This window comes from Triplophysa rosa, linkage group LG11 (genome assembly GCF_024868665.1).
Source record: "Triplophysa rosa linkage group LG11, Trosa_1v2, whole genome shotgun sequence".
Lineage (NCBI taxonomy): Eukaryota > Metazoa > Chordata > Actinopteri > Cypriniformes > Nemacheilidae > Triplophysa > Triplophysa rosa.
The window spans coordinates 21,247,672-21,319,760 of NC_079900.1; the positions used below are offsets into that span (position 1 = coordinate 21,247,672).

The following is a 72,089-nucleotide window of genomic DNA, read 5'->3' on the forward strand; positions in this document are numbered from 1 at the left end:
TGTAACCTTACGAATGTAGGAAACACTGTGTCAAGCCAACATTCAGCAGTTGTGTTGATTTACTTGTCTAGTTATATTTGTACTGCGATTAATAATGGAAAAGGTCAGTATACTGTAGGTTTTTAGTTGTCTTTAATAATGTACTGGAAGGTTGTGTATGTCTGCGTAACATAAAACAGACTCATCTCTACTGGAGCTATATGTCTATTAATAGTGAAAGATAAACTACACACTTTACAATTTATTTAGTCACCATTTTTGGTATCATAATTAATCAAAAAAACACAAACGCATGTTTTAAGTCTACAGGCCTTCAGTTTGTCAGGCTGGCCATCACCTCGCCTACTCAGCAAACTTGTTACACAACGCATTGCAGAAAAACTAGAAAGCACCCATTGTGATGAACAAAGCTGTCAACACCATGAGCGCATTGCGTACAGTGCAGTGTCATCGGTTATAACAGGAGCCCCCCATCACTCGCTTGCGATGACAATGAGGTGTATGCTGAAACACAGACACTGTCATAAATTTAGAAAAAAATAGGGAATACTCTACATATACACAATACATTTAGCCATAGAGGATCTCTTGTGATGTGATGTAATAACACATAGAAACCTGCATGCAGTTTTTTTTTAACAAATTAAATATAAATGTGTCTTTTATTAAGACATGTGACATTATGTTTACAAGTGATTAAACCAAATTGCCTGTTCGTGACATTTGAATGTCATTTCTTACCTTAAAACCGAAACTAAACGGCGTTTCCTCGCGGAAGGTCTGCATTCAGTAAAAACGAGCTAATAAAATATTTCAAATTCACATTTCATGTCCAGTTTTTTTCTCATGTGGCAAGTAGCCGTGTAATAAGTGGGATAATGTACAAAAAGCTGGCTGTTATCGCGAAATAACCCCCTTCAATACAAGACACGCCGCTTCACGTCAGGTCCTGATCACATTGTCAGGGCTTATTTCTGAGATAACAACCGGCTGCCTGTACATTATCCCTTACATAACGAACCTGCAAATGTCGTGACTGGCCAATCAGAATCAAGCATTCCAACGAGCCGTGTAATAACATACTTTATTGTATCAATATACTTTTATGGCATTGCTATTCTTTTTTATTGTTCACACCAGTACAATAGTCCATTGTTTGATTATCATTGGTCATGGGTTCGATCCCAGGGATTGCACATAGTCAGAAACAAATGTATAGTACAATGCAATGTAAGTCGCTTTGGATAAAAGCGTCTGCCAAATGCATAAAAAAGCACTTTAAGATGCAGCATAATATGAGCTGTAGAAGTATTGTACTTGTTAATTGATGTTAAACATATTATTAGATTCTTTTAAATAATTGTAGTTAACTAATATTACCAAGTAACTTATAATATAAAGTGTTACAAAACACATTTGCCTGCGGTCGCAAAACTCTGGTCTGTTAATAGTTCCCAGAATATCAAAATCTTCTAAATCCTTTTCATACTTGGCTCCTAAACTTTGGAATAACCTCCCCAGCCACGTTCAGGATTCAGACACTCGATCAGTTTAAAACTAGACTAAAAATGAATCTCTTTAATATAGCTTTCACCTACTCACTGATAACACTGTTAACTCACCGTAAGCAGTATGCTGCAATATAGTTAGCCTGTCAGAACCAAACACACACACACATCGATCATAATGTTTCACTATCTTACACTGTCTGTGAGCGGCCTCTGCGCTAATATCAGTTTTTGCTTTTCATGTCCCGTCCTCGGGTTCCCGAGGACATCAGAGGTCGTCAGTCCAAGCTCCGGTTCTGGTCTGATGCTCTTCCCAAACCAGCCAGACGCTCGTGATGATGGGCAATTCACCTGATGACAACTACAGCCACAACCATACAGTCATCCAGAACCAGAATAATATTGGACAGACCTAAATATATATTTTTTCTATCCTCACTAGTGAAGTTTTGGTTCCTTGCCACCGATGCCACTGGCTTACTCACTGGGAGACTGCTGATTTAGTTTAATCCATAAATATATACAACTTGCGTTTAACAACACACATGCACGTTAACATATTTTAACAAATATATTCTTTCCACACGTTTTGGTATTATTGCAAATTGTTCTGTTATATTGTAATTTTATCAGTCCTGATAACAATGTTTATAATAATATACTTCGACTGAATAATTTACAGTTTCTGACAATCCACTGACGTCAGTGTATAGCATAGATAAAAACTTGCAATAATACCATGTATCTTAATACTGTATATTCTCTTTCATTTTTTCCCCTAGTATTATTTTTATTTAAAAAAATATTATGATGTATGTAATATTGCTTCGCAACAATGAAAATTGTGAATAGCGCTATTGTCATGTAACGCTTGTTGCCAAGTATGCACCAGAGAACAAGGAGTAGTCAAGAGAGTCTTTTAATAATCCAACAAACAAAGACTCACAAACAGAACAGGCTATGAATTCTGTGGAGGTGATGAAGTGATGGCTGGCAGGTGTGTTTATTACAGATCTGGTGCAGGTGATGAGCAGTGGGGAATTCTGGGAGATGTAGTGCACTGGAGATGACTCATGACAGGGGAACCATGACAGTTCTCCTCCCTCCTGACAAGGCGCGTCCTCGCGCCGTTGATGGGGGACAGAGACAGACGAGAAAGAGCAGAAGAAATAGGCGGAGGTTCCAGAGGCGGTCGGTTGGCCGGTTGGAGGGAGAACTGAGAAGTTGACAACCCAGGCCACAGCAAAGACTGCGCTCCATGGCGGCAGCGCTATAGGGAGGAGCCAGGGCGAGATGGGATGGGCCACCACCATGGGGATGACCAAAGACGGCGACGATGGAGTTGGAACCCACTGCGCAGCCGAAGAGCCGAGGGGGTGAAGAGATGCCGAGGAACCTGGCGGCCGTGACGTAGCCACAGTGATGATCGCCCGAGATGACAGTGGGGATCCAAAGGGCAGAGGATGAGCTGGAGCCACCAAGGGAGGAGGCGGAGCCTGAGGGAGGGCCGAGCATGCTGTAGGCGAAGGGGTGGAGGGCTGGAGAGCAGCAGATGGCCAGCAAGTCCACAGCGGAGGTGTGACGAGGACTGACCCAGGTGTAGCCGACTGACCGAGGGAACCTGGTGACGCCGAATGGCCGAATGTCCATGCTGGAGTCGAGGGTCTGAGGAGTGTAGGCGCAGGAGTCAGGACGACGGGACGAGGTGGAAAGGAGCCATCCGAGGCTAGAGGTGGAGCCACTGGTTCCTGACATCCAGGAGGCGGCGGCTCCCGGCAGGCCCGATGTGGAGCCCCACCACTGAGAGAGGGAGACATGGAGGGACTGAAGGGAGACGATGATGACTGGACAGTGAGAATGGATGAGGACTGGGTAAAACAGAGGGCATAAACAAAACGTCTTTTCGAGAGGTGGAGGGAGAGGGAGGCTGGGCGGGACCAGCGGTTCATGCAGGGGCAGACAATACAGATCTGGTGCAGGTGATGAGCAGTGGGGAATTCTGGGAGATGTAGTGCACTGGAGATGACTGATGACAGGGGAACCATGACAGCTATATAAATAAAATTGATTTGAATTAATAATTTGAATACCTATCCTTATGTTGTTCTAAAGCCATTTTATTTCATTTCATTCATGAAACAACAAAAAAAAAGGTAGGCAGAATGTCCCAGCTGCTGTTTTTTCCTACAATGAAAGTGGATGGTGATTTATACTGCATAAAATTACCATAAGAATAATAAAAGTCAGAAGAAATGAGTGCATATAGCTTGTGTGCTATAAGATTTGAAAAATTATGAAATATTTTTCATAATTGGACCGTTTACGGAAGTTGTGCCACTCGGCGGCCATGTTTGCAACCCCCCTGGGCAGCTATTTACGTATATATCAATAACTAAACATGACATGAACCATATCATAACTTTGGTTTGCAAAGTTTAAATTGCGCTAAAAATCACCCTTTTCAAGGTCGCCTCATCTACTGCGCCTGCGCACAGGCTGGCAAGCGCCTCTCGAGAGCCCCGCCCCAGAGAATCGTCGGTCTTTACTGATTGACGATTGGCTCATTTTACTGGAAGGCGGGACTTCCTACGCTACAGCGGCCATATTGAGTGATGCATTCCTCACCATTCATTGTAACGGCAGTGGCGATTCTGTTTATTTTTATGTCTTTGCTTTAATTCACTGAGCTATCAATTTTTATTCACTTCTTTACTTTTGTCTTTTGGAGCTTTCTATAAATTACTATCTACTTTCCTTGGATGCCAAACAGAAGCTCAGCTATTATGACTACAATCCCTTTTTCTTTGTGGGTCAGGTTTTCTATTTTTCTTTTATGAACTATTGACTGTTATTAACATTATAATTTTCTGATATGGCATCACAAGTTTATGGGTTTTACTTTATTTAATGCATGATGAATTAAATACCGTTTTTCATTGCTTCCGTTTCAAAAGCATGACTCCTGGGGATGCTCTTGGCCAGTTCATTCCTCAATATTGAAAGGGGTTCTTAAGTATGACTGCAGAGAGATGAGCGTAACAGACTTTTTGCCTCCCGGCATTCACTGAGTACTCTGGCGTCACTTTCATTTGGATGCAGAAAACCGTTGCCTTGGATTCACATACAGCAGAAATAAGAGACAGACCATATTTGCATGATTTATTCACTTCTATTTACTGTCATGCTAAATGATGCCGTTCTTCTCAGATTTGTGTTGGAAAGAGGGGTTGTTGTGTTTGCAGACAAACACAGGAGCTCTTGATCTTTGATCCCATGTGGTGACAAAAATTTCCCTATTTTTTTAAAACAATGTTTTGCACTGTGCCCTTTATTAGAGTCCACCGCTTGCACTTATTACAAAGTAACCACATCCACCTCACCTTTAACACAGAAGCAGGGCTGATTTATCTCGGCACTAGAAATCGAATAACGTCAGTAATTTGTCTTCCGAGCATAACGAGAGCTAAAGCAGTCCTCACAGTATCATAAAGCGCACAAAATACACACCATGTGCACAAATAACAGACACCACAAAACAAAGTCATTACAAATCTCAACAGGCATAAAGCGATATCTACATATTCAACAATTATAAATTAACAATTGTACAAATTGCCACACACAGTTATCTGCCATAATCATCATCATGATCATCAAGCGTTCGACGATCCAAAGAAAATAATATAAATGTGCATTTTTATGCACACAAATGCCACAATATGGGGCATCAGCTGCTCATAGACATTAAAAGTGAAGTGTGTAATGTCTGCGCCATTAGTATAAAATAATCCTCCATCTTCCATTACTCTGTAATATTCCGCTGGGGCTTCTCTGTCTTTGTCTATGGCCATACAAAACTTTGTGGAGCTGTGGAAAATGATCTCCTGACAAAGAGATGGTCACAAAATGGTGTAGGTACAACATCTACCTGCAAATCTTGAAGCCTGGTTCAGACAGACGTGCTCCAGAACTCAAACGCTTTTATGTCGAGACAATTTGGGGTAATTTGGTTCCTCTGTTGATACAGAAATGATACACTTCACCTTTAAACCGCCACAAACTCATTTCAGTGTTGCCGGCTGGTATTCACAAAGCAAATATATCCTGAACTCAGCGTGAAGACATCCTCTGAGCGAGGAAGCATTTTGATCGATGTCCGTAGATGTAATTTGTTCAACATTTTCTCATTGCTATCTGGCCCCGTTTCTCAAGGATCCTCCCACACTTCCCAGACGTCTTTCAAAGTTGTATGCCAAAAATATTTTAATGTGTACTAGGACTAGATAATACTGACTGCTGAGCACATTAACAGGAACATCATTTGAGCACCAGCTTGTGGGATTCTGACATACTACTATAATGCATCGACTCATCAAAAACCTTTTACATGTGAATGTATTTGGCGTTGAACATGTTTTCTTTGAAGAGAGCAGATCATCTTGATAAATAGTGGAACATTAATGTAACATACTTGATATTCAAATTTACATCTATCTGAAGTCTATATGTGACCAGTGGGTTTTGCACTCGACTTACATTGTTTTGTATAATCACCAATGTTTGATCATTTCTTACCTTCTTGCCTCTGCAAAAATTTGTAAAGTCAATAATTTTGTCAAACTTAACATCGAAACAGCTTTACTTGTTACCCAAAAAACATCCATTGTTTTTCCAAAAAGACAATAACATGAAGACCACGACCATGTTAAAAAGACCAGCATTGCTGGTCAACAGTATATGTTGTTTTTTGAGATAGTCCCCAACATTGGATGCTGTTGTGCTGGTGTCATTAAGTAACTAGCTTAACCAGCAAATAGTTTTTGACCATCTCTAGAAAAGTCAAAGAATGACCTTGACCAGTACATGGCTATGCTGGTCCATCATCTAGACCAGAACCACGTAAAAACACAAATCCATGCTGGTCCTCACTGCTCTTTTAAGCAGAGATCTCTTCTTTAATATTCCACCCGTCGAGAGACGATGGTTGTAGGTGTTTGGTTGTGATGGTTCCTTTGGACCCTGCATGCTTTTCTGTGTATTTATCACACATATATCAATATCACAGACAGCTTTAAAAGACTAGAGGTAAGACTCCGTTCATCTGTTTTTCAACATTTGTGCAAACCTTTAAGATCACCGGGACAACTGAGCACCATTTGATGCGTTGGACAGCTGTCCATCTTGAGTTGCCTATTGAGCTTCAGAGAGGGCAATAAAGGTGCTGTCACATTCTCACACGGATGACACACAAACACACACAAACGCACACCTCTCACGCCATCTAGGACCGATACATAAGGGTCTTGCCTAAAACGCTTCTTCAGCTCACAGGTTGCTCTCCGCTTTGCCCTGCGAGACGCTCGAACACTGTAATCTGTCCGCTACTGCTGTGTCCTCTGTTATTGAACTGCAGGTGGAGCCATCTTGTGGCGGGGAGGTGAACGGCAGGCATCCCTGTTTACTGCTTACGCCATTCTGACTGTTGGACACGAGTGCCTGCTTCTCTTCTGGACTGCAGAGGCGAGAGGTTGTGTGAGGATGGACCAGGATGCTGCCGCTCTTCATCTGAAGGGTCTGGCTGTAGGTATGGCGGTACTCTTCCTCGATGTCCCTCCCAAGCTTCCAACGTCTCCACTTCTTCAGAATCTCAGACTGAACCTGGCCAAACAAAAAGATGGACAGATCAGTTGGGAAACAACTATTCGGAAGTTGTTAACGTGTTAAAGGTAGTGACGGTAACCTCTTTGTTGACAAAGCAGTATAAGATGGCTACCAGCAGCCCCTGTGAACAAATCAGATCAGAATAAGCAAACCTGTTAAGCACCACAATCAGATGGACGTTCAAGTTTAAAGGCGTTTCGTGGTGAAACATGCACATGTCATCAAGTCAAAAGACACAAAATTACTTATCAGCGAGGCACCATGTTTGAATTTAGCACTCTGATCTGTTTGTTTAAATTGATAAATGATACATTGGTAGACTATACACTAAAGGGGCTTATTCTGCGATAACAGCCGGATGTCTGGAATGCCGCAATTGGCCAATCAGAATCAAGTATTCCAGAGTGCAGCATAATAATGATCGCTAAATAAAATCTTCTCAGATGATGGCTTCACAACACCCTTATATTCTTTCTTGTCATAAAATTAGGAGAATGTTGATTCTTCTTATAACCATATACAGCGAATTTTGAAGTAACTGTTTGTTGTCTTCGTGTTTTCACAAATCCATAATGAAACTCAGATTTTCAGATAAACGATGTTTTAAAATGCCTAACACTGTCTATTATGTTATTTGCCTTGACACTGTAAAAATAAAAAATAAATACTTTTTGTAACTCTGACCTGGAAGGAGTTAAAGAAGAGGTCAATGAAGAGTTTGGTGAGGCGCAGGGGTAGAGCACCGTGTGAGGTAGACTCATCAGTAACAAAGGAAAACAGGACCGAATGGATCCCCAGTAACGGAATCAGGGTGAGGGTGGACTTAGCAAGCCTGAAAATTACAGATTGGAACGTGAAACAATACAAACACAACATTGTGCAAATGCGTTACACTTAAATAAAAAAAATGCTAATTCTGTCATCATTACACTCGGCTATATGCTGCTCCAAACCTGTATGAGTTTCTGTAAAACATAAAATATGTTTGAAAGAATGTTCGCGCTGTTTTTTGTCTATACAACAAAAGTAAATGAAAGTAAACAAATAAATACATGTAAAAAAGGATAGATAATTTTTTCTAAAGAAAAAATCTTTGTTTGAGGACGATTTGGGGAACTTCAATCCATAACTTTTTGCGCTTAAAAAATAACAAAAATGTTACAGTACAGATTCACAAAGGAAAGCTTTCTAAAAGTGATTTATTTGAGGTGTTGGATTTAAGTGGACATAAAGTAACCTGCAAATTTATGACATGGAAGAGCGAGAAAATGATGACAGAATTTTTATTTCTGGGTGAACAAACCCCAAACCATATATCTGCAAGACACCCACCGGAACTTGTAGTCAGAATATCTCATTTGGTGCGCCCTCAGTTTGGACACAAGGATCTTTATGATGTGTATGAAGATGAAGAAGTTAATCTGGACACAGAGGAGAAGAAAATAAGGCCCTGGTTAAGACCATCATGTCATATTAGAAGGACAAAAGTGACACAGCCCTTTCCTCACAGCTCAACAAATAACTGGAGACTCAAATGAGAGGCTGTGGCGGTAATGACCGTGGGGAAGGAAGTGAGCGGCGGCTGATGCTGTTGAACCGTCTCTAACCCTGAGAGAATTCAAACATAGGAATTCCTGCCAAATACAGCAACACTTGACATCACTGGACAGAAACATGACTGAACATCAGTAACTGCTCATCTGCACCTCTCACAATGTGCCCATTATGGAGACGTGGCAATTTTGTGCCTTTCGATGCAATCATGTGGAATTAGCAGATGAAGAGAGATGCTTTGAAATCGTGACGGCAGAACTTGTCAAAAATACACTTTGCAAACGCAAAGTAATTGGGTGTGACGATGAGAGCATGGATGGAAATTGCAGGGCGTAAAACTGAATGACATATTTAACCCTCTTGTGCATTTCTTTCAGGGTCAAGGCAACATCATCATTATCTATACATTACGGTGTGAGTGTCAGAGTCGGGAAACGTTCTAAATGTGGTTTATATCAAGAGATTGAAATAAGATGATTTGGCCACACGCCAATAGATGTTAAATTGGACTTTAACTTGAATAACAGGAAGAGTGTTCCTTTATTTACTTAATGTTGGAAGTAATTGACACATAAAACTAGTAAAGATTACCGTGTTGCATTTTTATAACCAGAGAAATACGCACACCAACCAAGTTGAACACCATTGGCTGTTCCCTGCACTTTTATGTGCACATGCACAGAGCATAAGCATCGATTCGGGGTTAAACCTGAGCTGAGAGAGAAAGTTGGGAACCAGCATCCTGAAACAACTTAAATTGCTCTGATCCGTAGTTGCACTCCTCACAGCATGTAGTTGCACGTTTTGCTTCATTTCAGTGGTCGTGTATGTGCAGCATATGTCCTGTCTAAAGTGCATTCATTTATCACTGTGGCAGATGGGAAAAATAAGGTGATCTCCCACCTCTACCGCACGAGTCTTCAGTGAACAGAATGTAAAAGTGCATGCTAATGGAATTGCCTTGTTCCCTTCAAAGATTCATTTAAAAACACTGAGCTGAGGAAGTCAAGCGCGTGAAGACATACAGTAACTGTATGAAAGCAAGAATGCATAAGAACTTCAAGTGTTTAAGGGTAGAGGTAACGTGATGTTACTGTACAGAAAAACAGCATTTTCAGTGTGGGACAGATAGGTAAAACTGAGAGAGGCAGATATTTGAGTCAGTCACTCACCACGACGGCCAGCAGGATTGGAGAACGAATGATCCACCAGTATTCCATGTGTATGTTCTGCACCCAGCATCTGACACACAGCAAGAGCCGAAACACATTACAGGAACGTTGATATTAACAAAACACACTTGGTACCTTAATGCATGCAAAAACTTGTTTGTTTGCATACACCCAACACCATAGAAGAAACAGCACACAAGGGCAGGATGACTTACAAGTACTGAATACTGCACAGTACACTGCATAGTGACTACACATTTTTATGCTGCATTGTTTACCAGGTTTGTCCCATGACCTTATCACATTTATATGGTTTCATTTAGGAAATGTACAATATTCTCAATTTGCAATATCCATAAAAAGTCACTTTAAGTATACGTTTTGAAGGGTTATTTAAGGGATGACAGGATTTACATTTTTTCGGGTTAGGGTTACTTTTTCTTTCAGGATTGAAAATGGAGTATTAACTCGGTAAATACACCACAAGTGAAGAAACCGTTTCCGAGTGAAACTGAATTTCTAATGAGAAAATTAGTGGGCGTGTCTTTCGTCTTTCTCTGCGATTTGATTGGTTGTACAAAAACAGCCGTTGCATTTTGAAATGGAACTGGCAGCGGACTGACAGTTGAAGGGGTGGAGTTAACGGATGCTCCGCCCAAGCCGCCTAACATACATCATTTAAGATGAATCGTCATTACAGGACTGAAGTGCATTTCCAGATCTTAACAGAAGATTATGAGGGTACACAAATAAAAAAATAAAAAATGACCCACATTTATAAACTATTTACAATAAACGCTGCAATATGTCATAAAAAAATAGGGATTGTAATTTTTTATTTCACTGGGACTTTAAAGACTGTGTTTAGACTAGTTTAATTTCTGGTGTTTAAGAGAAGTGTATAAGAGAGTTTGAATAACATCTTAATTTCTGTTATATGTAACATAACAGCATGTACATGTATATATGTGACCCTGGACAACAAATGGGTACATTTTTCAATCATCTGAAAGCTGAATAAATAAGGACAATATCTTGCTGAGATACAACTTTTTAAAACTGCGGAATCTGAGGGGGCAAAAAATCAAAATATTAAGAAAATCACCTTTAAAGTTGTATCAGAAGCTCTGTAGCGGGTCATTGCTAAGAAGAAAGAGGTTTGTTTTAACGCTCTCCTTTGGCTTACCTCTGTAATGACATTGTGGAGAGTAGATGAACATTAAAGCTGAAGTTCTAAGCTTTACATAGATACCAAACTTGAATGGGTTATTCTCAAAGAGCGGGCAACAGCGAGTGAAGTTTTTAGGTGTGTTTCTGGCCATTTTTGTAAGCAATTTTGATGCAGTCACTCACAAAAATAAAGTTTTGAAATATATACGGTAGGAAATTTATGGAACATGATCTTTACTTGATATCCTAATGAATTTTGGCATAAAAGAAAAAGTCGATCATTTTGACCTATACAATGTTTTGATGGCTATTGCCACAAATATTCCTGTGCTACTGGTTTTGTGGTCCAGGGTCACATATAACAACATATTTTAGCACATTAGCCTATATATAATGATAAGTAATACTGTAAATACTGCATAAAATTGAAAACATTATTTTGCACAGTTTGGCCAGTTTTCGTTGTCTGCAAATCCAAGTAAAACCAATATTTTAGCTATATGAAATTCTGAAGAAATATTGTAAGCAGAATAAAACAAAAGATAATTTTACCTAAACACATACAGCCTTGAACACAATTAAGAGACCATTTCAAATTTTCATTTAATCAGCATTTCTAGATGTATTATGATCATTCCTGTCCAGTGTCTATTGAATTACAATAACCTCAGGAGTGACAAAGTCATCCAACAGCAATGTGAAAGACTGACAGCATGACAAGACACATGAAAACTGTGATAAAAACTGAGGGTGTTTTTCTAAATACAAAAAAAATGTTACTGCTGTATTGCTTAAAAGTTAATACGAACTTGTTGTCTTTGCGGTATTTGAAGTCTGAAAAAATACAGAGCATCTTTTGTGTTATTTTCCCCTGTTTCTCCAGTTTTCATTTTCTGCAATTAAATGCAAATATAAACAATATTTTTATTTGAAATTTGAGAGAAACATTGTTAGTAATTCACAGAATGAAACAGAAAATCATTTTACCTTAACAGATATAAATAGGAAATTCAGAAAAAGTGAAAATAATTTTGAAATGGTCTCTTTCATTTCTTTCAGTGGCTGCATAAATAGAAAATTCAGAAATACTGGAAAAAATATAATTAATAAAAAAGGCACAAAAGCTGTCACCTGTCACATGATTTTCAAAAAGTACACTTTTGCACCCAAAGAGTGCATATTAGTACCTCAAAGGTACATATTAGTGCCAAATGCATACATATGTGTCCCTAAATGGTACATATTAGGACCTTCTAAAAGGGTACTGTCCCAGCCTGAGAGTCGTTCTTCTTGTTACTCCAGTAATTTCTCAGTAACAGCTTAAGCTGTCAGACATTCTTTTTCGGTTTAATAGGACACTTGGATGCACATTTTGATATAAACGAACAGAATTTATGAGTGAAGAGAGTTTTTTCACTAGGTCTTGGAACACTTCCTGGGTTTTCCATTCTTATTTACATACTTTCTGTTCTCTGTTAACCTGATGTAGATATGAACTGCCTAGAGCTAAATCACAGCTGTGCTGATGTACCCTTTCTGACTCATTTCAGACAAATAGATAAATATCAAGATATATTACAAAACATATTTGCTATTTCCACAAAATAGACGTGTGATATATGTGACACTGGACCACAAATCCAGTCATAAGTAGCACGGGAATATTTGTAGCAATACTATAGGGCAACAAAACACGATGGGTCAAAATGATCGATTTTGCTTTTATGCCAAAAATCATTAGGATATTAAGTAAACATCATGTTCCATGAAGATATTTTGTAAATTTCCTACTGCAAATATATTAAAATTCTATGCAGCAAAATTGTGAGCAATGTTTAGGATTAAATAAGGTTCTCTCATAATAGAACATGTATAATGCACTAATTTAAGAAACTAAATCTTCCCTCTCATGGGATTTATTAGGAGGCTACTGTAAACTATCTTGCAATAGATAACGGTGTAATTTATAGCAGTTATATATTGCAGCCAAATTCTAAAGCGTGGCTAAAATAGACTTATATAATGCGTAATCCAAGCAGGCCAAAGTTCAGTCATTAGAAGAAATTTACGCCTTGAAAGCCCTTCCAACAATAATAGAAGTTGAATGAATGATTCATATTTTACAGTGTGCTGTGCAGCACAGTGCAATGCATATAGTGCAGTATAAACAAAACCAAAGTACAGATGCATGTGTCATAAAATAACATACATCTGGATAGCATCAGAGTCTTCGCACAGAATTTTTTCAGCTAAAGGTAACTCGCGTTCACATATTATGCATTTGCTTTGTTTAAAACAAATGGAACAGTGACAAAGTGCTTCACATTGCCAACTTGCAAAGGCAAAAACACACAGACTTCATGACTACTGGCTTTCGTCAGTGCTACCGAACACATGCCGTGAACACACTCATCCCACGTGGCTTTAGACCCGTGGTGTTAATGTATATTGGTGGGTAGAACTTACTCTTCATTCTCGTACAAGTACTTGACGATAACCCACGGCAACACGAATATCAAGGGTGCTCCTGTGAGAAAGAGAGAGAGAGAGAGCTTGTGATGCGGAGCGTAGGCCATCTGTCACGCTCTGTTTGGACAAAACTCTTAAACCTTGTTAATGTGTTCAAAGCATATAAGCTGAGAAACTTGAAGCCCTCACCCCAGCCAATACACAGGTAGATGCCGAAGTAATTCCTCTCTGTTAAGACCGTGACCACCAGAAGGCTGTGCAGATAGATTCCCTCTACCAGCAGCCAATAGCTGTTAGCCAAGATGCTGTATTGCATCATTACCATGGCAACCCTGCAGCCAACGGCCGTCTGAAACACAAGGGCAAGTGATGTTGAATCACTGAAAGCTCCAGAAAAATGTAACCTGCCATCTCTATTTAAAGTATGGATGGTTAGGTATTTAACCCACATCCATCCAGTGTGGATTCCAAGACATATTCTTGGAGTTATTTTCATGTAATCATCTGTGATTTTTTTCTTAAGGGGTACACGACTATATATGAGGATGATGATGTTATAAATAAAGCCCATTCAAAATGTAGACAGCAGGTTATTGGACCTCGTTTTCAACCAGCCACTCCACCTCCAGCTCAGCGGTGATGTCCTGAGCAACATGGAAGGTGTCAGGTCTTTCCAACATGGCATCCTTGATGAGAATAGAAGAGGCTCGCAGGATGAAGGAGGCAAAGAGGTTCATGTGGACGTTGTTTCTCATGCAGTGCAGTTTCCTGAGAGGATCAAAGTGCGATCAATTAGAAACCAACAAACATTATGTACAAAGATGACACAAACAGATCCACAGATCCAAAAAGAGACGCGAAGCACGTTTTCAATTTACAATCTATACAAAAGGAATACGATTCCAAGTTAAATGTTACCTAAAGGCCACCAGGATACCCAACGCCAGCACCAAAGCCCCGAGAGACAGAGAATATCCGACGGTGTACATTGTCCGAAATTGACTGAGAATCCGTCCGTAGTGTTGCTACAAAAACACACAGACACACAGCTGACGTGGTGTTCTCATGAGACGGATAACGTTTCAAAACGTGTTTTATAGCTCTTTGTATCATGTACCATGTTGATTTGGCTGGGGTCACGTGACACACATTCACTGGCATTTCTCTGTTTACTCCACTGTCCTTCTGCATCACACTCCAGATACACCAGCCCATGTCGGACTGACACACGCACATGACAATAGTAAGAAGAAACTATACATTAGCTTTTTTATACATACTGTATCTCTCACATATCTCATGCTGGCCATATTTCACCCGCAAAATATATATTTTTCTCAAATAATCATTACCTTAATGTTTCATTTACATTTAACATGTTTATGTTTTTTTCTTTTTTAATAACAATTTAAATACATATGTCCATTTAAAAAAATCACAATTTCAATAATCTTTTCATTTTTTTCAATTACAGTCATGACTGCATTAAAGCGATAGTTCACCCACAAATGAAAATTCTGTGATCATTTATTCACCCTCTTGTCATTTTAAACCTGTATGACTTTCTTTTTTCTGAAAAACACAAACGACGATATTTTGAAGAATGTTGGTACCCATTCACATCATTTGTACGGGCACAAGACCAATGCAAGTCAATGGGAACCACCACTGTTCGGTAACCGACATTCATCAAAAACATCTTATTTTGTGTTCTGCAGAAGAAAGAAACTCATACAGTTTTGAAATGACAAGAGGGTGAATAAATGATGACAGAATGTTCATTTTTGGGTGAACTATCACTTTAATGTGCCTAATGCAAAAATAGGCTTAAACTAACTTCATTTCCAATAAAAAATTATAGATGTTTGTACTTGATGTTGGAGTGTAATATGACCCAGACACATTAACAGGTTTTGTTAGATTTATATTTAAATCAATATTTAAGTCAATCTCACCCTCACTGTGCCAGGGCAGGTACCAAGGGCAAGCCACACCCACTGTGGTATTGGGCAGCCCATCGGGCCAGCAGGCGAACTTATCAAACGTGCTGTTGCACACAACACCTGGAAAGCAACCATGAAAGTTTAGACAGTAAGTCTCCTATTTCCTATTCTGGGCGGGATCTGTGTGTGACATGACCCCACTCACCTGTCAGTGGGGATTCGCTGCTTATATTTCGAAAACATTCATCTCGGTACATCATCCATTTTGCCATCACGTTTTTGAAGGATTCAGCGGATGACACCTGTAAGATATGATTTAAAATGAAACAGAAAGGTTCTGGGTGTTATCCAAAGGTTCTCAAAGGGTTGGCCCTGAAATCTGGCAAGCTGGTTTAATTTACATTAAGGTAATACATATACAGTAGTGAGATTTTGTTTGGTATGTGATATGATGATGTGGCCGAGACGCTGAGTTGTTGGACTGTTAATCCTTTCTGTTCTGCAGGTGTGGGTTTGAATCCTGTCCTTGTTGTTCAGCAGCATTGGCTATTAATAGACTTAGCCTTAGACGTCACGCCCACGGACCGTTGGCTGAACGTCTGATGCATAAGGCACACTTTCTTGGAAACACTTCAGCATGTTCGAAGTCGTCATCTGACTGGTTGAATTTTGCAGGATTTCCGGGAGACGTGTGTGTTGCGTTCTTTAACGTTCCGCCTGGCAACACGTACGAACCCATCTGATCGAAGTAGTAAACTGTTGTGTTTACATCGGTTGCTATAAGAATTCATCACGATCGACTAAACACTTAATTCTTAAAAGTCATAAACAGCGTTGTTGCTGTTCGTGAATGTACAACGGTCTGTTACTGCGGGGACTTTCCACGCCTCTAAACATGACGAGGCACAAAACGAAACGTGATTGGTTGCTTTACCTGTCAGTCATATGGCCTCTTGGGCGGGCCTTGACCAAAGAAAGCGGCCAAAGTTCCCAGACCTTCAGTATGACTAGCTAGCTATTACCTGGCAATGCTTGCTTTTTTATTTACATTGATGTCATTCAAAATGCATCATGGGATATGTAGTTCAATGACTCATGAAAGACATTACCATACAGTTGTGTACCTCTCTCTTTCACACTTTTGTCTTGGTCTCTAATTATCAAAAAGTTGTTGTTTTTTACTTCAAATGAATGCTGGAGCCTATTAAGAATATGGAAAACCTCTTGCAGAACATTGGCTACTGAATGCTGGACTCTGGACTCCTGCTTGGCTCCATCAGTAAACCTGTCTGATGCCAAACAAGCATTTATCTACACTCCAGACTTAAAGAATAAGAGAAGTTCAGAATGAAGGAAAGTCTGACCTGGATGCAAGATGAGAAACTGAGCAGGCTCAGAAGAAGAAATACTTGTGACATCCCTTATTCCTGCTGCTGGTGCCACTGGGAGGAGCCGAGGGGCCGAAAAGATGTCAAAGGGACCTCATAGGAAGCCTTCAGCTGTCCCCACACTGCCTAAAGTAAAGACACGGAGAAAAATACATTATTATTCCTCTAAGCACAATGATATGGGTTGTCAACCTTCCAAGACAAAACTGTGAACCTGAATGCCCTGATGTGACATTGTTGATGGTGATGTTGCATCTTGTTGATTAGAGCTTGCAAACACCATATTGAAAAATAATGAGTTGTGTTTGGCTCATTGGCAGCATAAGCTTGTTATGTTATTTACTGAATGCATGCAATCAGGATAGCACACAAGGAACTACAACCCAATTAGGACATGAACTAGTGATCTGAATAAAACAACAGGCTCATTATTCCCCTTTGGAAAGATCTACAGCACAACGGCCTCTGGGCAAATGAAGGTCAAACACTGTTGACCCTATTGTCGCCATTGCCCAGTCTATTGCTGAAATAACTCTCGTGCACAACACGTCCAGTGCAATTACTCATGTTGTTTTGAGAGATGTTATAATAGAACAGAGCACAAATGTGTGTGTGTGTGTGTGTGTGTGCGTGTGTGTATGAGAGAGAGAGATGATAAAGATGGCAGATTCTTAGAAATAGAAAGAGAAATAGATTCTGTCCCAACCTATAAGTAGCCTATGTAGACAGCAATCCCACAATGCACTGCAATAGGCTTTATGCCAACTGTCACATGCAGAAACAGCTCTCATCGCATCCATTACAGATCTTCTGTATGTGCTTTGTTTTAAATGTCTATAAAGGAGCTATCAAATGTGAACAAAATCGATGTCCATCACATATCCAGATATCTCAAAATTCCATAGATATCGCTGTTAGATATCGCTTTTTACACTTTCTCAGACAAGCAGATGTAACAAGACCTGTTTTCCAGTTTGGTCACGTGACATTCGACATTTATTGTACCCTAGTGGCGATTTCATTGGGCACACGCGCCTGGCCCAAAGTTAGCTTTTTGGGTTTGTTATCAATCTAGTTAGAGTGGTTGAAGAGCAGATGTGTATGTAGGTATATAGTAGACAGTTAAGCAGCAGTGATTTGTCTGTGTGTCACTCACCTGCTCATTGATGCACATCTCACTTCAGCCGTAGTCGGAGAACAAAACGAAATCTGAAACGTTTCTGCAAAAAACACCTTTACCATGGAAACATTTTTGGCTAAAACGTTTCAAATTCCATTCTGTTCCAGTCTGCAGCCAGGTCAGAGAAAGCATGATAGTCAAAGTACATGACTATTTAAAATTTAAATGTAATAACTTAATGTTGTTACAGTAGCGATGATAAACACGTGCCGAATTCTCAGAAAACGTTAAATCCAATGTAGTTTATTTTCTTCGTTTACATCCCGGACTTACTGCATATGCAATTCATTGACATGTTCTTTCATCCTAAATCAATCTTAAAAATGTAGGAAGATCATGAGTGTATTTACGGTAAAAGGATGATAATGGTCTTTTCAATAATAGCAGCACACAAGAACTAGATGAGCTAGACAGTGAGAGAGAGTGAGAGAAGACACAACAGTCACTATCGACAATCAAAGAAGATCAATCAGAAATGAGTTTCAACACTATATCAAAGGGCAATGAACACATTAAGAGAACTGCACAACAATATGTTTGGCTTCAAGATCCAGTTGGACAGAGATGCATTAATGGTGTCATGAATTAAGACATCAATTTTTACCCGAACTTTTGTTATATAAGAGGGAATCATATTCAATCGAACATCCTGTAAGTGTCAGAACTGAAAACGCTCTTGTTGCTGAAATGACAACTATTATTGACACCAGGCCCAGCAAACGCCAGGTCCTGGAATGCACCTGTCATTGATCAGTTGAAAACCGCCTCCACAGAAGAATATCAACGACTACTTCTGTAGCCCCTCCCACTGGTTCGCTCATCACAGTACTGAAGTAACACAAGTGGCGCAAAACCAGATAGAGGGAGCAAGCAATAAACATGCCGTTAAAGATCGCAAAATATTGTGCAGTGCCTGGTTGTGGAAGAACACAGTCTCTGCATAACCTTCCTTCGGATTCCGACAGAATCGTTCCTGCTCACGTGGGTAAAACATTGAGCGTTTGTTCACTTCATTTCAACACAGATTCCTTTGTGAACAAGGCCCAGGTCGAAGCTGGATTTGCAGAGAGACTAGATTAAAAAGCAGTGCTGTGCCGTCAATATTGGATCCGACAGGAATGGAGCAGCAATCTGATGTGAGTAAAAATATCTGTACGATGCGTCACTATTGCTTTGTTAGAGATCACTTGATAGGTTACAAATTATCAGGACATAACGTTATATGTCTAACCAAATTCACAGAAGGCTCCAACTAAGTTTACTAAGCAAACAGTGGGCGTTTACTTCCAAGTCTTCAATGCGTGACGCCCATTTAAACAGAGCATTTATTTTTTTCCTATTCTTAATCCTATTACTTATTGATTTTGATGTTTTTGAATGTAAAAACTACACGAAGGTCATAAGTAGACCTCAGACAACAGTATAAAACAATAAAAAAGGCCAATTCATGACACCTTTAAAAGTTCAAAGTTAAAGGTGTAATTAAGTTTCTAGCTTCCAGCAATTTTGGCCATTTAAAAACATTAAAATGTTTGTTGTATTAAATTGTGTTTGATAAAAAAATCTATCTAAACAAAAAATCTATTTTTTCCTGACAGACACAAAAAGACACGTATGTGGTGAGCATTGCAAAAAAAATGAGTCCTGTATTCTGTGGTGAAACAATATGTGCAATAAAAAAGCATCAGATGAAATCTACATATCTGCAACCATTAGCCACTGATAATAAAAACCCAGATCAACTGACCACCAGTCTACACTGTATTCCAATACATTTGAGCCTTATTTATCTGGCTGAGATCATTGCTGCATGATATACAGCTATTGAAACTTTCAAATAAACATAAACAACAGGGCACTCTAAAAACTTTTCCAGTGTGAGGAAGTGAACTGTAAAACCCAGACAGACAAAGACAGAGCCTAGAGTCATTGTATTTATGGGCAGTTGCTCAGGCGTGGAATAACTGTGTATTTATTAACTAAATTAATTGACCAAGGACATCAAGGTCATGCATTATGATGTAATGTGCAGCCCATATATAAAAGCAGTCAGTCAACACAGCCCTCAGACTTTTGACTTGTGGTGTAATGTCTGGTCCCCTTTGCAGCTTTTTCTTTTCTCTGATAATAGCACTGTCACGGAACACCACAGCATGGAAAACTGAATGAATATTAATGCATATAAATGTTCTTCAAATCTCTTGGGGGCAAAAATACAAATTAAAACAAAAGCCAGTCAACCAGTATAGTGAACGTCTCGGATACGACTGTAAACTCCGTTCCCTGATGGAGGGAACGAGATGTTGTGTTGAGAGACAGACTGGGGTTTGATCTTGAGAACCTATCATCTCCGAGAGGAATTTTAAAACGCCAATGGGCTTGGCGAATGGCACACGCACGCCAGTCCCCGCCCCGTGTATACGGGTATAAGGGGAAGATGGCGGCGGCCATTCACTCATCTTTTCGGCTGAGGAGCCTGAGAGGCACTCCCGGTTGCTGCAGCGGGTCGGCGAAGCATTGTGGCATGAAGACACAACGTCTCGTTCCCACCATCAGGGAACGGAGGTTACAGTCGTAACCGAGACGTTCCCCTTCAGTCGGTCTCTCGATGTTGTGTTGAGAGACAGACTGGGGACCTATGTTTACACGCCACGGCGCTGAGCCGTATCACGACCTTCAGCGGAGCAACACTGACTGGACAAGCGAGTCACAAGTGAGCGCTACTGCGAGACGTAATCTTCCAGTGGGATCAGTACTAGTAGCATACCAGAGGCTCGTACCGATGGTCATCACGGACGGTGGCGTTTGTCTCTATTAGCAAGACGCCACCCGGCGCCATAAGGAACGCTGGGGAAACACTGCTCTCCTCGTTGAAGAGAGTGCTACGGAGGCCACATCCTACCACAAGGGGAGGTTACATGTGGAGACACCAACATGGTCTCAACAGTGGGGGAGAACAACATGTGACTAAATTGCACAAGCCCGAATAGGGGGGACAGAGGTCACAGGTTCACCGACGGCAAGCCACTCAAGGTCTCCTCATCCCATCCAGGGGCTAGACATTGAGATTCCAGAGGCCTGGCTTGGGGTGCCACACTGTGCCCTTCCCCTGCGACAGAAGGTCCTTCGTCAGGAGAATCGGCCAGGGGGGAACTATCGTCAGAGCCACCAGGTCTGAGAACCAAGTCTGGTTGGGCCAGTAAGGAGCAACTAGCAGTGCTCGATGTCCCTCTTCCCTGACCTTGCACAGGTCCTGTGCAAGGAGGCTCACTAGGGAGGAAGGTGTACTTCCGCTTGTCCCGCGGCCAGCTGTGTGCTAAGGCATCCATGCCGAAGGATTGCGTAACACAGTAGCCGTGCGTAACTCGCTCATGCTAGTTGGGTCGGCCTTCCCATCATCCAGGTCTCTCAGGGTTTTTGCCTGAAAGACCTGAAAGACCGCCATAGTGTGGAGGGCGGAAGCAGCCTGTCCCGCAGCATTGTAAGCATTGAAAGCTTACAAGCTTTGGAAGGAAGTCTAGGCTGACCCCTCCAGGTGGCAGCTGTCCACAGATGCACAGATGCACCGCGACTGCACACTCCACCTGGGGGATGCCTCCCCACCATCCAGGGAAGTAACAGCACCTGAGCCCGCTAGCCGGGAACGCGCCGAGAGGACTTCCGGGGAAAATGGCACCGGGGCCATTTTGGTCTCCAGAAACCAAGAGTCCAGGCTGCGCGGGCAAGCATGGCATGACATCTCAGCGTCAACCTCATCTTGAGCTCGACCGCCCGGGGGCGGGAGCTCCGAAAGGTCTTCAGCATCTGATGCCAGGAGGTAGCTGTCCGATGCTATGACAGAGAGTTTGTCTTCATCCCTCAGTTGAGTCTGCCCGCTATGGGACAGTCCACCGCCGCCCATCGGGGACGAGCCAGGTGAGCGTCCTGGGGTATGTGTGGTCCGCGAAACCGAAGCTGACGGAGCGACATCCATAGGTACCCCCAAATCACCCCTGCTGCTCGCAGAAGCGGTCAACCTCGCTGAAGCGGCAGTCGAACTCGCCTGGGAAGCCGACGGGGTGGCGGCAGTGCTCACAAAGAACGTAGCCAGCCGTGACCGCAACACCTTAATCCCCATGTTCTCACACACAGAATATGCCAGATCGACAAATCCTGCCTCAGCCAGCTTGAGCCCCAAGCATGTGACGCAGGTGTCGTGCCCATCTGACTCAGGGATGAGTCTGTCACACCCAAGGACACAGCTGCGAGACATGCTCGCAACTGTGAGAAATTTGCTCTTTTAGATCTGTAGCTCGCTGCCGAGACGCCCAGGGGAAGTCCGTTGTTGAAAGGGAGAAGTCCACGCTCTGCGTGACTAAGACCTCACCTCAACGTGCCAGCTGGAATGCAGTTATTAAAACAGTAGGAGGTTGGCAGGGGTGGTCGGCACGGGAGATGGGGTAATGTTGCCCTTGACCTCTAACCCAGACAAGTGGATATTTCTCAAGCTTACCTATAGACCGTTTCATCGGACGCACACGCGACTGACCCCCAGTTACGTAACTTACGGTTTGTGTTTGGCTAGTGTCTAATAATATAACTATTTATATTTTATGTTAATATTAATTTATATTATTATTTTACTGTATAATCATTTTATTAAATAAATGATTTGTTGAATTTTGTTGTATGTTCATTTTATTAAATAAACAATTTGTTGTATGGGTCCTGTAGTTCGGTCGCATTTAAAGAAACCGTGTGGTACATTGACATCTAGCGGTTGAGCTTGGTATCACAGTCTAAATTCAAAATATTGGAGAGACAAGTTTAGCCAAGTAACGGTTCTTCTCGGTTTCTTTTGATTGTTATCAGAAATAATCTACAGGCACCGTATTGTTTGTGAATGTGCACCAGAAGTTCAGTTGGGGTCACAAAAGTGTGCATGCGCAGTAACGTTTGTTTATGTTGTTAGGATGAAACCGTCTATAGATACAACTTTCTTTTTGGCTACATTTGACCATTAAAGGTAACATGGTGTACAGCGGCGATTTGACCTAATGAGACGAAACCCGTTGGCCACACACAGTTTAGAGGGTAAAATAATGACGGGTGGGCTCAATGGCCCCAGGTCATGAGATATTATACAAAGACAACCAAACAATTATCAACATGTGAGCATTATGCCCACAGTCCACAGGACATTAATTCCACCCCAGTTGTTCATTCTCACAATGACTGTCAGCATGTAAATCTCTTTTAACAGGGTTAAAGGGATAGTTCGCCCAAAAGTTAAAATTCTGACATCATTTACTCACCCTCTTGTCATCTTAAACCTGTATGACTTTCTTTCTTCTGGAAATAACAAAAGAAGATATTTTGAAGAATGCTGGTAGCCAAAAACCGTTGGTCCCCATTGACTTCTATTCCTATTTCTTCTCTTCCAATGCAAGTCAATGGGAACCAAGGGTTTTCTCTTACCAACACTCTTCAAAATATCTTCTTTTGTGTTTTGCAAAAGAAAAAAACTCATATAGGCTTGAAATGTCAAGAGGTTGAGTAAATGATGACAGAATTTTGATTTTTGGATGAACTATCCCTTAAATGAGACAAATGAAGACTTAATGTCATATAAGTTTTATGTAAGGACGAATAGGCCAGTGAGTTCAGAAACAAACCAATAATATGTATGCTTAATTTTTTTTCAATAATAATAACAAAACAATGATTGAATTGTCGTGATTCTGCCTCGTCATGTCATGTCTTTCTTGATCTTGTGGTAGAATCACGGCAGGATCCCTTGTTATGTGTGGAGAGAGTCATTTTGACCCTGTCAGCCTTCGATACTCTCTCCGGTCCTTGTCTGTGTTCCCGCCCTTTTGTATCTCTCGTTATTGGTTGTTTATTAGTTCATGCCCCACACCTGTTCCCCTTTGATTTGTCCCTCTATTTAATGCCCCTGTGTTCTCTGTCTGGTGTCGGATCATTGTACTGTTATGTTGTACTCTGTCGTGTTTCGTGTGGGTGAGGTCGTGTCCTGTTAAGTGTAGCTTAGTCCTGTGTAATATGTTTTTAATGTTATTTTTAGTCTTGTTTAGTGTAGTTAGTCTTTGTTCTTATTATACCCTTGTTTTCCCCCTCGTGGGTTTTTGTTTTGTGTGTTTTATTATTTATTAAAAAGCCTTGTTTAACCCCCTTACCCGCTGTCTGCGTCTGGGTCCTCTCTCCTTGTCTCACCTTACCCGAGAAGCGTGACAGAATGATCCGACCATTTTGGACCCAGCAGACAGAGGGATCTCAGCGGGAGGGGTCGATGCCGCCGGACTCCCTTCCAGGGTTGAATCCGCCGGACTCCCTTGGAGGGTAGAGGCCGCCGGGCTCCAGTCCAGAGTCGGGACCGCCGGACTCCCTTCCGGGGTCGAGACTGCCGGAACCCCGTCCAGGATCGAGACCGCCGGGCTCCCTTCCAGGGTTGAGGTCGTCGGATTCCCCTCCAGGGTTGAGGCCGCCGGTGTCCTGTTCCCGCTGCAGATCCCTGCCGGCCTCCCAGCTGGTGCCCAGGCCTGTCGAGTCGACTCTGTTTGTGTGTTGTTTTGTCCTTGTTTGCTGCCCAGCTGCCAGAGAGCGCTGCCCAGCCGTCGGAGATGCTGCCCAGCTGCCAGAGAGCACTGCCCAGCCGCCGACATCCTGTCCTGTCATGTCGACATCCAGGCCTGCCCAGCCGGTGATAGCTGGTCTCCCAGCCGGCCATCCAGCCGGCGCCATGTCCTGTCCAGCCGGCCATCCAGCCGGCGCCATGTACAGTCGAGCCGGCCGTCGAGCCGGTGCCATGTCCTGTCCAGCCGGCCTTCCAGCCGGCACCATGTTGTCTAGCCGGCCATCCAGCCAGCGCCATGTACCGTCTAGCCGGCCATCCAGCCGGCGCCATGTACTGTCCAGCCGGCCATCTAGCCGGCACCATGTACTGTCCAGCCTGCCATCCAGCCGGCGCTATGTACTGTCCAGCCGGCATTCCAGCCGGCGCCATGTCAGTGTTTGGTTTTTTATGTATCATGTTTTTGTCATGTCTTGTATTATGGTTTTTGTCATTGTCTTGTCTTGTTTGTGCCTTTTGGAGCGTCAGGATATCGCTCCTTAAGGCGGGGGTTCTGTCGTGATTCTGCCTCGTCGTGTCATGTCTTTCTTGATCTTGTGGTAGAATCACGGCAGGATCCCTTGTTATGTGTGGAGAGAGTCATTTTGACCCTGTCGGCCTTCGATACTCTCTCCGGTCCTTGTCTGTGTTCCCGCCCTTTTGTATCTCTCGTTATTGGTTGTTTATTAGTTCATGCCCCACATCTGTTCCCCTTTGATTTGTCCCTCTATTTAATGCCCCTGTGTTCTCTGTCTGGTGTCGGATCATTGTACTGTTATGTTGTACTCTGTCGTGTTTCGTGTGGGTGAGGTCTTGTCCTGTTAAGTGTAGCTTAGTCCTGTGTAATATGTTGTTAATTTTTAGTCTTGTTTAGTGTAGTTAGTCTTTGTTCTTATTATAACCTTGTTTTCCCCCTTGTGGGTTTTTGTTTTGTGTGGTTTATTAGCCTTGTTTAACCCCCTTACCCGCTGTCTGCGTCTGGGTCCTCTCTCCTTGTCTCACCTTACCTGAGAAGCGTGACATGAATAATATCTTAAATGATATAAAAATCATATTACAATATTTGACACATAAAAAATGTGTCAAATATTTTTTTGCTGTCAGTTATTGAGCAAATAGCTATTATAAAAATCCAGTGTTCAAAACTGTCTTCAGTTTCACTGTAAAAAAGTCCCTTTTTTTCTGCCAGCTGGGTCGACAGAAATATTCCGTAAAATAACAGTTGTTTCCTCTGTTTTTCTTGTAAATTTGCAGTCTTTTCTGTAATTTGCCGTTTTTTAACCGTATTTCAAAAATATGTGACAAATCTGATTTGTATAAAATTTTGTAAAATTACATTTTAACAGTATTTTGCTTACCATGATTCACAACAGTGAGCTACAAATAATGATTAATAATTTGAGCTGTCGGGGACAGGAAACAAATTTTATAAGGGATGCACGATATATTATTGGCCATATCAGTATCAGTCGATAAATGGTAATTTTTTATAATATCGTATCGGCCTGATAATACAAGCATGCCGATATATTAAAGACGATAAATGATTAATCATTTCCTCTGATTGAACCACTTTAGCACGCTACTTGCAATTAAAATACAGTACAGTACTGTTCTTCTAATGTGATCATTCACTTACTACTGTTAGCAAAACGTTGTTGATGTAGGTAGGATACAGTATGTAGATATAGGAACAAAAGCATACTGTTTGAATCAGATTGTATATGATTAAACATAACTAAATGTTTTCTAGAGTCAATTTTGAATACATATATATATATATATATTTATTTATTTATTTAAAAAAATTCCTTATAAAAACAATCATTTAAGTACATGAGTGTAACTGAGTGGTAAATATGTTCTCATTCAACGGACCTCAAAAATCAGTCTATATTTCCCTTTCAGCATAATTTTCAAAGCATTTTCAATACTCAACATGTGCCAAATTGAGTATAAAACATAATTACAGAGGAGACCGTGGACACCTCTTAAGCAAACAAAACAGCATCACATTGAGCATTCACTCATAAATCACAAGTGCCACACGACAACCATCGACAGTTTGTATTTAAGGACCTGCTTTTATTCTGTCATAGTGCGAAACAGCAGCACTGACTGACATGAGAGAGAAAACAAACCTCTCAGAATAAAAAGCACAATGCACGGCTACTATATTTCCCTCTGAAGAGTGCAGAGAGAGGGAAGAGTGTGGACACTCATATGCACATCCTGATAAATACTGTATGCCTACGGAGTATATAATCGCACCGCTGGCATTCTTATTTGACCTGGCCACAGCTGCTCGGAAATGGACTGACATTTATTTTGTGAAGGAAATATACAAAGTTTTAAAATAGCACCAATAGCCCCTATTTATTAAAATTGTTTATTTGAGAGTCAACCCAGCGGAAAAACAAACAAACAGTCTATACTGGTTGTCTGGTCTTAGCTGGTTCAAGTTGGTTCATTTAGGCCACAACCACACGAAGCCAGGGCTTTCCCTATCCAATCTGTTTTTTCCTTTTCACGGAAACCGCAAAACCGACTCAAAACGATGTAGTATAAACACCAAATCAGTAGGTGGCGCTGTAATTCTGCCACAGAGATACACTAAAAACGGAGAAGAAGACTTGGAGCATGTGCATAAACTTTGCGCGCTGGGGTGATGACATCATCGTTTCAAAAAATATACGGATCGGCTGTACACACAAAAACTTTTCAGGTTCATCCACTCTGGAACCCAGGCTCTGGAAAATAACGGTTTCAGGCTCCCAAAACGCTGGATCCGTGTGGACGAAACGCCGATACGATACAAAATCTTTATGTATACAGCTAAGCGTCTCCGTGTGGATGGTTTCTTACTGTCATTCCAAACATTGCATTGCAAAAGAAGATATTTTGAAGAATGTTGGTAAGCAAACAATATTGCCCCCCTTTGACTTCCACTGTATAAACACATTTCTCAAAATATCTTCTTTTGCGTCTCACAGAATACAGGTTTTGAATCGCATAAGCCTGAATAGATGGTGACTGAATTTTTATTTTAAGGTGAACTATCCCTTTTGATGGCCTTTTACCACCTCGTCATTTAAACCTCAGGGTAAGAGAACAAGTAGAGCTCTCGGTCCTGCTGCGTTGCAGATATGAGCTTTAGGATTCGTAGTGTGATTAGGAGCACACAGAGTGTTCAGAGATGCTGGTGTCAAGAACCAGCATGTTGGCTCAGCTGCATTTCATTGTGGAACGCGGTAGGAAATGTCAGAGAGTGCCAGCGCCATCACATCACATCACACTCTGCACGTCTAAACTTTAGCAAATCTGTGCCTCCAGTGTAGAGATACTCACTGACTGCTGCTGTTTTCATCTATGAATCTATGGAGGGCATGACACTGATTCATCCTCCTGCTGCAACTCGCTCATACTGTGAATTTGTACAGATTTGCAAGAATATAGTGGACAACTAAACTGTATGTATGATTGCTACAGTCTGAAAAAAGATGTTATGTTTAAAAAACACAATGAAATGAAGATAAATGTTACAGGAAATGTATAGGATTAATCTCAGCTGTGTAGGGTCTGTGGGGCAGGGGTCTTCAATTCTTCTCCTAGCTACTGTCCTGCAGAGTTCAGCACCAACCCCAATCAAACACACCTGAACCATCTAATAAAGTTCAGGGTTATTTGAAAATTACAGACAGGTGTGTTGGAGCAGGGTTGGAACTAAAGTGTCACGAGGCAGAAACACACAGATTCAGTTGCGGGGTGAAACAAGGGTTTTATTAGAGTCAAACACCAGGCTCTGCACTGGAAAAGTCCACACAGACAGGATCAGCCGAGGACCCAAGATGTCTTAGCTGGCTAAGAAGCCAACTGGGAAAACCCAGCGTACGGCAGCGCCAGCAGAGGTGCAGGGCGACGGCAGCAGAAAGTCATAGACTATCCCAGCGAAGAGGGAAGGTAGGCAAAGAACCCCCCGAGGATGAAGGCGAGGGCAGAGTAGGCAACCAACGTTCCGAGTACCTCCGTGGGCTGAACCGGCAATCAGTCGTCGGTAGACACAGCCGGAACCGTAATCCAGGACCCGTTCTAGCCGGCGTGGTCGACTGAGCGTGGGACTGAGGGCGGTGAACAATCCTTGAAGAGCTTGGGGTGAAGAGGCCCAGGTAGAGGAAAAGGTAATCCAACATCCAACAGTACGCATACACACGACAAGACAGAAACTAGAATCTAGGACAAGACTAGACTAGACTAGACTAGACTAGACTAGACTAGACTAGAAGTTAGTTATCTGAGCGCAAGGTACGGGTATGACTAGAGTCAACGATCGCACAATGGGAGTGAGGAGTGGTAGAGAATACATAGGGAAAAACTAATGGACACCAGGTGAAAACACTGAGGGTAATGAGGGGCTGATGATTAGCAGCTGGGGAGGCATACACACACATTCACCCAATAATGACAGAACAGACGAGTGCTAGGATCCCGACACTAAAGTATGCAGCACAGTGGCTCCCCAGGAGCAAGATTTGAGATCCGCAAGCTGACTTGTCAATAAATGAGTGCAATGAGCATTTCCCAAAACCTGTCACTGACTGTTTAGACATGGGAACATATATATACTGTAAATATGCACATAGTTTGTTACTCAGACAGATGTGCCGTGTGTGCTGCATTAGACAATTGGAGTAATACTGCCAGAACGGTGGTGTACTGTATAATGATTTTGTCAGACGATGTGGGAATTCATGGAAGTTATTGCCGGTTAACATGTAATATTAATGAGTTACATTAAATTACTATGTACTATTTATTTTAATGTCGGAAACAAAATATATGTTCATGACAACGTCTTTATTGGGCACTTGGTTGCATTAAAATACAGTATGTGACAGTTCAGAGACTAGAAGCAAAGGTGTCAACACTAGCCTGATGCTGAGCACAAATGCGACAAGATGATGTCACAAATATGTTAATTAGTATGTCGTAAATCACCTTTGTATTGAATCGTGACCTTAACTGTGTGTTGACACCAAACACGAAACATTGTGTTTATCGATATTACTCGTGGGATTACTTGTTTGGCTCATGCGAAGGGTAATGTCTTTGTGCATACAGACGTGTCAAACTGTAGTAGTTTATAAACTCTCCGCGCGAATATCCCTAGTTATTATAGTTTTGATTTTAGTTTTATTTCATTTTTATTAATATTTTAAATCACCTTTTATTTTTAGATTTATGACAATTTTAGAAATATTTAGCAACTTTGTTAGATGTTTTTTGTCATATTTATTTGTTTATTTTTTATGTTGCTATATAAGATTAATTAATATTTGATTTGATTTCAATAAACAAAAATTCTTTCAAAGTCTTAATTTTAGTAAACTTTAAAAACTTTGTCCCGCTCGAGCAAATATAGCATGTTCATGTCAATCACCCGGCCTTATTCACATCGCCCAGCACAAAAATTTGCGTCTATAAGCATTGACTGATTCAAATCATGAGCGACCAAATGATTTCCACCCCTGGGCGGTTTCTCAGACAGGGATTAATTTAAAACAGGACTAGGCCTTAGTTAAATTAGGATATTTAAGTCTTTTTAAAAAGCATACTTTACAAAAAAACATAATTAGTGTCCATCTTGAGACAAAACAATCCCACTGATTTTAAGTATTTGAGATACTGTATGTCACACTCAAAAAGGATTTTAAAAGTTGTTTGTTTTACTTAATCAATATAGTTTGAAATAACACATTTGTATTGGTTTCTTGTTCAAGCACAATTTCAATGTGTAATAGTAACAAATAGGCAACTCTTTGACATAACTTAGTCCATTTGTGTTGGGACAATATGAATCATTTTCACTGACTAACTGAAACTACACAGCGGATTGAGTTTCCAGAATGCTTTGCTTTTATGACTGGATTTAGATTTTAAAATTGTTGCTATTGTATTTGTGTTTTTGTGCAGATAAGGAGACTTGTTAGTGTTTACTGTTCTGTAATGTTAAAATTCAGAAGATTTTCTGTTGTCTGTGATTTTTTGGTGGGTTAGTGGTGAAGAGTAAAGGTTTCACTTACCTAGGTTTTACGAGCACATTTATGCCATATTTGCATATATCCAACTTTACTCAGTGAGTAAATACTCTGCAAATGCAGTAAACTCTCTGGTGCTTACAGAGCGGGACATTAATCGCACGCGCTTATCGCCAGCGTTTTTCGAGAAATTTTTCGCCGTTCATACCCAAACGATTTTCACTGCCGATGAGCCGAGTGAACGTGCAAATTCACTCCCTGACATAGATGGCACTTAATGAAAAACAGAAACACCCCGGTACACAAGGTGGCGCTGCGCAACTTTATGCTTCTGACACTCGCTTGTCACACAGAAGAATTCATCATGCTTCCTCTTCGTCAATGTGTGCTCGGCAAGAAGGTTTTGTGCTTGAGCGCCACCAAGTCGTGATTTACTGTAACTTCAGCAGCTCCAGGCACATGAACAAAAGCGCCAATCTCATTGGAACGCCAGCGCGGCGCGTCAAACCAAAAAAAACAAGCCGAGGCATCTAAAAAAAACGACGCTTTTACGCCTGGTGTTTTCCGCGTCAGTGTGAACACTCATATTGGCGCCCTTTGTTTAGTCACGACGCGTTAAACGTCGACAATACACGCACGCAATTATCGTCCCGGTGTGAACGGGCCCTTACGTGTGGTAAAAATAAAGATGTTTATTTAAAAAATAGTGTCACACTGAAGCATTCACATTTAATTGGCTTAACACAAATTAATTAAATTTATCTGAAATTAAATAAAATAAGTTGATGAATTTAAGATTTACTTATCTGTACAATTCACCCAGTTTAAGTTCAGATAAACCAATTCAATTGTGTGGAAATGGGTGTCTTAATAAAATTAAGTTAATCCAAAAATTTATTTTTTTGAGTGCAAGTTTTTTTTCGATCAAGACAGCTCTAACATTTAAATTAGTCTGGGACTAGGTTTAAGCCCTGTCCGTGAAACCGCCCCCTAGTGTTTAGGCTGTTTAGGGTGTGTAATGCTGTGTTCACCCCAAACACGAAGCATTGCATTCCTCGATCTTTATTACTTGTGGGAATAGTTTGTTATTTTCGTGCAAGTGATGCGAAAAAAATTGCGTGATAGAGAGTGTGTTCACGCCACGCGATTGACGTCATTTGCGTCTACGTGTATGCAACGACTTTGTATGTAATTTACTCATGCAAATCACGTAATTCATGTTTGGTGTGAACGCAGCATTAGACATCAGGGGGTGCAGGGTGTTTAGAGAGTTCAGGATATAGGCTGTTTCGGGTGTGCAGGGTGTTGAGGGTGTATAGGATGTCAGGCTGTGTAGTATGTTCAGGTTGTTTAAGAGTTTAGAGTGTTCAGGATGTAGGCTCTTGAGGATGTGTAGGGTGTGTAGGATGTTCACAGGAGTTTCAGTGAGGTTGGAGATCCATGTACATAAATAAACAGCAATGTTATGATGGCAACACTTGTATAGTTTAAACAGCAAAACTGTATAGTATAGTTTTTCCAGCATAACAAACTAATATGGGAGGAAACACTTTAACATCTTAGAAACTATACACTTCAGTACAACTACCCTTGTGAACAAAATCTTAAGATCATAAAGACATCAAACACATGAGTATCTCAAATATTTCTTCTTTGTTCTTTTTACAGTAGCAAATGCTTTCATGTGAAGGGAGTTTAAGCATGAAATTATTCATCCCAAATAGACAGGCACATAACAATGCTAAAGTTGGCCAGAGAAGAACAAAAGGTTCAAAATCAGACAATACAGATTTGACAAATGGCTTCATCTGTATATATTGTGCTGTAGGTTTTTCAGATGTGAAGCACTCTATCATTTTTGTCTGCAGAAATCCATTAACAGCCCACTTGCAGAAATTTTCCGGGCTTTCTGCAGACAGTTCGCAATATATTACCTGTGAAAGTTCTCGCTGTCCCGTATGCCAAACATCTGGGGAGAGTGTTACACAATGTGCTGAGATTTTAAAAATTGGCTTCTGTTGCTCTTGGAATCATTCTCAATGATGCACTTGTCCAATCACACACAGCCATAAATAATGCCTAGTGTTCTAACCAAATGTACAGCAGCACCTTTATCTTGATTTATAACAGAATATCTTTAAATGAATGTTTATCATGTTGGGTAAAATGTCACCTGGACATGTTTCTGTCTTTTACCTAGATTTACCTAGTTACAGTTCTGTGTGTTAATGGTTTATTTCAGTGCTGGAACTTTATGAGAACTGCTGTAAAAATCTAGGTTATAGTATCTATACTACTCACTTGTTCACTTGCTACATAAAAGATGCACTGATTATTTAAATTAAATGACATCTAGTTTCCAACAGTGTAATTGGATTACCTGCAGGCAAACACACATAAAGGTTTGTTTATGGCTCTTTTTAGAGCAGGCTATCAACATTTAACAGCTGCTATTAGCATCATTAAACAGCATTTAACATCTCCAAGAATTTATGCGTGTAATCAAGTAGCATAATATAGTACTATAGTAAAGATGAGTAAAACATGCAGAGCAGAGTGCAGAACAGTTAGACCAATAAATAGACCAACAGTATAGATCAACAAATACAAACAGAAGAATATGAATTCGTATGTATGTTACAAACTGGCAGGCAAGGGAAACAAGGAGCGGATCCAAATGCAGTAAAATGTCTTTATTGAAGCCCACAGAGTGCCAATGAATCCCAAGAGTACCATGAAAGTCCCAGAACACTAGGGTGTATCACAAACAACGATCGACAACAGACAACTGAACACAAGAGCTATGTATACACAGATGTAGGGACAAACAGGAAATGGGACACATGTGATACCGGTTGACAATCACAAGACACAAGGCATTATGTGAAATGGAGTCCTTAACAAAACAAAGGCACAAACATAAAGCAATATGGCGCCAGCAACAGGGTGTGACAATGCACATATATTTTCTCTTTAGAGAAAACCGCAAGTTAGTTGTTTTTAGTGGTTATTAGTTCTCAGGGACACTTCATTGAGTCAAACTAAAGTATTGAAGGTCCAAGCTCTCGACAGTAAACTCTTTCAACAATATCCCTAATATAAAGTCAGGCAGAGCAGAGCTCAGACAGACTCAACGTTCAGAACGACCAGAGCTGGATTCACTCAATGGTTACTCAGCCCCTGTCAAATGCCAGAAAAGATTTTTCCACATTGAAAAGGTCAGCAAATTATTGAACTTCAAGACAAGGCGGATCTTCAGACAACTTCAGAGGAACTTTTTGGCATTTTCACATTGCATTGGTCAATATTGGTTTTTAAATACTGTCAATACTTTAAGCGCTTTTACACAATGCCGAACCATTCTCATTGTTTAACTGTTCCACTCCGTGCTGATCCTAACAAGCCGGTACGGATATGGTTTCATTTTCCACGGCGGGCTGATAACGGAACTCTTTAGATTGTAAACACAAATGCATCACTTGGCAGACTGAGCTAAATTAACTTTATTTCCTTCTTCAATAACGTGTAATTGTCGCTACACAGAGAAACTGGTTTCTAAGCAAACAACAAGTGACCAATCCTGAGTGGCAACGTCAACTAATAACTAGAATTAGTTACTTCACTGCATCTGCAGTAAAGCTGAACAACACAGCGTATTATTTATAAAATGTACAAAAATACAGTCAAGAGTAATATAGAGTTTATCAAATGCAAACATTTCTCCTGTGGTCTCTTTGAATACTTAGCGACTCGATGCTTTGAATTCAGTAAAAACAAATGAAACAAGACCAACATCCCAGACAACTCTCCTGACCTTTTGAGCTCAGCTTAGACTCCCAGGGGCCATTCCCCACCTTCGATCATCATGTAACAGAAGGTGGACTTTCACACGACAGGTCCTCAGGTGACTCGGAGATGAACGCATACTGGTTCCGAGGGTGTTGCATAAATAAAAGGACCCTAATCTTTCCATCAGTATCAGGTTAGTATAACTCATTTGAGTTCTTGCTTGCAAAACCCAATAGACAATACTTTAAGGCAATAAAAAGCCTAGTTATAACGTCAAAAAGTTGACAATTAACTGAGAATTTGCTTTGCACTTGGTGTGATTAGGTTTTCATATCACTAACAGCATTTGGTGACATCTTTTCATATTCGAGTGAGATCACACAAACACCACCGATTCAAGCTGAAAGAACCCATGTGAAGTTTATTGATCGTGAAATAATCGAAATTAACAAAAAAATGACTTGAATACATGAAACTCAGCAACAACAGAATCAACCTGGACAAACAAAGCTAGTTAAAAGTCAATGGAAACATGAAGGCTATATATACACTTATTACACAGCGCTCAGGAATACTTGATTCTGATTGGTATGATATTCCCAGATAACAACTGCTCAAAACTTAAAACACATGGTAACCCGGATGCTGCGAATCCTTTTGACAGGCACAGTTTAATATTACACAAAATTAAATATATGTCCTTTATAACATCATATTAAATATCCTGATCACACTGTCAGGGTTTATTCTTATTCTAATAACAACCGACTGCCTTTATATTATACTTGTACATTATCATCATCCCATGGACACAAACTACAAAAGACCAATGACCCTAACTTTAAAATAAAAGACGTGGTAAAAACAAGATACAGAATTCTGACAAACATGCAGATTCCAACTTTATTTTTAATGTTACTGACCAGTAAAAAACGCAGTGATATCAGTGTGTAATGCATCCTCAGCCTTTTTGTTGTGACTAGAACTTCACTGAAGAGCTTCCAGCAGCCTGTGTTTGTGTCAGATGAGAGATGACACATCATTTATTAACCAGTGCTTGCTTTAAACAGAATACCATAGTAATCCCATATTCCACAGTCTGAAGATACTGGTCTTCATCAAACACAGAGACACCGAGTCACTTGCCCAGACTTTGAGTGTGTTTAGGATGAACAAAGTCTCTTTATAGCAACTGCACTTGCTCAAAGTATATGTGTCTAATTATATTATTTGTTCCAAGACATATGTTATATGTATACAAATTTTCTCAATTTAATTAACTCAATTTTAAATAAATAAAAATCCTTGATTACAGTTGGAGAGTTTTACCAGTGCATGGATGAGGGTCTATGCAACAAATGACAAACAACTAGAGGGTATGCATTGACGGCACTTTCCCACGTGAACATGTCGGGACACACCCTGGGACACGCTCCCCTGGGTGGCAAAACACCTGGCTGAGGAGAATAGGAGAAACAAAGAAACCGGGACTAAAACATGCAATTATTTGCTGAAATTACAAGCAGCTGGACTCGACAGTGATCCTTACGATCTCCCTACGATTTACAAAGGAATCAGGTGTTCCTGGACACTGAAATGTTGCGCGGAATTGCGTTTCCTGATATTGCAAGCGGTCATTTTGCTGAGTGGTATGCCACCCATGGGGGCGCACTCCGGCGTGGTAAAGTGATGACACGTGTTTGTCTATTCTTTAGCCTCTGTGTGTATATTGCAAAGATATCTGCTTATGATAATAATAATAATTAAAAACATTGATTTAAATATAGGCATAGATACATAGATACAAAGTAACTAGCAACTAGCTACAGTGAATTCCAGGTTTTCAATAAGTGCCAACAAATACTAGAAAGAGTTGCTTTGGTTTGCTCTTGGTGTGATTTGGTCTGTATATCACTAAAAGCATTTGGACTCAATTAGAATACATGAAATCAACTTGAACAAACAAAACAAATGTTGACAGAATTTTGGGTGACCTGTACCTTTAACGCATCTAACCATATTATTATGCATAGATTATACGCTTATTCGTTTTAAAACAGATGACAAAACACTTTAAATATCACGCTGCTTGATGGTCGCTCATGCTTGAAAACTATGAATAGAGGTATGCAAGGTCAAATAACTGAATGCGTTAAGTGACTTCACTTCATGGTTTATTCGAGTGATCATCAAAACTTTTGATATTCAAGAGACATTTAAAAAACAATTCTTAATGAAGCCACCTCACATTGAAACAGCGTTGGGCTTTATTGGTTCATTGTAACATAAATCAAGAGATTCTATGAATATTTATGATTTTATTTAATTGTTTAAGATTTAATCTGTAAAAAGATTTTGTTACTGTGTTGGTAACCACTGAACCAAATTACTCCAGTATGTGTTCAACTCCTCCAGCTTCTTTCCTTTCTCATTATCTGACTGTATCATCATTTTGTCATTGATCTCTCACTTTCATTTCTACAGAACAATACAATTGATTTCTTTGCTTTGTTTTATTATCAGTGTCTTATTGTCTTATAAGCGTTTATCCTCTTTTCTTTACACGTATTTCTTATTCAATGACTACACACACTGCCACTCTTATAGAGACATGCTGCCGAATGCCCATCCAGATGGTCTCTCTCTCTCTCTCTCTCTCTCTCTCTCTCTCTCTCTCTCTCACACACACACACACACACACACACACACACACACACACGCACACACATGCACCACACACGCACGCACGCACACACACCACACACACACACACACACACGCACACACACACGCACACACACACACGTAAACCACATCAAGATGCTTGACTTGTTTTGGGCAGTGTGGAAGGTCTCATTTGTATCCACAATGTTTTGGAGAGAAGATAGTTTAGGGTGACAATGCATTGTCTCTCCGATGAAGTTTTCAGTAGCTGGCACGCAAACCCCTAAGAACATAAATAATGATTTTTTTCAAGCGCGGCTGTACATGCCATGCACTGTTATCCTCCCATCTATAATTTATCTTCTCTGTGCATAAACTATAATGCTGTGAACATCTCCTTTAAGAAGTATAGGGCAGAGTAACATTTAACCTCACAAATGGGTCACGACACAAATCGAGGCTCATGTCTGCTCTGATAAGGTCATGGACAGCAGGGAAAAGATGTTTAAAACAAAAATAAAAAGCAAGGAAACTTATAATGCACTATGTAGAAAATGGACAAATGCAAATATTTCCATTGTCTTCATTATCAAACACTGTGCAATAACATGAAAGGTTAAAGAATATTACAGTACTACAACAACTAAGAGATATATCTGGAACTGTGTTGCATCATCATTTCATGTCCAATGTAAAATCTGTTCCAAAGCAAAACCAGTTGTGTAGCACTGCTGGTGTGTTTCACATCTCACATCTAGAGCACGTGAGATGCATGTGAGATGCATGCTTTGCACTCGTGTAGTAAATGGTCAGCATTCACATTACATGCATAGGCTTTCTGGGCAGAGCCACGTTTTTGCAGTGTATTACAGTAACATGAGCAGTGCTTTCTATTCGTTAAATCTCGCTGAATTCAGATAATGTGTGTTCAGTGTAAAGTACACACTTACAAAACGTTCTTCACCGTGATGCCATAAGAACCATTTTGGTTCCTTCAATGAATCATTTACTAAATGGTTCATATAAGAACCATTAATTTCTTAATTTTAAAATAACCATTTTCCACTACAAAGAACATTTTGTGAAGCACAAAGGTTCTTCGGATGTAGAAGGTTCTCGATGGAACCATTCAGCCAAAAAATTCTGTTTTTGTTTATTTAACCTTTTTATAACCAGGAAAGCCTCTCTGAGATTAAAAATCTCTTTCACAGGAGTGTCCTGGCCAAGCAGCAGTACAATCAGTTTCAAGCACAGAATTACACAACACATCACAAAACTTCACACTGAAAACAAATTGATTGAATCATCTTCCAGTTTCCGAATAATCCCTTTAAAATGTCCCAAAGACACCAAATTTTGAAATTTTGATTTCGATTGAAGAAATTGTTTTCCCAGCTGAGTTCGAGCAAATGGCACAGAAAGAGAACGAAGGGAGTATTTCCCAACATTTTTCCATTGAACTACATCACCATAGTCCAGCAGCACAGAAAAAAAAGAGCAGAGACTAATTTCTTTCTTACATTAAAGGGGTCATATGGCGCGAATACGTGCTTTTCTGTGTCTTTGGTGTGTTATAAGTTGCCCATGCGTGTATTAGACACGTAAAATTGCTAATATTAAAATGTAGGAACAAAAGATGCATTCTATCTTAAAGCGAATGCTCACCCAGACCTGCCTGAAACGCCTCGTGTAACCACACCCCCACAAATCTACGTCAGTTCGTGGTATAATTTGACTAAGACCGCCCAAATGTATACGTAAGTAAGGTGGTGTACCTGTCAGTACAATTGCTTTGGAACCTGATGTTCCTAATATGGTAAGAGGCGTTACATTTCCGTCACACACTTGCAGTATTCGACCAATCACTACGCACTGGTTAACTGGCCAATCATAGCACACCTCACTTTTCAGAGCCATGAGCTTTGTAAAAAATCAGCGCGTTTCAGAGAGGCGGGGCAAAGAGGAGATACAAACATGCACGGTATGTGGAAAATACAGCGTTTTTGAACCTTAAATCGTGTATACACATTGCATTACATCTAAAACAAAACATAATATTCGTTTTAGCCGTGTCATATGACCCCTTTAAAAGCTCAACCTTGAAGGACATTAGTGATCAATTTACAAAACATTAAACATGATAAGATCTGAAATTATGGCTGATGAGTCAGATGGTGCTTTGCTACCTACCCGCTTAACTTCCATTAGTTTATTTACTGTAAACATGTGTCTCACAACAGCACTGAAAAGTATATGTTTTGTACAGTAGCTCAACTAGCACAGCATTCTCCTAACATCTGCAGCATCATTTAGTTGAATCCCAACTAATGAAATGTATGTAAACTTTGAATTGTTGTTGCCAAATGCATTATTACTATCTGAGGTAATTTACATCTTGTCCATAAACAAACAAAACAAGCCATATTTCTTTAATCCACTTGCCTGACACTTTCTTAACTTTGACTACATTACAATAAAACAGTGTAGCATCGTTGCTTGCAAAACTCACGCGAGGCTGAGCAGTCTATCCTTCATCTGGATGAATGAGCACAGTAACACCAGGGGCGAGAGCATAAAGATGACCCAACATCTGACATGAGGGGGGAAAGCATAGTGAAAATGAAAGACGTTTATGTTCATACACACTAATTAAATGTAATATAAACCTGAGGAATGCCGGCAGCCATATCACCCTGTAGCCAAAGACTGGTTGCCCACTAGAGCTAAGCAGGGTTGAGCCTGGTCAGTACCTAGATGGGAGACCTCCTGGTAAAAACAAGGTTGCTGCTGGAAGAGGTGTTCGTGAGGCCAGCGGGGGTGCTCACCCTGTGGTCTGTGTGGGTCCTAATGCCCCAGTATAGTGACGGGGACACTATACCTTCAAAAAGCACCGTCCTTCAGATGAGATGTTAAACCGAGGTCCTGACTCTCTGTCGTCATTAAAAGTCCCAGGATGTCCTTCAAATAAGAGTAGGGGTGTAACCCCGGCATCCTGGTCATATTCGGCCATTCGCCTCTATACATCATGGCCTCCTAGTCATCCCCATATGTACAAATTGGCTTCGTAACTCTGTCTCCTCTCCACCAATAAGCTGGTGTATGGTCGGCAACCTGGCGCAATATGGCTGCCGTCGCATCATCCAGGTGGGTGCTGCACATTAGTTCCATGTAAAGAGCTTTGAGTACCCAGAAAAGCGCTATATAAATGTAATGAATTATTATTATTAACGTGTGGAAGCATACAGTACGAGAGAGAGTAATAAGCACAGGTGCATGAAATGGGTCATACAAAAGTGCACAATGTTCTTCTCTTATTTAATGCGGGAATCTCAGACTTGTAGTGTAGTAAACAGAGAGAATACAAGGAAATGTATTCTCTATCTATAATGTATTTATTCAGTCAATTTCACTCAACTAAACCTCTGGTGTTTGAGATCCATTCTTTATCGAACAAAATATAATTTTATCACTTAAAAGTCATCTCTGGGCATTAAAATAGCACAATGGTGATGTTCTTCTGAAACATCGGATGTCCAGATTTGCTGTTTTTCAGGAAATGTAAATAACACTGTAATTTTTAAATGATTAAATAATGTGCTGTCAAAGTTGACAAGCACTTCTAATACTTTTTATTGGTTAGATATTTGCAAAAACCGGTGACAAACATGAGGGGTGAATGATAATAATGACAATATATGGAGAAGGACAGCAGCAATATGTAAAGTTTTTTTCCTCTGATAATAATGCCCTAAAATAGCTTGAATGTAACGTATACACAGATTCATGAATATGTGAATTATTCCCCACCTCGACTCAATCACACCAGCTCGGACCATAGATATAGACAGTTTCAATTCAAAGCAACAACATAAACAAACGTTACTGCGCACAGACTTGGCGTAGTGAAGGGGAATGAGTGGATGTGTTCTGGAACCGTCGGTGGAGGCCAGCTCACGTTGTACTGGGGGTTGAAGGTAATGGGGTCAGCAAAAAGTTCCTCGGAAGCTCCAAGCTGGAAAGCAGCGGGCGGCTGTAGCTGCTCGTCTGAGGCGCAGCCCAGACTTGCTGACGTCCTGCTGCGGCAGCCTGGAGGTGGAAAGCCTTGTCTTGCCGCGGAGATGGAAGGCCCTGACTGGGCCCGAGAAGATCCGGAAGTCTGGTTCGGCTCATCTGCAGCTTTCAGCTGCGAAGCGGAGATCGAAGACTACTGTAATAATTTAGCCTGTTAATCGGCCTAATCTGTGGTACAATCGGCCGATGCCGATTCATTAAAAAATAAAAATTAATCGGCCCGATTAATCGGCCGGCCGATCAATCGGTTGACCTCTAGTTTAAATCCTGACTTGTTATTTCCCCTCGTTTACGCATTATGTCCGTAGGAGGTCCTTTGTGGCTGTTTAAAAGCATTCAACCACAAGAGCATCTACTTTCCTGTCAGGCTATCTACTGTTGACTTTTGAGCAATGTATTATTACTATGAATTAGACTGCTATCTTGTACACTGCAATAAACACTTACTCAGTCTTTCTCAATCAAGTGCACTGATTTGAAGAGACATGTCTTCAACAAATGTTTAATTTAAGCAATATTCTGTATCACTTCTTATTACTTAATAGATTTTATGAGATGGTGGAAAAAAGAAAATCGGCCAAACATATCGGCCCAGAAAATCGGCCTCATATATCGGCTGGCCTGATTTTCTGGCATTGGCCAGAGAAAACCCCATATCAGTCGACCTCTGATTAAAATAATTTTGTTCACTCTGATGCACTTTTTGTCAGGAGATTTTGAATAAATTGTGGCCATCAGCAGCACTGGTTAACCCAGCACCTGTTTCGTTCTCACCACACTGCAAAAAGCAGCTGTTCGGCCCATTTGAAGTCTATAACGGTAACCTGCAGGGTGTGTCTTCGCCTAAAGAGTTTGTGTTTGTGCCAAGTAAGGTCCAGGGTTCAGCAAGCAGAGTACAAAACGAGGTCAGCTCCTCTTGTCTGTTTACACAATACCACAAACCCGAGCTCGGACCGCATGGGCCACGCTAAAAACACTGACATCAGGAGCCCACTCCTGTGACGCAAATCACTGCGATGTTTTTCAGCCTTTTTCAGAGTGCCACTCAGAGTGCCAATCCAATTTAAGTGAATAAATACTGCGCTGGGTGGCAGAAACACTTCAGTGTGTGCGAGAGGTAACGTGCACTGACAGGCTGTTACACAATGAAATGCACAAGTTTTTCATTTGGGCCAAATATACGATGACTATTATTCAACAAGCTGTTCATGAATAATGGGTTCAGTTATTTGAAAAGAAAATTAACAATGACACATAGTTTATCAAGTATTTTGACATTTTGGAATAAGCACCTTAGCACAATGTGTCAGAACATTGGAACGTTTTAAATGTTAAATAGTGAATAACATAACAATATCAAAAAATATTTTTTTTGTTTAAATAAAGGATTAAATGTGGTATATTTGAATTTGAAAAGTTTATAGAATGTGTTAGTTTTAATTATTTTTGGAATTAGTTGGAAAAGATTGAATTAAAGGGGTTTTTATCATAAGTTCACAACAACTTGCATAGGTTTGGAATGATACGAGGGTGAGTAAATAAGGATGGACTTTCCACAGCTGAGCTTTTGCTCGAAAACATGTAAACACTACGTTTCACAGCCTGTCTCTCTCAACGACACAAAAGCTGTATCATCAGGTCAGTCACTTCCTCAAGGCATGATATGATCCTAATTAAACAACATTTGCCCTTTCACAAAGCAAAAACTGGATTTTCACCACAGCCGAGACGCCGGTCTAATTAGCATCCAAGCTTTTCTATTGGCTTTGCATTATACACCCCTATGAACTGTGTTGACTACACTCTGGTAGAAGGTAAATGTCACAAATCCACTAGCAGCGAGATTGACCTCTACCTATACACATGCGTGATGGTAAGAGATATGCTGTATTATATCAATAATAGAGTCAAACAATGTTTATTAATAAATATTATGTTCGACTACACAACCTGATTGATAATCCTGGTGTCATTCCTTTACTTACAATTTTACACTGCAGGGTCATTTACACTACAGAGTCATTCATCTTTCACTGTGTTTACACAAACTGCTGGCCATCTGTAACCATGTTGCATACAGTATTAAAGGTACAGTGTGTAATTTTTTGGAGGATCTATTGACAAAAATGCAATATTCTGTAATATACATATCTATGTGTTCAGAGGTGTAAAAAGAGTAGTGCTTTCAATCGATTAAAAAAATTAATCTGATTAATCACAAATTGTTTCTGTACATAACATTAATGTTTTATATACTTTATAATACTTTTTAATATACTTTTACATTCTAATAATTTCACATTTAATCTCCATATTAATGTAGAAACAACAGATTTCTTTAACAGCATTTTATGAATGAAAGCCAACAATCTGATATTAGTACTGAAACTGATGTCTCTAATAAAGCTAGAAGCTGTCTATCTACACTGAACGCGTCAAAGCAACTGTTTCAAATCGCGCTCAAGTGGTCTAAAAGCCTTTACATGAATAAGAGTGTGATTATTTAATGTAGCGCTAGACAAAGGATGACAAAACAAACGGATGCTGCATTAATTGCGTTAATTTGAATTAAATATTAAATATTTTTACACGTTAATCTGAAAAAAAATTATCGCATGTGTTAACGCCTTAACGTTGTTGACCTTACATAATGAAGCGTTATGTTTTAATTATCTTACATTTACATTCATTCATTTGGCAGACGCTTTTATCCAAAGCGACTTACAAGTAGGAGAGCATATAAACAGTTTGTCAACACGCTAAACAGTACTGCTAGTTCACAAGGCCATGCTACTAGGAGGATTAAACCTGGAGTAAGCAAGGGAGAGAAAGAACAACAAGATTTTTTTTATTAGACACAAGACATAGACGGTTATTGGTTAGTCAAATAAATGCGGAACAGGTATGTTTTGAGCTGTTGTGAAGGATGCTGCAGTTCAGGTGGAGGCTGGGAGTTCATTCATACACCGCGGGTCCCCTTACATGGAATTCATCATGTTATTTCTACAGTAGCCCTAAACGGACACACTGCTCTACAGCGTATTTCGTAAATATCTCTTTTGGCAAAGAAGTGAAAATGTGACGACATCTTAGTTCTGTGTCAGCCACCATAGTACTTCGAAAGGGAGGGGTGGAGTGAGCAATTCGCTGTTGGTTGCAATTCACAACCTCACCCCTAGATGCTGATTAAATTTCATATACTGGACCTTTAAGCAAAAAACAAAGAAGTTTGGCCAAACCATCCTAGGGGGTAAAATGTTAAAGACTAATTTGACTTTATATTCACATATAAATCACAAATTTATTTTATTAATATAAACTGGGTTTGCCAGTGACTGGCTCTTAAAAGTGTGAAATGGACAACTCAGTATAGTTGCTAGTAAAGGGCTTAAAACCGCAAAAGTTGTGGTGACATCAGATGTGTTATGACATCATTTCCTGCAGCCCCAGGGTGATTCTCAGAATTGAGCGTTAATGAGAAACAATTGCAGCAAGCCGGTCACTAACTGCCTACTCTATAAGAATGAATAGGAATCCTAACCGTTTTTTTTTCAGAGAAGCTCCTTAAACCAGGACTGACTGTTCTCTATTTTGTTTCCCATATAGCTGTGCTCTTTCTTTCTTTCTTTCTTTCTTTCTTTCACATACTATAATAAAGGTATTTAAACTCAGCAACATTTCATATTCATTCATTTACTCCTTCAATTATGCAGTCATGTAAAAAGTAGGATAAAGCAATTTTGTGCAGTATAAACCGGGGTAAGACATGAGATGACCCTGATCATTATAATCAGATATTACTATACAATGATGACCAGAAATTACCCCCCTTGTTGTAACATAAGGTATTGTGTTTATTGATGCAACAGTAAATAAGATGTGTTGGGAAAAGTTTACAGTAATGATGTCACGTCACATGTGTCCTAAAGGCAAACACACATTAAAGCAACACTTTGTCGTTTTTCGACCTTAAAATAATAACTCTAAAATTATTTCAGTGGAAGAACAACTCTTAACCAGACAAATTCGACTCCCACTGCTACCTGAGCAACCTCATAGCGGCTACAACCACACTCTGCAAGTTCTGTGTTAGGGTCGGTACACACAGCCCCGCCCATCCCCTGCCTGCGGAAGAGTGCCACATGGTTTCCAAACGACGTTTCTGCATTCGCCGGTTCCATCAGCTTGGTAAACAAATTCACGTGTATTGCGCTGCCCACAGGGGAGGTTATACAGCGACATTATTTACGACACTAGTAAAAGACAATTGCGCTTATCAATCACATGGGGGAGCTGTGAGCAAAAGTTCTATAGTGTTGCTTTAAAACATTGCTCTCAACCACACCAGTGATGTGATGCTGCAGGACTGTGTCATTTTTAAATGTGCAATGTTTGTGATTACCAGGGATTTGTTCGGTCATGTCGATTTGTGTTTATTTGAAAGTGATACTGAACCTTGTTTAGCTTTAAAATAGAAACTATTAACTGTTTTCTTGGTGGAAGGAAGCAATCTCACAACGCACTTCAGTTTCAGCCATAGCATATTTCAGGAAAGAAATGAAAAATGAATGTGAGATAAAGGTTCTCTTCCAAAATATAGCCAACTGCATACAGGTAGCATTTGATCACATGTGCTACTAGCAGTGACGTCATAAAGCAATTACAGTAGCAGCACGAAAAACTCTTCCATGTTAATCTTCCATGAATTGATATTTCTTTTTATTTCACGCTGAGTTGCCCCGCTCACAGCGAAATGGGATTGGTCCAAAATCTGACTTCACATCTTTCCGTTTTTGATGAGCGTCACTGCATTTTTTTATTTCAACGCTCGCCACTGGTAACATGTCACGACTCACGCCTGGTTAAGATATGTGTCACGACAGACCCACAAAAGCTGATTGGGTTAATGGCATGAGCGTCTGTTCTTCCACAGGACAAATGACACAGCGCTAATGTGATTTCACAGACAGATAAAGAGCATGTGTGTTTGAGAACGTTTTATTAAATGATCCCTGACCAGCATCCAGCTTCATGTGCAGTGTTTCATGTACTTGGACAGATTTAATAAACTCAGAGTTGATCCGTTTAACACACCACGGAAAGGAAAGCGGAACATGATTGGCAATAAAATTTGAGCTGGTTAAAAACGGAGAAGTCGATGCTAACTCAGTAAGTGAAGGGTTATGGTTTCCTAAAGCTCTCAGGCACTGTTTGTACCTGTTGAATGCATGTGAGTGCACATACAGCGCACATGAACGATAAGAGGCTGTCATTTTCCTCAGGTTACGTGTGCTGTTACACGCATATTATTAAACATGTCATGAAACATATTTGAGTCGTTTTGATATATTGTGCAACTGTAGTGCATAGTGAAGCAAAGCTTCAGAATGGAAGCTTTTTCTTCTTATCCACTGTGATATTCGAGTGGCCGCAAATATCTCATGATAAGTGCCAACCTCAAATACGGTTCTGATATATTTGCCTCAGATATGTATCTCTGTCCAGATCTCTTTGACATTACAGGAAAATGTACAGAAGAGTACAGAATATGTAGCACAGAGGATATTATCTCCTCAGCTCTGTCCCCTTAACTGATGTCATGATTCACAAAATGAGTAAATTCTTTTTAAAGCATCCACATTGCTTCCTTGTTTCCATTTCTGATAGCACGTGTAGCTGAATCAACTGTTTAGCTAAAAATATCCCAGACATTATGGTCAGAGAGGTGGGGAGGAGGAAGCTGCTTTTCTAAGGTAAAAAAAACAACAATAGAGATAAAACACGCATATTAAAGACTCAGTGTGAAGATTTCCACCTCACACAGTGTGTGTATGTGTATCAGCCCCACAGCATCTCAGTCTCCAGAAATAGAGACAGCTGTTCATTAACCACAAAAACTTCTCAAAGCACCCTTGAGTCTGGTGTGTAGTGTGGTTTCCACACTTCGCTTCGACTGTATGCCTGCCGTTTAAGTGGTGCTTATGATGTTAATAAATCTTTTAAATGAATAAATCATTCATGTTCACTTACTTTCACTGACCCCTGAGTCTCGACTGTATAGCTTTGTAGTGCAGGCTGTTTTAGTAATAATAGTTTGTCATTTGTTTGCATCAGCGTATTATTTTTAATTATTACACGGCTCGTTGGAATGCTTGATTCTGATTAGCCAGTTGCGACACTTGCAAGTTAGCTATTTCCATATAACAACCGCTCTAAACAAATAACACACGGTAACCCAGATGCAGAAATTAAATATAAATGGCTTTTAATAACATATATGACATTATATTTACAAGTGATTAAGCCAAATTGCCTGTTCGTGACATTTGAATGTCGTTTCTAACCTTAAAACGGAAAGTAAACGGCTTTTCCTCACGGAAGGTCTGAATTTGGTAAAAATGAGCTAATAAAATATTTCTAATTTCATGTCCAGTTTTTTTCTCATGTGGCAAGTAGCCGTGTAATAAGTAGGATAATGTAAAAGCAGCCGGCTGTTATCGCGAAATAAGCCCCTTAAGTGTGATACAAGACACTGATCACACCTCATCACACTGTCGGGGCTTATTTCTGCGATAACAACCGGCTGACTGTACATGATCCCATACTTGATTATAACTTAAAATTCAGTTATTTAGGCCAGGGTCATCACTACAGGTCATACATGAGGTTTAATAAGTGACATCATTATGCAAAGCTACATAATAAATCCCTTGTACTACTTGTAGTCACGTGACTTGTTGAAAAAGGCCTATGGCATCCAGTATAAGTGCTGATGTTCGAATCTTTCATGTTCAAACCAAGAAGACTTGGTTTATTTGATACTTTTTGATGAGCTTGATCTGTACTGTCCAGTGATAACTTATATCCAAAAGAAAGACAGATAGTGTAAGAGAGAGGAGGTGGTGAAATATAGTACACAGACTGTTCTGAAAAAAACTCAATACTGAAAACTGCAGCGGATAAATGGAGTGTATGACGGCAAGCCTATATTGCCTTTGCCATGATCCACCACTGGCTCTGGGTGTTATTGCAAAGTATCTTATGAATGTTATTAAGACCTGTGTTATTGCAGTTTGTCTATTGTTATTTAACATTGTTGTCATTTGTGGAGAAAATATTTGTAGCCTTTTAATGGTGATTTGTACCATTTGTAGTAATTTGTACTAATTTGTAGCCTGATACAAAGGTTCACAATCACAAAGAATAATTAAAAAGACACTCAGCAGTCAGCAGCTATTTGAACTAATTGTGCTGTGATTGTAGAGCTAAAGTTTGAAGGCATTCTTGCTGAGCACGATCATTAAACTGTCAGCAAGTTTGCAGCTAGCGTAATAACATTTCTCAAGCGACATGATCACTTTTATGATGAAGAGGCTGAAATGTATGTTAGTAAGTTTATTAAGTGTATTCACTCTCAAATTATGGAGCAAATTATGGAGTCAAAATTAAATATGGAGAGGTTCTTGCATAATGTTCATGTTTCTGGACTTCTGATTCATAATTCTGCTTTCATATCTTCACATTACCTAACAATCTCAACTTTAATCCCATTGTTCTAAACTCCAACCTCACTACACCCACTTCATTTCACTCCACCCATGTTTGCACATGCCCATGATAAACCTAAAATCTGATAACAAATATCTTTAGGAATTTGCTTCTAGACAGAATGTAAATATGAAACACTGAAGTTATTACTTAATCTCTTCAATTAAATTAAATTCACTTTTACACACCATCAGGAGATACACCATGATTCCCTTAAAGGGATAGTTCTCCCAAAAATGAAAATTCTGTCATCATTACTCACCCGTGCACCGTGTCTACACCGGATGCGACAGGCGTGGACAAAATGTAAAATTACAATGGGTTTTAATGCGTTTCTAATGTCTTTTGTCGTGTCGCGTCGCGCCGGTGGCATCCGGTGTAGACACGGTGTCAGATTGTTCCAAACCTTTATAAATTTCTTTCTTCTGTTGAATACAACAAAAGATATTTGGGAGAATGTCAGTAACCAAACTAAGTACTAGTATTTATTTTCCCTATGGCAGTAAATGGGGGATGAGATCAGTGGCAGAGCTAGAGTTTTATACATGGGGTGGCCAGGGGGTGGCCAAGGCTACTTCAGGGGTCCACAGATCATGACAGAAAATGTTTGTGTAACCCTGACCTGGCATCGAATTATAGATAAATAAATCCTAGGATTTCTGATTAGAGGTACAAGTGATCATTTACTTCCCAGAGTTTGTCACAAATGTATACAAAACAATTGCACAACGTAATGAGATTAAAGTAATTCTAAAAGTATGTAGATGAAATAAATTATAAAATATAAATAATGAAAATGTTGAAAACATAGTTTAACCCTGATAATTTGTTTAATTTAAACCGAAACAAAGCAGCACCAGAGGTGTCTTTAAACTGATGTGGATCAGAGCAGCATATATCTGATAAAACATATACTGTAGTCATTCCATAGGACTACAAGATTAAAACAAAATCATTGATGTTGATTATTGCCCTTGATGTTGTAATCTTGATTATTACTTTCAGATATTAGAATACATGAATACTTTTTACATGCTACAAAACAAGCTGAGAAGCGTTTATGAATTATTTTATTGCTGTTTTGATTCTGTAAGGAACTGTAAGCGGTTGTTAATGATGAACTTTGTGAGCGTGGCACACTTTCAGCACAGCTCTTCTTCACCGGTGAATCATTCAAACGCCTCTGATTGGCCAGTATATTCATACCTTGAACTTGATTGGCTGTAATGCTCAAAGCTGTATCAGAGCAAAAACGCTGTCATCCACATTCGTTCATTTTCACCTCATCTTATTTAGATTCCGACTGTCGTAGCTAGTTTTTTATTATGCAGGGACTGCTTTTCCTCTTTTATCTTGAATTTGAAGAGCAGTTTTGTTCACCTTGTTGTCATTTTTTTCCAAAGCCTCTGTTAATTTCCGACTCTGATGTAAACAATGTATGTTGGGATACTATCTGTAATGGACAAGGGCGGAGCCAGGGGGTGGCCCTAAATTAATATTTGGCCCCCCCGCCCCCCACCACCGCTTTGCCGGCAACTTTTTTGCGGAACCATTTCTGTACACAGTTGTTCCCATATGGACGCATTTCAACAGCGCACCTCAAACAAGTACTTCTCCACCCAAACTGAAGGTGGCGGTAATACACTCAACTTGAATTTCAACCACCAACACAATTACAGAAGAAAAAGAAGTGTTGTTGTTGTTGTTGTTGTTCGCGTGTGCTCCAACGGACTTTGCGCGTGCAGTAGGAGGACTGTCTGTTTCCCGCCGCGAGAGAAGAGGTCACAGGTAAGTTAACAAGAAGAATTAAGTTTATTCACTATGTTTGAAATGTTTCTTGTCTTAATGTAAGTATATTATGGCTGGCGTGCTGAAGTTGAAACAGACATGGTAAAGTTTGCTAAGTTAATTTAGGCTGTTAACTTAGCAATATGAAAGTCGCAAGATATAAACAGTTTCACTGTGTCAGTGTCATTTAAAAGAGCGTTGTAGAAGGTCATTAAAAGTAAAGTCAACTTTCAGTGCTGATTTAACTTAATGGTGGTGGTATGTCTGTGTCATATCCTTGAAAGGGAATTAAAATGTTTTGTTGGCAGTTGGCAGACAAATGATAATATGCAAAGTATTGCAAAGGAATATTTTTGAAATGCTTGCCCATAATGTTAAGGTTAGTATATTTTGTTTTTTTCTGTGATATTAAAATGTTTGTTTGATAAAAGTGCATTCTGGTAGGCTATATTCTTATGTCGTGTAAATTGTCATTATGGTGTGAGCTTTATCACCAATTAAAAAGACACCACCTTCTGCAATGCCACACTGTTTCAGATCTTTTTTTTAAATCAGTTTAGTAATACATTAAAAAGCTTATGTAGATCTTCATGATGTAATTCTACATGGCAATCACTGCCTGTTTAAGTAAATGAGTGAGTGACTAAGAAACACTACTAGATCCACAGTGACTTGCCACATAGGGAAAAAAAGATGATATCAGTTTCTGTGCTACCCCTGTGTGAGCTATGGTCTCAGTCTGGCCACTCCTATGGAAATTGTCTGGCTCCGCCACTGGTAATGGTAAACGTTAACTTACACAATGAAAAGTTATTTAGGAATCCTAAAGCCAAGGCTAAACAGTGAAACTTATTTAAAACACGATGCTTCCTTCTTGTGTATTTCTGAAGTTTGTAACAAGTACACCTGCTTAGAATGTTAAAAGAAATAGGGAATCTCTCCCAACACTGTTTATGTTTATCTAAGGTTAGAAAACCCTGGGAAAACTTTACATTTACGCAACATTTAAAAGTGTAACGTTAGAAAGTAGGTAGATAACACAATAATGGTATGGTTCAACAAAAATAACTTACCTGGCTGAGTCTGACTTGAAATGGCTTACGTTAGCAAGCGTGTACGTTTTAATATTCCATTTGTTTAGCAAATTGCAGTGATCTTTCGTCAGTCTTTAAAAATAAATCTCAGATTTCGCGCTGTACAATCCATCGCACAACAACTTTTTTTCCATTCTAAACAAAGTAAAGATAGCGATAAACACTGATTTGCTAGACTTTCGTGTGCGGTTACATCACGTACAAGCACTGCCACCATACGTCAAAATAAAAGCTTTGTTCAACGAGAGGTGAAATCAGATGTCAATCAACCTAAGTAGCGAATCAAATTTTGGGGTGGCACCCAGGGTGGCCAGTTGGATGTCAGGGGTGTTCAGTGCCACCTTGGATCCCCCTCTGGCTCCGCCACTGGATGAGATCTGTTTGGTGGTTACTGACATTCTTCCAAATATCTTCCTTTGTGTTTAGCATAACAAAGAAATGTATACAGGTTTGGAACAATCTGATAATGACTAAATGATGACAGAATTTTTATTTTTGGATGAACTATCCCTTTAAACTCGGTAACAGGAGATCCTGTACTTCAGCATGAAAAATAGTGTGATGGGAATACGTAACTTTTTTTACGAAGTGGCTAATTCGTATGAATTTGAACGATGTAACTCGTACAACGACGCACGATAAAATGCAAAACCAGTGACATTACCTCATAAAATGGAATGAAACCTTGCTGAAGTGTAGACAATTTATCTGCACTGCACAAAGCTTGTTTGTTCAATGCCACACTGTATAACTCCTGTGCAAAATATATTCTGTTTTAATGATCTGTGATTGTAGAAAACTTCAATGGCTTTATTTACCTGCAGAAATTCCAAGAGTTGACTGTACTTCAATTATTAAGACTGCTGGTGAAATGTAAACAATAGCTGTTAAGCGTGCCACTGAATACAGTATGGCTATATTTTCCATATTATAAATGTAATCATTAACAGATGTTATCATTGTTATTATCTTTTAATACAGTATATACATCTACACCCTAATTCAAATGTAATGCTTTGCTGTGATAAGATATGCTGTATTTCTCTTATTATGCCTAGGAAGCAGGAAGCCAGGAAATAAAAAATGCCTCCTGCGCCTATGCCTGCAGGGCATGCGACGAAGTTCATGACTGTTTCGACTCCTCAAACAGAACAACTGACAGGCCTCCAGTTACATCTTCATTATTACTCTGTGTTGAAGACACACACTTCATAAAATATCATGCATATGCAAGATATAACTTGTCCTAAATGTCTATTATAAGCCAAATCCACAGCAGAGGAGCCTTGTACCACCCAAGGGATGTGATGAGGTTTGAATTGAATAGTTGACAAAAACAACAAAAGGAAAAAGTGTTGAAATAGTCACTTGCGACACATAGTGTGGCCAGGCCACCCCAGCACATGGATTTAAATAACATTTAAATTAATGAAAACGTATTTATGTGGGTCAGGACCTGAGGTCTATACCCCATGTGCACACAGACCTTTCCTCAAACACTGAATTGCCTGTTATGAGTTTGTAACAGGTTTGTTTTGGTACGACATCATGTGATGCTGCGTCCTTCAGAAAAATGTGTAAGTGTTTGAATGCATCTGCATCAGATGGTTCACGGTAACTTTGGTGGTCTTCAAGCATTCAAGAGTTGTATAGGCATTGCATTGCAAAGTGAACATGTGTACACTTCTCATCATTTTAAAAAAGGATTTTGTACTTTTAATCTCTGATGTACTACAGAAACAGTTTTGCCAGATTGGGCAGTGTTTATATAACTGTGTTGTATTTACTACACAACCAAGGCTACTATACTGTATGTACAAATATTACTGTTGTATTGCTTAAAAGTGAATATTAACTTTTCTTTTCAGTATTTTGAGGTCTGAAGAAATACAGCGCATCTTATTTTGTCCTGTTTCTCCAGTTTTCATTTTCAACATTATTTTTAATGACAATTTAGAAGAACTGTTGTCAGTAGTTCACAGAATTAAACACAAATGATCATTTCACCTAAACACATATACAGACCTAGTAAATTCAGAAAAACTGAAAATGTTTGTATTTTTTCCCTTTGTAGTTTCTGTCGGTTTTTAACGTTTAATGATGTTACCTTCATTAATTCAAAAACATTTTAGTTATGTGCCAGAAAAAGACACCCCTAATTAAATGATATATCATCTCATAGGCCTGTGTAGTTTGTGGCGGTGTATTTTAACTTCTTTTTAGCTTGGCTGTAGTTTAACTCTTTTAAAGTCTTCAGACAACAAAGAAACACAGCAATGAATATATTAGGATAAACAGTGGGAGCAAATGCATATGGAGAGAAGAGAGACATAATGAGCTTCACCAATATATTGACAGGAGAAAACATGAACAGAACTCGAGTGTGTGTTTCTGTAAATGTTCAACTAAGTTAAAAAATACTCACACATTTCAGGTGAATCATCTGTCAGTTTGCCGTGACTGTGTAACAGCGAAACTGTTATTAATACTAGATATTATAGTAAAGACTATGCTTTATAATAAGCAGGCAGGTGTGTAAGTAAATTAGTAATTCACCGGTAAATTAAACGTCCTGTCAGAGGTGCCGCGCGCGCGCGCGCGCGCGCTCTCTCTCTCCTGACGCGCTGGAGCTCGAAGGTTCTAAGACAAACTGTGGAAATCTGTATTTATTCAATGATTTAGTGCTGTGTGAGTAAATGTGCTTTAGTTGATATACTATAAGCTAATGAAACTAACTGTCTTAACTTTAATGCGATATGTTGAACAAATGTAAAATAGGGCAGCTCTATGTGACGCATGTGAAAGTGATAGCTGGCACAAATTGGACTTAATAATTCAGGAAAAATATACAAAATGTTATATTATAGATTTCTCCGGTTGTTTATTTGCATAATTTTGCTATCACTAACTACTATTGATAAGAATGAGGTGAGGCAATCAGAACAGCTTGTTTTTAAGAGTTGCATTTCGCAAGAGCAACCTTCATTTTCTGGTTTTACTTCATGCATCTCTTATTTTTTCATATTTCACCACCAAGTGTAAACAGTCTTAGAAATAATGCCCATTATATCCGCGTGGCTTTATATATCTGCAAACGGATTCTTAAAACAAACGTCGCTTTTAGTGAATGACCATGAAAATCACAAAACAAAAGACAACTATCCAGAATAAAACTTCTGCTCTGATCGCACAGAGAGAAATAAAAGTGAAATACTACAGTACCTCGAAGCTCGTTTGTTTCCGCGAAAGTCCCGACCATGAGATCCACAGTCGTGCATCTTCAGACGAACTCAATTACACAGAAGACCGGGGCAGGATTTAACACATAATCCACTCCTGAATGGAGCCTCGCGAGCTGATCTTCATAAATCTACGCTTTATATTTTGCTTCAGTCTTTGATGATGACACACGTTAGTTTCACTGAAGGTACTGTGAATGAAGTCCACTCAAATGTGAAGCTGGGAAGAGTCTATCTACATCATCCTGACGTCAACACTTAGCAGTCTTAACAGGCTGTACATTTTAAAATCAAATTAAATTATACATTTCAGACAATAGAACAGTATAATGTAAGAATTAAAAGTAGCATAACTTCTGCAAATATGATATTACATATGAAAAAAACTAAAAAAATATTTTTCAGGTTAACTCTATATAGTTATTTTACTTATTATACGTATCTTATTTATTTATTTACATAGTTATTTATTACATATTATTTTTCCCAGCAATAAAAGTTCATTTATTACACAGGGTTATTTAGCAATGAAAGTAAATTTAACAAACATTGAGCTTTCGTGACAAGTTGCCCCAATACCAGGGCATGTTGCTATGCAGTAGGCTATATATGGGGTAATTTGTCACAAAAGATAGGGTATACCTGCAATTTGCTTTTCGGCTAATTTTAGGCATTAAAATTAAAATCCAGAACAATTAGTCATATCAAAAATGTAAAAGTAAAAAACTGGAATTTCAGTCTGGAACATAGAGTTTACAACATTAATTGAAACCTGAATGTTTGACATGCAAAACCACTGCTAGAGGAAACATACCTTTGTGTGATTGTTTAAAGTGTAAACTTCCCCAGCCAACCTGCACACTTCTTAAACATCAAATACTGTAATAAAACTGATAAGTCTCTATTCAAAGCCAGGATAAAGTGTACACTGTTTAAAAAAACTGATGCCAGGACATTATCAGTTAATTATAAGGACATTTTACCCTAAAATGTAATGCAATGCAAAATTTAAAATGCAGATTTTTTTAAGTTTATGGCAGCCCAAGAAAACTATCCACAGGGACCATAAGAGTCACTTAACATAACATACAATGTCATGCCTGACGCGTAATTCCATAACCTTTTCTCTTCAACATGCACAATCAGATAGTCATCATGCCACAAACACACTGTGAACGGGTCCCATTACAGTCTTAGGTCTGTGGGAATCTGATTTATTTTGTGTGTGAACTGTCACTGGGAGGTCCACCATTACTCGCAATGCCACACACTATGCAATGGCAGCATTCACTTAATCCCAATGAAACCATAAAAAATTATAGATGGTGTTTGTTAAGAAAGCATCGCTTTGTATTAACAGCGCTAAAAAGACTGCTGCCCTTAAACATTACTTATCTTGCACTAAAAGACGTTAACCAATCAGACTTAACAATGGATGATTATGACTCGTAACAAAAATTGACTTAATCCAGTGAACAACATGCTATAACACTACCCTATCACCAGAACACCCTGCCAGCTGCCAAACATTGCCCTACCATATAAAGCACCCTAGAAATGACCAACCACATAGCCGTACCCTAGCAACACATTAGTACACTCCAGTAGTGCTCTATGACAACCACCCAGAACACCTTACCAACAAAAAGAAGGAGTCTACAAAGCATGGTGAAAAACTGCTAAAGTTTTCATAGCTTCTTACTGTGAAAAGACAAAATGACTTAAAGAGGGTAAGAATAATCATCTGTGTGCATCAGACAAAGGTACACTGGATTAGTCCTGCAGTGCCTCCTTTAACCCCATTTTCTTGATCCATTACGCAACCCTAACACTGTATTCAGCAAATGCCTTTAAGCAATTCATGTGTTCAAGCGGGATTTCCTGCTCACTGTGACACTGCTGTAAATGACGGCGTGGGAGGCATCAAGCCCAGAGGTGCACTGCTCGTGAGTGCCAGTCAAATGCCAAACATTAATAAATACCGCTGTCATGGGTTACTGACCCATGGACCCTATTCCTACCTCTGAGGTATTTATAATTGCCACGCCTGCAGAGGTGGGTAGTAACGCGCTACATTTACTTCGTTACATTTACTTGAGTAACATTTTGGAAAATATGTACTTTTTAAGTAAAATTAAAAGTGTGTACTTTTACTCTTACTTGAGTAAATTTCTAATAGAAAATCTGTACTTTTACTTCGTTACATAACTTACATTGCGTGACGTTCCTTCGTTCCTTCATTTTAGCTTTTTAAAACGCGTTGTTTATTTCAAGGTTGTCGTCTCTTTTTACGGGTATTACCAAGTGATCGATTCGTTTGAGTCGATTCTTTTGAAAGCATTAATTGAACAATGGCAAACCATTTGAATAGGCTAATGAATCAGTTCAAATGATTTGTTCAGTTCGGAAAACAATCTGAATCATCTGAAGCAGGATTACTCACTCCTCGTAGCGCGAAACTTAAGAACACGCTGGTCTGTCTGATATTGTCATTCAACACAACCTGATATTAACTCTATATAACCCTTTGCCATGTTATGACATCACAACCAGTCAGCCTGGCATGCCCCGACCTGTCATGATTCTCGGGTGAGACACAAGGACAAAGGTACAGAGCACCCAGACGCAAACAGCGGGTAAGGGGTTAACAAGACATTTAATAAAATATAAATACAAAACAAAGACCCACGTGGGGGTAACATAACAAAACATGGGTATCAAAAGGACAGAGACTAACTACACTAAACAAGACTAAAAATAACATCTACTACATATTACAAAAGACTAACTACACTAACAGGACAAGAACTCACCCACACGAAACATGACACAGTACACAATGAACCAGCACAGGACAATGAAACATGAGGACTATATAAAGGGGAGAAAATCAAGAGGGAACAGGTGCGGGACTAATTAACAAGCAATAATGAGACGAAAGGGCGGGAACAGAGACGCCACACCGGAGAGAGAGGGAATGTGGAAGGCCGAAACTTCTCTCTCCACATAAAACAAGGGATCCTGTCGTGATTCTGCCACAAGATCAAGAAAGACATGACAAGATGACATGACAAATCACGACACCGACCACTTTTTAAAGGGGTCATATGACACGGCTAAAACGAATATTATGGTGTGTCTACACGATTTAAGGTTCAAAAACGCTGTATTTTCCACATACCGTGAATGTTTGTATGTCCTCTTTGCCCCGCCTCTCTGAAAGGCGTGGATTTTTTACAAAGCTCATATGGAAGGCCCTGACTGGGCCCGAGAAGATCCGGAAGTCTGGTTCGGCTCATCTGCAGCTTTCAGCTGCGAAGCGGAGATCGAAGACTACTGTAATAATTTAGCCTGTTAATCGGCCTAATCTGTGGTACAATCGGCCGATGCCGATTCATTAAAAAATAAAAATTAATCGGCCCGATTAATCAGCCGGCCGATCAATCGGTTGACCTCTAGTTTAAATCCTGACTTGTTGTTTCCCCTCGTTTACGCATTATGTCCGTAGGCGGTCCTTTGTGGCTGTTTAAACGCATTCAACCACAAGAGCATCTACTTTCCTGTCAGGCTGTCTACTGTTGACTTTTGAGCAATGTATTATTACTATGAATTAGACTGCTATCTTGTACTCTGCAATAAACACTTACTCAATCTTTCTCAATCAAGTGCACTGATTTGAAGAGACATGTCTTCAACAAATGTTTAATTTAAGCAATATTCTGTATCACTTCTTATTACTTAATAGATTTTATGAGATGGTGGAAAAAAGAAAATCGGCCAAACATATCGGCCCAGAAAATCGGCCTCATATATCGGCTGGCCTGATTTTCTGGCATTGGCCAGAGAAAACCCCATATCAGTCGACCTCTGATTAAAATAATTTTGTTCACTCTGATGCACTTTTTGTCAGGAGATTTTGAATAAATTGTGGCCATCAGCAGCACTGGTTAACCCAGCACCTGTTTCGTTCTCACCACACTGCAAAAAGCAGCTGTTCGGCCCATTTGAAGTCTATAACGGTAACCTGCAGGGTGTGTCTTCGCCTAAAGAGTTTGTGTTTGTGCCAAGTAAGGTCCAGGGTTCAGCAAGCAGAGTACAAAACGAGGTCAGCTCCTCTTGTCTGTTTACACAATACCACAAACCCGAGCTCGGACCGCATGGGCCACGCTAAAAACACTGACATCAGGAGCCCACTCCTGTGACGCAAATCACTGCGATGTTTTTCAGCCTTTTTCAGAGTGCCACTCAGAGTGCCAATCCAATTTAAGTGAATAAATACTGCGCTGGGTGGCAGAAACACTTCAGTGTGTGCGAGAGGTAACGTGCACTGACAGGCTGTTACACAATGAAATGCACAAGTTTTTCATTTGGGCCAAATATACGATGACTATTATTCAACAAGCTGTTCATGAATAATGGGTTCAGTTATTTGAAAAGAAAATTAACAATGACACATAGTTTATCAAGTATTTTGACATTTTGGAATAAGCACCTTAGCACAATGTGTCAGAACATTGGAACGTTTTAAATGTTAAATAGTGAATAACATAACAATATCAAAAAATATTTTTTTTGTTTAAATAAAGGATTAAATGTGGTATATTTGAATTTGAAAAGTTTATAGAATGTGTTAGTTTTAATTATTTTTGGAATTAGTTGGAAAAGATTGAATTAAAGGGGTTTTTATCATAAGTTCACAACAACTTGCATAGGTTTGGAATGATACGAGGGTGAGTAAATAAGGATGGACTTTCCACAGCTGAGCTTTTGCTCGAAAACATGTAAACACTACGTTTCACAGCCTGTCTCTCTCAACGACACAAAAGCTGTATCATCAGGTCAGTCACTTCCTCAAGGCATGATATGATCCTAATTAAACAACATTTGCCCTTTCACAAAGCAAAAACTGGATTTTCACCACAGCCGAGACGCCGGTCTAATTAGCATCCAAGCTTTTCTATTGGCTTTGCATTATACACCCCTATGAACTGTGTTGACTACACTCTGGTAGAAGGTAAATGTCACAAATCCACTAGCAGCGAGATTGACCTCTACCTTTACACATGCGTGATGGTAAGAGATATGCTGTATTATATCAATAATAGAGTCAAACAATGTTTATTAATAAATATTATGTTCGACTACACAACCTGATTGATAATCCTGGTGTCATTCCTTTACTTACAATTTTACACTGCAGGGTCATTTACACTACAGAGTCATTCATCTTTCACTGTGTTTACGCAAACTGCTGGCCATCTGTAACCATGTTGCATACAGTATTAAAGGTACAGTGTGTAATTTTTTGGAGGATCTATTGACAGAAATGCAATATTCTGTAATATACATATCTATGTGTTCAGAGGTGTAAAAAGAGTAGTGCTTTCAATCGATTAAAAAAATTAATCTGATTAATCACAAATTGTTTCTGTACATAACATTAATGTTTTATATACTTTATAATACTTTTTAATATACTTTTACATTCTAATAATTTCACATTTAATCTCCATATTAATGTAGAAACAACAGATTTCTTTAACAGCATTTTATGAATGAAAGCCAACAATCTGATATTAGTACTGAAACTGATGTCTCTAATAAAGCTAGAAGCTGTCTATCTACACTGAACGCGTCAAAGCAACTGTTTCAAATCGCGCTCAAGTGGTCTAAAAGCCTTTACATGAATAAGAGTGTGATTATTTAATGTAGCGCTAGACAAAGGATGACAAAACAAACGGATGCTGCATTAATTGCGTTAATTTGAATTAAATATTAAATATTTTTACACGTTAATCTGAAAAAAAATTATCGCATGTGTTAACGCCTTAACGTTGTTGACCTTACATAATGAAGCGTTATGTTTTAATTATCTTACATTTACATTCATTCATTTGGCAGACGCTTTTATCCAAAGCGACTTACAAGTAGGAGAGCATATAAACAGTTTGTCAACACGCTAAACAGTACTGCTAGTTCACAAGGCCATGCTACTAGGAGGATTAAACCTGGAGTAAGCAAGGGAGAGAAAGAACAACAAGATTTTTTTTATTAGACACAAGACATAGACGGTTATTGGTTAGTCAAATAAATGCGGAACAGGTATGTTTTGAGCTGTTGTGAAGGATGCTGCAGTTCAGGTGGAGGCTGGGAGTTCATTCATACACCGCGGGTCCCCTTACATGGAATTCATCATGTTATTTCTACAGTAGCCCTAAACGGACACACTGCTCTACAGCGTATTTCGTAAATATCTCTTTTGGCAAAGAAGTGAAAATGTGACGACATCTTAGTTCTGTGTCAGCCACCATAGTACTTCGAAAGGGAGGGGTGGAGTGAGCAATTCGCTGTTGGTTGCAATTCACAACCTCACCCCTAGATGCTGATTAAATTTCATATACTGGACCTTTAAGCAAAAAACAAAGAAGTTTGGCCAAACCATCCTAGGGGGTAAAATGTTAAAGACTAATTTGACTTTATATTCACATATAAATCACAAATTTATTTTATTAATATAAACTGGGTTTGCCAGTGACTGGCTCTTAAAAGTGTGAAATGGACAACTCAGTATAGTTGCTAGTAAAGGGCTTAAAACCGCAAAAGTTGTGGTGACATCAGATGTGTTATGACATCATTTCCTGCAGCCCCAGGGTGATTCTCAGAATTGAGCGTTAATGAGAAACAATTGCAGCAAGCCGGTCACTAACTGCCTACTCTATAAGAATGAATAGGAATCCTAACCGTTTTTTTTTCAGAGAAGCTCCTTAAACCAGGACTGACTGTTCTCTATTTTGTTTCCCATATAGCTGTGCTCTTTCTTTCTTTCTTTCTTTCTTTCTTTCACATACTATAATAAAGGTATTTAAACTCAGCAACATTTCATATTCATTCATTTACTCCTTCAATTATGCAGTCATGTAAAAAGTAGGATAAAGCAATTTTGTGCAGTATAAACCGGGGTAAGACATGAGATGACCCTGATCATTATAATCAGATATTACTATACAATGATGACCAGAAATTACCCCCCTTGTTGTAACATAAGGTATTGTGTTTATTGATGCAACAGTAAATAAGATGTGTTGGGAAAAGTTTACAGTAATGATGTCACGTCACATGTGTCCTAAAGGCAAACACACATTAAAGCAACACTTTGTCGTTTTTCGACCTTAAAATAATAACTCTAAAATTATTTCAGTGGAAGAACAACTCTTAACCAGACAAATTCGACTCCCACTGCTACCTGAGCAACCTCATAGCGGCTACAACCACACTCTGCAAGTTCTGTGTTAGGGTCGGTACACACAGCCCCGCCCATCCCCTGCCTGCGGAAGAGTGCCACATGGTTTCCAAACGACGTTTCTGCATTCGCCGGTTCCATCAGCTTGGTAAACAAATTCACGTGTATTGCGCTGCCCACAGGGGAGGTTATACAGCGACATTATTTACGACACTAGTAAAAGACAATTGCGCTTATCAATCACATGGGGGAGCTGTGAGCAAAAGTTCTATAGTGTTGCTTTAAAACATTGCTCTCAACCACACCAGTGATGCTGCAGGACTGTGTCATTTTTAAATGTGCAATGTTTGTGATTACCAGGGATTTGTTCGGTCATGTCGATTTGTGTTTATTTGAAAGTGATACTGAACCTTGTTTAGCTTTAAAATAGAAACTATTAACTGTTTTCTTGGTGGAAGGAAGCAATCTCACAACGCACTTCAGTTTCAGCCATAGCATATTTCAGGAAAGAAATGAAAAATGAATGTGAGATAAAGGTTCTCTTCCAAAATATAGCCAACTGCATACAGGTAGCATTTGATCACATGTGCTACTAGCAGTGACGTCATAAAGCAATTACAGTAGCAGCACGAAAAACTCTTCCATGTTAATCTTCCATGAATTGATATTTCTTTTTATTTCACGCTGAGTTGCCCCGCTCACAGCGAAATGGGATTGGTCCAAAATCTGACTTCACATCTTTCCGTTTTTGATGAGCGTCACTGCATTTTTTTATTTCAACGCTCGCCACTGGTAACATGTCACGACTCACGCCTGGTTAAGATATGTGTCACGACAGACCCACAAAAGCTGATTGGGTTAATGGCATGAGCGTCTGTTCTTCCACAGGACAAATGACACAGCGCTAATGTGATTTCACAGACAGATAAAGAGCATGTGTGTTTGAGAACGTTTTATTAAATGATCCCTGACCAGCATCCAGCTTCATGTGCAGTGTTTCATGTACTTGGACAGATTTAATAAACTCAGAGTTGATCCGTTTAACACACCACGGAAAGGAAAGCGGAACATGATTGGCAATAAAATTTGAGCTGGTTAAAAACGGAGAAGTCGATGCTAACTCAGTAAGTGAAGGGTTATGGTTTCCTAAAGCTCTCAGGCACTGTTTGTACCTGTTGAATGCATGTGAGTGCACATACAGCGCACATGAACGATAAGAGGCTGTCATTTTCCTCAGGTTACGTGTGCTGTTACACGCATATTATTAAACATGTCATGAAACATATTTGAGTCGTTTTGATATATTGTGCAACTGTAGTGCATAGTGAAGCAAAGCTTCAGAATGGAAGCTTTTTCTTCTTATCCACTGTGATATTCGAGTGGCCGCAAATATCTCATGATAAGTGCCAACCTCAAATACGGTTCTGATATATTTGCCTCAGATATGTATCTCTGTCCAGATCTCTTTGACATTACAGGAAAATGTACAGAAGAGTACAGAATATGTAGCACAGAGGATATTATCTCCTCAGCTCTGTCCCCTTAACTGATGTCATGATTCACAAAATGAGTAAATTCTTTTTAAAGCATCCACATTGCTTCCTTGTTTCCATTTCTGATAGCACGTGTAGCTGAATCAACTGTTTAGCTAAAAATATCCCAGACATTATGGTCAGAGAGGTGGGGAGGAGGAAGCTGCTTTTCTAAGGTAAAAAAAACAACAATAGAGATAAAACACGCATATTAAAGACTCAGTGTGAAGATTTCCACCTCACACAGTGTGTGTATGTGTATCAGCCCCACAGCATCTCAGTCTCCAGAAATAGAGACAGCTGTTCATTAACCACAAAAACTTCTCAAAGCACCCTTGAGTCTGGTGTGTAGTGTGGTTTCCACACTTCGCTTCGACTGTATGCCTGCCGTTTAAGTGGTGCTTATGATGTTAATAAATCTTTTAAATGAATAAATCATTCATGTTCACTTACTTTCACTGACCCCTGAGTCTCGACTGTATAGCTTTGTAGTGCAGGCTGTTTTAGTAATAATAGTTTGTCATTTGTTTGCATCAGCGTATTATTTTTAATTATTACACGGCTCGTTGGAATGCTTGATTCTGATTAGCCAGTTGCGACACTTGCAAGTTCGCTATTTCCATATAACAACCGCTCTAAACGAATAACACACGGTAACCCAGATGCAGAAATTAAATATAAATGGCTTTTAATAACATATATGACATTATATTTACAAGTGATTAAGCCAAATTGCCTGTTCGTGACATTTGAATGTCGTTTCTAACCTTAAAACGGAAAGTAAACGGCTTTTCCTCACGGAAGGTCTGAATTTGGTAAAAATGAGCTAATAAAATATTTCTAATTTCATGTCCAGTTTTTTTCTCATGTGGCAAGTAGCCGTGTAATAAGTTGGATAATGTACAAGCAGCCGGCTGTTATCGCGAAATAAGCCCCTTCAGTGTGATACAAGACACTGATCACACCTCATCACACTGTCGGGGCTTATTTCTGCGATAACAACCGGCTGCCTGTACATGATCCCATACTTGATTATAACTTAAAATTCAGTTATTTAGGCCAGGGTCATCACTACAGGTCATACATGAGGTTTAATAAGTGACATCATTATGCAAAGCTACATAATAAATCCCTTGTACTACTTGTAGTCACGTGACTTGTTGAAAAAGGCCTATGGCATCCAGTATAAGTGCTGATGTTCGAATCTTTCATGTTCAAACCAAGAAGACTTGGTTTATTTGATACTTTTTGATGAGCTTGATCTGTACTGTCCAGTGATAACTTATATCCAAAAGAAAGACAGATAGTGTAAGAGAGAGGAGGTGGTGAAATATAGTACACAGACTGTTCTGAAAAAAACTCAATACTGAAAACTGCAGCGGATAAATGGAGTGTATGACGGCAAGCCTATATTGCCTTTGCCATGATCCACCACTGGCTCTGGGTGTTATTGCAAAGTATCTTATGAATGTTATTAAGACCTGTGTTATTGCAGTTTGTCTATTGTTATTTAACATTGTTGTCATTTGTGGAGAAAATATTTGTAGCCTTTTAATGGTGATTTGTACCATTTGTAGTAATTTGTACTAATTTGTAGCCTGATACAAAGGTTCACAATCACAAAGAATAATTAAAAAGACACTCAGCAGTCAGCAGCTATTTGAACTAATTGTGCTGTGATTGTAGAGCTAAAGTTTGAAGGCATTCTTGCTGAGCACGATCATTAAACTGTCAGCAAGTTTGCAGCTAGCGTAATAACATTTCTCAAGCGACATGATCACTTTTATGATGAAGAGGCTGAAATGTATGTTAGTAAGTTTATTAAGTGTATTCACTCTCAAATTATGGAGCAAATTATGGAGTCAAAATTAAATATGGAGAGGTTCTTGCATAATGTTCATGTTTCTGGACTTCTGATTCATAATTCTGCTTTCATATCTTCACATTACCTAACAATCTCAACTTTAATCCCATTGTTCTAAACTCCAACCTCACTACACCCACTTCATTTCACTCCACCCATGTTTGCACATGCCCATGATAAACCTAAAATCTGATAACAAATATCTTTAGGAATTTGCTTCTAGACAGAATGTAAATATGAAACACTGAAGTTATTACTTAATCTCTTCAATTAAATTAAATTCACTTTTACACACCATCAGGAGATACACCATGATTCCCTTAAAGGGATAGTTCTCCCAAAAATGAAAATTCTGTCATCATTACTCACCCGTGCACCGTGTCTACACCGGATGCGACAGGCGTGGACAAAATGTAAAATTACAATGGGTTTTAATGCGTTTCTAATGTCTTTTGTCGTGTCGCGTCGCGCCGGTGGCATCCGGTGTAGACACGGTGTCAGATTGTTCCAAACCTTTATAAATTTCTTTCTTCTGTTGAATACAACAAAAGATATTTGGGAGAATGTCAGTAACCAAACTAAGTACTAGTATTTATTTTCCCTATGGCAGTAAATGGGGGATGAGATCAGTGGCAGAGCTAGAGTTTTATACATGGGGTGGCCAGGGGGTGGCCAAGGCTACTTCAGGGGTCCACAGATCATGACAGAAAATGTTTGTGTAACCCTGACCTGGCATCGAATTATAGATAAATAAATCCTAGGATTTCTGATTAGAGGTACAAGTGATCATTTACTTCCCAGAGTTTGTCACAAATGTATACAAAACAATTGCACAACGTAATGAGATTAAAGTAATTCTAAAAGTATGTAGATGAAATAAATTATAAAATATAAATAATGAAAATGTTGAAAACATAGTTTAACCCTGATAATTTGTTTAATTTAAACCGAAACAAAGCAGCACCAGAGGTGTCTTTAAACTGATGTGGATCAGAGCAGCATATATCTGATAAAACATATACTGTAGTCATTCCATAGGACTACAAGATTAAAACAAAATCATTGATGTTGATTATTGCCCTTGATGTTGTAATCTTGATTATTACTTTCAGATATTAGAATACATGAATACTTTTTACATGCTACAAAACAAGCTGAGAAGCGTTTATGAATTATTTTATTGCTGTTTTGATTCTGTAAGGAACTGTAAGCGGTTGTTAATGATGAACTTTGTGAGCGTGGCACACTTTCAGCACAGCTCTTCTTCACCGGTGAATCATTCAAACGCCTCTGATTGGCCAGTATATTCATACCTTGAACTTGATTGGCTGTAATGCTCAAAGCTGTATCAGAGCAAAAACGCTGTCATCCACATTCGTTCATTTTCACCTCATCTTATTTAGATTCCGACTGTCGTAGCTAGTTTTTTATTATGCAGGGACTGCTTTTCCTCTTTTATCTTGAATTTGAAGAGCAGTTTTGTTCACCTTGTTGTCATTTTTTTCCAAAGCCTCTGTTAATTTCCGACTCTGATGTAAACAATGTATGTTGGGATACTATCTGTAATGGACAAGGGCGGAGCCAGGGGGTGGCCCTAAATTAATATTTGCCCCCGCCGCCCCCCACCACCGCTTTGCCGGCAACTTTTTTGCGGAACCATTTCTGTACACAGTTGTTCCCATATGGACGCATTTCAACAGCGCACCTCAAACAAGTACTTCTCCACCCAAACTGAAGGTGGCGGTAATACACTCAACTTGAATTTCAACCACCAACACAATTACAGAAGAAAAAGAAGTGTTGTTGTTGTTGTTGTTGTTCGCGTGTGCTCCAACGGACTTTGCGCGTGCAGTAGGAGGACTGTCTGTTTCCCGCCGCGAGAGAAGAGGTCACAGGTAAGTTAACAAGAAGAATTAAGTTTATTCACTATGTTTGAAATGTTTCTTGTCTTAATGTAAGTATATTATGGCTGGCGTGCTGAAGTTGAAACAGACATGGTAAAGTTTGCTAAGTTAATTTAGGCTGTTAACTTAGCAATATGAAAGTCGCAAGATATAAACAGTTTCACTGTGTCAGTGTCATTTAAAAGAGCGTTGTAGAAGGTCATTAAAAGTAAAGTCAACTTTCAGTGCTGATTTAACTTAATGGTGGTGGTATGTCTGTGTCATATCCTTGAAAGGGAATTAAAATGTTTTGTTGGCAGTTGGCAGACAAATGATAATATGCAAAGTATTGCAAAGGAATATTTTTGAAATGCTTGCCCATAATGTTAAGGTTAGTATATTTTGTTTTTTTCTGTGATATTAAAATGTTTGTTTGATAAAAGTGCATTCTGGTAGGCTATATTCTTATGTCGTGTAAATTGTCATTATGGTGTGAGCTTTATCACCAATTAAAAAGACACCACCTTCTGCAATGCCACACTGTTTCAGATCTTTTTTTTAAATCAGTTTAGTAATACATTAAAAAGCTTATGTAGATCTTCATGATGTAATTCTACATGGCAATCACTGCCTGTTTAAGTAAATGAGTGAGTGACTAAGAAACACTACTAGATCCACAGTGACTTGCCACATAGGGAAAAAAAGATGATATCAGTTTCTGTGCTACCCCTGTGTGAGCTATGGTCTCAGTCTGGCCACTCCTATGGAAATTGTCTGGCTCCGCCACTGGTAATGGTAAACGTTAACTTACACAATGAAAAGTTATTTAGGAATCCTAAAGCCAAGGCTAAACAGTGAAACTTATTTAAAACACGATGCTTCCTTCTTGTGTATTTCTGAAGTTTGTAACAAGTACACCTGCTTAGAATGTTAAAAGAAATAGGGAATCTCTCCCAACACTGTTTATGTTTATCTAAGGTTAGAAAACCCTGGGAAAACTTTACATTTACGCAACATTTAAAAGTGTAACGTTAGAAAGTAGGTAGATAACACAATAATGGTATGGTTCAACAAAAATAACTTACCTGGCTGAGTCTGACTTGAAATGGCTTACGTTAGCAAGCGTGTACGTTTTAATATTCCATTTGTTTAGCAAATTGCAGTGATCTTTCGTCAGTCTTTAAAAATAAATCTCAGATTTCGCGCTGTACAATCCATCGCACAACAACTTTTTTTCCATTCTAAACAAAGTAAAGATAGCGATAAACACTGATTTGCTAGACTTTCGTGTGCGGTTACATCACGTACAAGCACTGCCACCATACGTCAAAATAAAAGCTTTGTTCAACGAGAGGTGAAATCAGATGTCAATCAACCTAAGTAGCGAATCAAATTTTGGGGTGGCACCCAGGGTGGCCAGTTGGATGTCAGGGGTGTTCAGTGCCACCTTGGATCCCCCTCTGGCTCCGCCACTGGATGAGATCTGTTTGGTGGTTACTGACATTCTTCCAAATATCTTCCTTTGTGTTTAGCATAACAAAGAAATGTATACAGGTTTGGAACAATCTGATAATGACTAAATGATGACAGAATTTTTATTTTTGGATGAACTATCCCTTTAAACTCGGTAACAGGAGATCCTGTACTTCAGCATGAAAAATAGTGTGATGGGAATACGTAACTTTTTTTACGAAGTGGCTAATTCGTATGAATTTGAACGATGTAACTCGTACAACGACGCACGATAAAATGCAAAACCAGTGACATTACCTCATAAAATGGAATGAAACCTTGCTGAAGTGTAGACAATTTATCTGCACTGCACAAAGCTTGTTTGTTCAATGCCACACTGTATAACTCCTGTGCAAAATATATTCTGTTTTAATGATCTGTGATTGTAGAAAACTTCAATGGCTTTATTTACCTGCAGAAATTCCAAGAGTTGACTGTACTTCAATTATTAAGACTGCTGGTGAAATGTAAACAATAGCTGTTAAGCGTGCCACTGAATACAGTATGGCTATATTTTCCATATTATAAATGTAATCATTAACAGATGTTATCATTGTTATTATCTTTTAATACAGTATATACATCTACACCCTAATTCAAATGTAATGCTTTGCTGTGATAAGATATGCTGTATTTCTCTTATTATGCCTAGGAAGCAGGAAGCCAGGAAATAAAAAATGCCTCCTGCGCCTATGCCTGCAGGGCATGCGACGAAGTTCATGACTGTTTCGACTCCTCAAACAGAACAACTGACAGGCCTCCAGTTACATCTTCATTATTACTCTGTGTTGAAGACACACACTTCATAAAATATCATGCATATGCAAGATATAACTTGTCCTAAATGTCTATTATAAGCCAAATCCACAGCAGAGGAGCCTTGTACCACCCAAGGGATGTGATGAGGTTTGAATTGAATAGTTGACAAAAACAACAAAAGGAAAAAGTGTTGAAATAGTCACTTGCGACACATAGTGTGGCCAGGCCACCCCAGCACATGGATTTAAATAACATTTAAATTAATGAAAACGTATTTATGTGGGTCAGGACCTGAGGTCTATACCCCATGTGCACACAGACCTTTCCTCAAACACTGAATTGCCTGTTATGAGTTTGTAACAGGTTTGTCTTGGTACGACATCATGTGATGCTGCGTCCTTCAGAAAAATGTGTAAGTGTTTGAATGCATCTGCATCAGATGGTTCACGGTAACTTTGGTGGTCTTCAAGCATTCAAGAGTTGTATAGGCATTGCATTGCAAAGTGAACATGTGTACACTTCTCATCATTTTAAAAAAGGATTTTGTACTTTTAATCTCTGATGTACTACAGAAACAGTTTTGCCAGATTGGGCAGTGTTTATATAACTGTGTTGTATTTACTACACAACCAAGGCTACTATACTGAATGTACAAATATTACTGTTGTATTGCTTAAAAGTGAATATTAACTTTTCTTTTCAGTATTTTGAGGTCTGAAGAAATACAGCGCATCTTATTTTGTCCTGTTTCTCCAGTTTTCATTTTCAACATTATTTTTAATGACAATTTAGAAGAACTGTTGTCAGTAGTTCACAGAATTAAACACAAATGATCATTTCACCTAAACACATATACAGACCTAGTAAATTCAGAAAAACTGAAAATGTTTGTATTTTTTCCCTTTGTAGTTTCTGTCGGTTTTTAACGTTTAATGATGTTACCTTCATTAATTCAAAAACATTTTAGTTATGTGCCAGAAAAAGACACCCCTAATTAAATGATATATCATCTCATAGGCCTGTGTAGTTTGTGGCGGTGTATTTTAACTTCTTTTTAGCTTGGCTGTAGTTTAACTCTTTTAAAGTCTTCAGACAACAAAGAAACACAGCAATGAATATATTAGGATAAACAGTGGGAGCAAATGCATATGGAGAGAAGAGAGACATAATGAGCTTCACCAATATATTGACAGGAGAAAACATGAACAGAACTCGAGTGTGTGTTTCTGTAAATGTTCAACTAAGTTAAAAAATACTCACACATTTCAGGTGAATCATCTGTCAGTTTGCCGTGACTGTGTAACAGCGAAACTGTTATTAATACTAGATATTATAGTAAAGACTATGCTTTATAATAAGCAGGCAGGTGTGTAAGTAAATTAGTAATTCACCGGTAAATTAAACGTCCTGTCAGAGGTGCCGCGCGCGCGCGCGCGCGCGCTCTCTCTCTCCTGACGCGCTGGAGCTCGAAGGTTCTAAGACAAACTGTGGAAATCTGTATTTATTCAATGATTTAGTGCTGTGTGAGTAAATGTGCTTTAGTTGATATACTATAAGCTAATGAAACTAACTGTCTTAACTTTAATGCGATATGTTGAACAAATGTAAAATAGGGCAGCTCTATGTGACGCATGTGAAAGTGATAGCTGGCACAAATTGGACTTAATAATTCAGGAAAAATATACAAAATGTTATATTATAGATTTCTCCGGTTGTTTATTTGCATAATTTTGCTATCACTAACTACTATTGATAAGAATGAGGTGAGGCAATCAGAACAGCTTGTTTTTAAGAGTTGCATTTCGCAAGAGCAACCTTCATTTTCTGGTTTTACTTCATGCATCTCTTATTTTTTCATATTTCACCACCAAGTGTAAACAGTCTTAGAAATAATGCCCATTATATCCGCGTGGCTTTATATATCTGCAAACGGATTCTTAAAACAAACGTCGCTTTTAGTGAATGACCATGAAAATCACAAAACAAAAGACAACTATCCAGAATAAAACTTCTGCTCTGATCGCACAGAGAGAAATAAAAGTGAAATACTACAGTACCTCGAAGCTCGTTTGTTTCCGCGAAAGTCCCGACCATGAGATCCACAGTCGTGCATCTTCAGACGAACTCAATTACACAGAAGACCGGGGCAGGATTTAACACATAATCCACTCCTGAATGGAGCCTCGCGAGCTGATCTTCATAAATCTACGCTTTATATTTTGCTTCAGTCTTTGATGATGACACACGTTAGTTTCACTGAAGGTACTGTGAATGAAGTCCACTCAAATGTGAAGCTGGGAAGAGTCTATCTACATCATCCTGACGTCAACACTTAGCAGTCTTAACAGGCTGTACATTTTAAAATCAAATTAAATTATACATTTCAGACAATAGAACAGTATAATGTAAGAATTAA

At 39.3% G+C, this 72,089-nt stretch overlaps 1 protein-coding gene across 2 annotated transcripts; it reads right to left on the minus strand.

Moving 5' to 3' along the window:
* Window positions 1–4,667: 4,667 nt before the first annotated feature.
* On the minus strand, window positions 4,668–55,080 carry gcgra (glucagon receptor a). 2 transcript variants are annotated; one of them, XM_057346921.1, is made up of 14 exons: window positions 54,867–55,080; window positions 16,842–16,991; window positions 15,683–15,779; window positions 15,490–15,597; window positions 14,652–14,755; window positions 14,453–14,559; window positions 14,158–14,302; window positions 13,724–13,883; window positions 13,532–13,592; window positions 9,896–9,965; window positions 8,502–8,590; window positions 7,854–8,001; window positions 7,249–7,290; window positions 4,668–7,166 (listed from the first exon to the last, which is right to left on the minus strand). In XM_057346921.1, the coding sequence occupies exons 2-14, from the start codon at window positions 16,893–16,895 to the stop codon at window positions 6,834–6,836; spliced, it is 1,518 nt and encodes a 505-aa protein (XP_057202904.1). In that variant the 5' UTR covers window positions 16,896–16,991; window positions 54,867–55,080; the 3' UTR covers window positions 4,668–6,833. The 2 variants fall into 2 exon arrangements, with proteins under 2 accessions (XP_057202904.1, XP_057202903.1); XM_057346920.1 differs by having other exon boundaries at window positions 14,134–14,302.
* Window positions 55,081–72,089: the final 17,009 nt, after the last annotated feature.

Bases quoted from the DNA above. Each gene is read 5' to 3' on its own strand.
- gcgra (XM_057346920.1), bottom strand. From the start codon at position 16,895: ATGTCACAAGTATTTCTTCTTCTGAGCCTGCTCAGTTTCTCATCTTGC. The intron at 15,598-15,682 runs GTGAGTGGGGTC...GTTGCTTTCCAG, and splicing joins CAGCGAATCCCCACTGACAG to GTGTTGTGTGCAACAGCACG. The intron at 14,560-14,651 runs GTACATGATACA...GTGTTTTTGTAG, and splicing joins ACCCCAGCCAAATCAACATG to CAACACTACGGACGGATTCT.